This window comes from Primulina tabacum, chromosome 14, assembly GCF_025594145.1.
Source record: "Primulina tabacum isolate GXHZ01 chromosome 14, ASM2559414v2, whole genome shotgun sequence".
NCBI lineage: Eukaryota > Viridiplantae > Streptophyta > Magnoliopsida > Lamiales > Gesneriaceae > Primulina > Primulina tabacum.
The window spans coordinates 24,114,743-24,186,831 of NC_134563.1; the positions used below are offsets into that span (position 1 = coordinate 24,114,743).

The 72,089-nt window shown below is 38.6% G+C and overlaps 1 protein-coding gene, 2 long non-coding RNA genes and 1 other non-coding gene across 7 annotated transcripts; 2 read left to right on the top strand and 2 right to left on the bottom strand.

The window, feature by feature from the left end:
- The first annotated feature begins 11,659 nt into the window (after positions 1 to 11,659).
- LOC142525679 (small nucleolar RNA R71) lies at positions 11,660 to 11,765 on the top strand. The gene has a single exon (XR_012815130.1). It is a non-coding gene; the product is annotated as a small nucleolar RNA R71 (small nucleolar RNA).
- A 4,082-nt stretch (positions 11,766 to 15,847) lies between these two features.
- On the top strand, positions 15,848 to 25,148 carry LOC142524158 (uncharacterized). 4 transcript variants are annotated; one of them, XR_012814848.1, is made up of 9 exons: positions 15,848 to 16,469; positions 17,724 to 17,738; positions 17,857 to 17,956; positions 18,073 to 18,129; positions 19,852 to 19,969; positions 20,163 to 20,245; positions 22,558 to 22,701; positions 23,736 to 23,797; positions 23,879 to 23,954. XR_012814848.1 is itself a non-coding variant. In XM_075627961.1 (9 exons), the coding sequence occupies exons 1-9, from the start codon at positions 16,132 to 16,134 to the stop codon at positions 24,806 to 24,808; spliced, it is 927 nt and encodes a 308-aa protein (XP_075484076.1). In that variant the 5' UTR covers positions 15,850 to 16,131; the 3' UTR covers positions 24,809 to 25,148. The 4 variants fall into 4 exon arrangements, 3 of the variants coding, with proteins under 3 accessions (XP_075484076.1, XP_075484078.1, XP_075484077.1); XM_075627961.1 differs by lacking the exon at positions 22,558 to 22,701 and adding an exon at positions 24,752 to 25,148 and having other exon boundaries at positions 15,850 to 16,469; positions 23,879 to 23,975; XM_075627962.1 differs by lacking the exons at positions 17,724 to 17,738; positions 22,558 to 22,701 and adding an exon at positions 24,752 to 25,148 and having other exon boundaries at positions 15,853 to 16,469; positions 23,879 to 23,975.
- A 10,528-nt stretch (positions 25,149 to 35,676) lies between these two features.
- On the bottom strand, positions 35,677 to 37,109 carry LOC142525106 (uncharacterized). Its single transcript, XR_012815029.1, has 3 exons — positions 36,884 to 37,109; positions 36,728 to 36,801; positions 35,677 to 35,884 (listed from the first exon to the last, which is right to left on the bottom strand). It is a non-coding gene; the product is annotated as an uncharacterized LOC142525106 (long non-coding RNA).
- A 29,433-nt stretch (positions 37,110 to 66,542) lies between these two features.
- LOC142525105 (uncharacterized) lies at positions 66,543 to 67,972 on the bottom strand. The gene is made up of 3 exons (XR_012815028.1): positions 67,717 to 67,972; positions 67,561 to 67,634; positions 66,543 to 66,717 (listed from the first exon to the last, which is right to left on the bottom strand). It is a non-coding gene; the product is annotated as an uncharacterized LOC142525105 (long non-coding RNA).
- Positions 67,973 to 72,089: the final 4,117 nt, after the last annotated feature.

The window sequence follows — 72,089 nt, forward strand, 5'->3', positions numbered from 1 at the left end:
CGTGCCCACTAAGGAAATAAGATTTCTTTTTCATCAGATGGTGGTGGAAATGTCAAAATAGTGGGAGAGAAATTTATAAAATAAAAATCTATATTTTATACCTTAAAATTATTTTAAAATAATTAGTAATCATATTCTGTTTTTCATTTCAGTATATTTACGATTACTGCTCGTAACCTGCTTTCAATCATTCTCGATCAAAACAAATTAACTGGCCCTAATTATAATGAATGGTTTCGAAATTTAAAGATTGTTCTGAACTCGGAAAAGACTTTGTATATGCTTAACAAGAAGCCACCGAAGGAAGCAGCTCCTAATGTTTGTTAGATTGAGTTAGCTAAGCTTGAAAAATGATGGGACCATGATCTTCAAGCTAAGAGCTACATGTTGGCTTCTATGTCGAATGAACTTCAGAAGAGGTTCAAGGAGGCGGTGAATGCTGCTGACATTTCACTTTCATCTGAAAGAGTTGTATGCTATACAAACTCGTTAAGAGAGACATGCTACTGTGAAAGAACTCATAACTACACGCTTGCGAGACGGGGCTTAGGTCCATGAGCATGGTGTTAGGATGATTGGGCTCATCGAGAAGTTTGTGGGACTCGAAGTGGTTATTCCTAGTGAGCTCTCGACTGATATTCTCTTATTGTCATTGCCTGCCTCATTCGATGGATTTGTGGTTAATTTCAAAATGAACAAGGTTGAGGCCACCCTTGAATAGTTGGTCAACATGCTTGCTACTTATGAGACTACAACCAAGAACGAAAAGCATGTTCCCCTAGTGAGTTCATCGTCTGGTACGAAAAAGAGAGCTTAAAACAAAGGGAAGAAGCGTTCTGCCCCGCCAAAAAAGAACAAGCCCAACAAGAAGCCTTACAAGAAACCTAATTCGGGGCCCTCAAAGCCTGACAAGTCAGAACAAGTACGTTTCCACTGCAACAAGCCTGGACATTAGAGGTGTAATTGCACGGAGTATCTTGCCCAGAAGCGTTCTGGCCATTCTATGTTTTACATTGAAGTTAATGTTTCTATTAATTCCTCTTCTTGGGTATTGGATGTGGATGTGGTTCTCATCTATGCAATGATTTGGAGGTGATGGGAAAAAGCATTAAGGTCTAGGAAATTCGAATTACGTAACCCGACTGCATGCAATCTAGGGTTTTATAAAATATGTGTTAATTTTTATGCATTAATATTGCATGGTTAGGTGTTGTTGTTTGGATATTTTAAAGGTTCATGCATTAGCGTTTTAAGTTGCATTTCGCGTTCGAACGGGTAACGAAGACTGAGGATAATCAAGATAAATATTTTTATTGAATAATTAATTTTTATTATATAATATGAGGTGTTTTTATGTGTGATATTTGAAAATGGGCATTGGTTGGGTATTTTTATTCACCTGGAATTTTTTTAACCAGTATGCAAATTTTAGCGATTCAGAGAACTTTTTGAGGGTTCGGGCAATATTTTCGAAAAAATACATAAATGAATTATTTATTGGGAGTATTTTTATGCTCGACGAGTTTATTTTATTGCATAATGTGCCTAAAACACTTTTAAACTTAATTATTTTAATAGGGGCCCATTATACACAAAATGTTTTTATTTAAACCGACACTAAAAAAACCCTAACCCGACTCTCTTCACAGAGCCGCCCCTCCCCTCAGCTTCAGCAGCATTTCTTCAACAATTGCAACAGCCTCTTGGTTGGTTTTGGCTAGAAAATCGTAGCAACTTTAATCCTAGTCCCTCCGATGTCCGTCTCTCGCATTGTAGTGTCATTTTTAGAGTGTATAAATGCGAAGGCATGCTTGATTATTTTATTTTCTTGTTTTTCACACCATTTTACAAGTTTTTGATTGTTTATGCATGACATGTTGTTGGTTTGATGTTTTACACTGGTTTGAATACATTCACATGAAAGAACCAAAATGTTTATCATGTTTTAACTCACTTTTTGTTCTCGGTTCGAAGTGGCTGCCGGACTTGAGGGTTCCAGCATGTTTTTCAGTAGGTTGGGGAGTGATTTGAAGTGCTAGAAACAAGGCTGGACGGGATGGTGAAGGAGCCGATCGAGTGTTATGGTTCTTGGGCACGTTAGGGTTCGAACAGGGTGTATGGGTTCACGGATGTGTGCAGGCCTACTCCAGGCCGTGGTTCAGACCAAGGAAGGTCTGAGTCGTGGTATTACGTGGTCAGCGCACAGTTGGAAGTGGTACTTGGACAGGTCGCTAGCCTATAATTCGTCGGGTTCACGTTTTTAGGGTGTTGGTCGCACGGCTGCTTGTGAAGGGGCTGCAAGTCATGGGTAGTAGAGTCAAGTAGGGTTTGTTCTTAGTCCTATGTGGGCTGTTTTGGGTCTGGTCAGGATTGGTCATTGAGCTAGGGCCGCGAGTTGGTAGATTGAGTTTTGAAGATCATGTGTTGGAAAATTCAGTAAGCTGCAGCAAGTTATTGGGGATCATAGGTGGCTTGAATTAGAGGATTTTAGGTATGATTTTATGATATTAAGCTATGTTTTAAGTTTGGAAAGATTTGTTTGAGTTTCGGGTTAATTCAGATTAAAACGGGGACCACGGTCCATGTTTTTAAACGAATTATTGAAGTTCTTGTATGGGCTCGAGTTTACATCTAAGAAATGCTTATAAATATGTTTTGAGGTGGTCTAAGGAGTTTGGTTGGCTTCGGGTCGAAATTATGATGTTCAGGGGTAAAAATGGTAAATTAGGGTTTCCAAGGTAAAAAATGGTAAATTAGGGTTTACAGGGGTAAAATGGTCATTTTGCACCTGTGATGAGTTTTTAGTCGTCGCAAAGCCCTAAACACGTGTTTGTCATGTTTTAAATTCTTGTGTTATCATGGATATGAATTTTATGTAAATATGATAAATACGCTGCATGCTTGATTTTAAGAAAATTTACGTATATTCATTGTTTTATTAAGTGATAAATATGATGTTTTTTGAAGGATGGGAGTTGGTTGTGACTAATACGATGACATGATGACAAGTAAGGCCAAGGCTTTGTGGACGGGTAATGCTGTCGTTGATGTCCCTGCCGCCGGGTACCACAGTTACACATAGATGGATCCATCGACTGACAGGATAACACGAAAGTCGCAACTAATGAACAAAATTCAAATTAAGAAAATGAACATGTATATGCTGATATGAAGTGATATGTTATGAAAATATTTATGCTTCGACATGTTATGATTATGCACACGATTTTTACGATCGTAAAATGTATTTTCATTACAGTATTTTTCATTGTTGCTTGTTATGTATATGTACTTGCTATAACGGTACAGGTGTGTTGAGTCTTTAGACTTACTAGATGTGAATGATGCAGGTGAGCATATCGTTGAGGAGACTGGAGGCGCCGAAGACTGAGTAGGCGATGCTGGATGTGCGCACGCTAACCCGAGGACCTTATTTCTTCCGCACATCATGTTTATAAGATAGGAATGTTTTGGATATTTTCATACTTTATTTATTTTTTATGTTGATGGTCCGACAGGAGTTTTAGAAATATTTTTAACTGCAGTAGCTTTTCAGTATGGAATTCCTCTTATTTTAAAATGTGTGAGTTTCCGCAATTATTGCATGCATGTTTTTAAATGTTCATTTCGAGAATAAGCTTTAAAAAAATTCCTGGTAGTATTTTAAACAGCAGAAGTTGTGCCACCGCCAGCTTCTGCAACTCAGTCTTCAAGCCTCAAGTTTGTAAGTTTACATGTTTTAAATGTTTTAATGCTATCACCTGCATGATTACACGATTTATGATTTAAACTACATGTTTAACTGCTCTCATGATTTAAGAATTGAAATGTTTTGAAAACTAGATTAAATTTCATGATGGTTTACGTTTAGAATTTGGACTGTATTCAGATATCATGCCTCTCAGACGCGCCTCTAGCACAAATCATCATGATGATACTCCTGGAGGCGATAAGGCTTTCCACCTCCACTGCCGCCGCCACTTGATGCAGCTATTTGAGTTCTTGAGGGCATGGCTAGACTTTTGGAGCATGAGCTGCAGGCTCCCCAACCTTAGACAGACATATATGAACAGTTTAGACGGTTCAACCCGAAGGAGTTCCAGGGCACCACTGATCCATTCTTGGCAGAGGGTTGGATTAAATCCTTGGAGTTACATTTTCAGTACCTGGATATGAGGGATGGTGACCGAGTCAGGCGATCCACGTATATGTTGATAGATGACGCATCCCTTTGGTGGGAGAGAGTCGTGCATGGGGTGGACTTGACTACCCTTACTTGCAATCGGTTCAAAGAGATTTTCTACAAAAAATATTTTCCAGCGGATGTCAGGGTCTGCCTAACGAGGGAGTTCAAGAGTTTTCGCCAGGGAATTCGACTGTGGCTGAGTTTATTCGGAAGTTCGACAGGCGCTGTCACATTGTGCCCCTTATCGCTAGAGATGCCGCCCAGAAGCTGATGAATTTCATGGATGGACTGAGACCCACCCAGCGTCGGGATGTTATGTTGATGAGATCGACGAGCTATGATGAGGCCACCACTTGTGCATTTCAGGCAGAGCAGGCTCTGAGGGATATCGATATGGAGATGCAGAGGAAGAGGCATCCACTACAAGAAATTTCACATTCAACCACAATCAAAAGACAACGGTTTAATCAGAAACCGTTGTCTTTTTCCTTTTAACAACGGTTTTAACGAAAACCATTGTCTTTGTTAATTTTTTTCTTGTCAAAGACAAAAGTTGTTTAAAAACCGTTGTCTTTTATGGGTCAACAACAACGGTTTTAGCAAACCGTTGTCTTTGGGCGTGCTTTTTGGTTGCTAAGACAACGGTTTTTAAAACCTTTGTCTTTTTTTGGTTTTTTATTTAGCTAAGACAACGGTTTTTATTAAAATCGTTGTCTTTTATGGGTTACGACAAAAGTTTTTATACCGTTGTCTATGAGCGGGTTTTTTTAGTAGCTACGACAACAGTTATTAATCTTGTTGTCTATGAGCGCATTTTTATGTAGCTAAAAAATCGTTGTCTATTAATAAAACCGTTTTATGTCTCTGTTCTTTCAACAACGCACCTACAACAACGGTTTTAATAAAATTGTCGTTAAATTTATCGACGGTTTTGCTTAAACCATCGCTAAATATAGCGACGGTTTAATCAAAACCGTCACATGTTTTAAATTAGCGACGGTTTAAGCTAAACTGTCGCTAAATATAGCGATAGTTTAAGCGAAACCGTCGCTAAATTTAACGACGGTTTTACTAAACTGTCGCACTTTTTAAATTAGCGTTGAATTTTGGTAAAACCGTCGCTAATAGCGACGATTTGAGAATAACCGTCGCCAATAGCCACTGTTTAATAAACAACCGTCGCTAATAGCAACTTATTAGGATTAATTGTCGCTAATAGCGACGATTTAAGCAAAATTCGTCGCAAATAGCAATGATTTTACCAAACATCGTCGCAAATTGTCTATAAATATCCGTATTTTTGGTCCATTTTCCACCACACCTCTTCATAACACTTAAAATTTTTTTCTCTTATACAATTTTAGTAGTTTTTTCGCTCAATTTTTTATAAAATTTTAAGTATTATTTAATAACATGAATATTGTTAGAATTGTCATATTGTAAATTTTTTTTAGATTTATTAAATTATAAAAGAAATTTTTTTTATTCTCCTGAAAATTTTAGCGACAGATTAACTTTGTATACCGTTGCTAAATTAGCGACGGATTTTAAAACTGTCTCTAATTAGCAACGGCTTGAAAAATTTCGCTAATTTGAGCGACGGCATTTAAACCGTCCCTAATTACCGACGGTTTGTATATCGTCGCTATTTAGCGACGGTTTTCGAAAATCCGTCGCAAATAAAACCTACGACAACGGTGAATAACCGTTGTCTTCGAGCGCACTCTTTAACCATAGAGCCTTTAACAATGGTTTTACAAGACCTACGACAACTGTTTTTCACCGTCGTCTTAAGACGTCTACGACAACGGTTTTTCACCGTTGTCTTTGAGCGCACCCTTTAGCCACAGGGCCTTTAACAACGGTTTTACAAGACCTACGACAACGGTTTTTCACGATTGTCGTTAGCCTTTTTTGTAGTGATCAGACTCAGGCTAGCACACAGCCGCAGAAAAAGCAGTATTCATGGCCACAGAGGCAGTAAGGGCAGCAGAAGCCCCGAGGTCAATTCATGAGGTCGGGACAGCAGCGGCCACCTCAGGCACCAGCGGCTCCTAAGCTAGAGGGAGGACCGCCGTGCAAACAGTGCAACAAATTTCACTATGGCAAGGGTACATGGGGGACTTTCAGGTGCTTCATATGCAAAGAAGAGGGCCATAAAGCAGTTGACTGCTCGAGGAATCAGGGCCTACATGATGCATGCCAAGGAGGCATAAGCCGAACCAGAATCTACTTTGATCACCGGTAACTTTTATGCTTAAGTTTTGTGTATTAACTGCCTTGATTGCCTTGGGTGGTTTGATTATTATGGGAATTAATTTTTGTGGGATTGAGAACATAGAAGGAATTAGGATGCATTCTCTACCTAGTTTGATTTTTTAAGGATTGAATTGAATGAATTGAAAATTTTAAGGACATATTTGAAAAATCAATTTTTTAAAGGGTTGTTTTCGAAATTTTTGGGATTTTTGTGGGTCAAACTCTTAACTTTCAAAAATTTTAGGCAGAATGGGCTAAATTCGAAATATTTTTGGGGACAAATTGCAATTTCGAGAAATTATAGGGCCAAAGTGTAATTTTTGAAAACTTTAAGGGCCAAATGGTAAATTCAAAGAATTCTTGAGGATCAAATTCGAACTTTTTGAGGAACACTTGGGTTAAATCAATAAATTTTTTCGAGGATTTTAGGTAAATTGCTGGTAAAAATTTAGTAAGTTTCAACGCGAATAAATTTGATGGTATGTTTTGTCGCAGGAAGAATATATGTTTCAGGTGTAGCCATACATACATTGTTAGACTCCGGAGCTACACATTTGTTTATATCCGAATCTTTTGTCAAGCGACTAGGAATCATAACAGTGGCTATGGATTCAAGATTCAAATTATCGATTCCATCTCGGGATCAAATGTTTATCTCCTAGATAGTGAAGAAATTATAGCTTCCGGCACATAAAAATTCGGTGCATGCAGACTTGATTACGTTACCGTTGCTGAAGTTTGATATCATTCTCGGTATGGATTGGATTTATTATAACAGAGCTGTCATAGATTTTCGACGGAGGTCAGTATCTGTCCGGACGCCCGGCGGTAAGCCATTTATATTTGATGCAGCCAGACATTAGCAGATGCCGCACATCATTTCTTGCATCTGTGCAAGGAAGCTCATGAGGAGAGGCCACCAGGCATTCTTTGCCAGTATTGTGACAGTGACCCAGACAGCCAGGCAGAGGTTAGAGGACGTAGAGGTGCTCAGAGATTTCCCCAGTGTTTTCCATGACGATGTTTTGGGCATTCCACTAGACAGAGAGGTGGACTTTTCTATTGAGCTCACGCCAGGCACAGTGCCTATTTCTAAGGCACCCTGTCATCTAGCACCTGCAGAGATGAAAGAACTGAAGGATCAGATAAAAGATTTGCTAGATAAGGGTTTCATTCGCCCTAACTTCTCTCCATGGGGTGCACCGGTACTGTTTATTAAGAAGAAGGATGGCAGCATGAGACTTTACATTGATTACAGAGAGCTGAACAGAGTCACGGTCAAGAACAAGTATCCACTGCCCAAGATGGAGGATTATTTGATCAGCTTCAGGGAACATTAGTTTTTTCGAAGATATATCTCCGATCTAGACATCATCAGCTTAATGTAAGAGAGTCTGACGTGCATATGACGGCCTTCAGGATGTATTATGGGCACTATGAGTTTCTGGTGATGCCCTTCGGTCTGACTAACGTGCTAGCGATCTTCATGGATCTCATGAATCGTGTGTTTCAGCAATATTTGGATCATTTGTCATAGTTTTCATTGACGACATCCTGATCTATTCGAGGAGTAGGGAAGAGCACAGTCAGCATCTGAGGACCGTACTTCAGACTTTACAGGACAGACGACTATATGTCAAGTTCAGTAAGTGCGAGTTCTGGCTAGAAAGAGTGGTATTCTTGGGCCACATTGTATCTCGGGATGGTATAGATGTCGACCCCAGTAAAGTTGAAGCAGTCAAAGATTGGTCAGTGCCTAAGAGCTTGACAGAGATCCGTAGCTTCTTGGGATTGGCTGGATATTACAGGAAGTTTATTTAAGGATTCTATTATGTTGCGGTGCCTATGACCACCTTGACGTAGAAGAATGCCAAGTTTATTTGGGGACCAAAGTGCAAGGAGAGTTTTGATAGGCTAAAGCAGGGCAACGAGAGTTTGTGGTTTATACAGATGCTTCGAAGCTCGGCTTGGGCAGGGTTCTGATGCAGCATGATAGAGTTATTGCCTATGCGTCTTGACAGTTGAAGGTCCATGAGCATAATTATCCGACTCATGACCTCCAGCTAGCAGCAGTGATTTTTGCCCTGAAGATTTGGAGGCATTATCTGTATGGAGAGAAGTGCATGATTTTCACTAATCACAAGAGCTTGAAGTATTTCTTCACCCAGAAAGAGCTAAACATGAGACAGCGGAGGTGGCTAGAGCTAGTGTAAGATTATTATTGTGACATTAGCTACCATCCGGGTAAGGCTAATGTAGTTTCAGATACCCTGAGCAGGAAGACTGCAATGATCACTCAGTTGTCAGTACAGAAACCGTTGCAGGCAGAGATTTAGAGGTTCTAGCTTGCAGTTTATACCAGGGGCAGCACCCCTATTCTTTCTACCCATACAGTGCAGTAGACACTGAGTGAGAATTCGGGCATAACAGACTTCTGACGAGCAGTTACATAAGTGGAGATAGAGGGATGAGGCTAAGGGCCATAGCTTGTATACAGTGGTGGATGGCATAGTCAGATATAGAACCGACTATGGGTTCCTAGCAACGATTCCCTGAGAGGAGATATCTTGAGCGATGCCCACAACACCCCGTACTCCATCCATCCAGGGAGTAGGAAGATGTATAAGGATATTCAGTCTCTTTATTGGTGGTTGGGAATGAAGCAGGATATTCTGCGTTTCGTCTCTAAGTGTTTGACGTTTTAGTAGGTCAAGGCAGATCATCAAAGACCTGCAAAGAAGCTGAGAACACTCCCTATTCCCGAGTGGAAATGAGAGAATATTACCATGGAGTTTGTGACAGGGCTTCCGAGGACAACCGGAGGATATAATGTCATTTGGGTGATCGTTGATCGGCTCACTAAGTCAGCTCACTTTCTACCAATCAAGAAGAATTTCACCATGACTCATTATGCAGAGCTGTATATCAGAGAGATAGTCAGATTGCATGGGATTCCAATGTCCATCGTGTTAGACAGGGATCTGAGATTCACGTCTGCATTCTTGAAGAGTCTGCATCAGGCATTTGTACTAAGCAGCTATTCAGTACTGCCTTCCATCCTCAGACCGATGGACAGTCAGAGAGGGGTGATTCAAATTCTGGAGGACCCACTTAGAGCTTGCATGATCGACTTCCAGGGCAGCTAGGGGCCGAAGTTATCTCTTGTTGAGTTCACGTACAAGCAATAACAACCAGACATCTATCGGTATGGCTGCCTGTGAGGCATTGTACGGGAGGAAGTGTAGGTCCCGAGTGTATTGGGATGAGTTAGGAGAGAGAGCAGAGTTAGGGCCGAATATTGTCAGTCAGGCTGCAAAGTTAGTGGTCAAGATCTGAGATAGGATGAAGTCAGCTCAAAGCCGACAGAAGAGTTACGCAGATTAGCAACGCAGAGATCTTGAGTTTGCCATAGGGAATCATGTGTTTGTGAAGGTCGCACCGATGAAGGGTTCCTCGGGGTCAAATCTCTTCGCTCTCCCAAATCCTCCAGTCTCATCCTCATTGGCTTTTTCCATGGATGGTTGGAATTAAAGTATGCCACTATTTCAGCTTTCTCTTCGTCCAAGTCATCCTCCTTCAATTCAGTTGTGAGGGTGGCTTCGAATGGGTCCTTCATAGAATCCTGCACAAAATTACACACAAGTGAATTCACAACATCAATTCTAACAGTCATCCGTGTGCAGTGTGTTCTTAAGAGCATTAAAGACGTCAAAAGTAATTTCTTCCTTGCCCACTCTCAATCTCAACTTCCCTTCTTGAACATCAATCAGGGCCTTGCCAGTCGCAAGGAATGGTCTCCCCAAAATCAATGGCATCTCCATGTCCTCCTCTATGTCGAGCACCACAAAATCTGCAGGAAATTTAAATTTGTCCACATTTACCAGGACGTCCTCTATGACTCCTCGCAGGTATTTGACAGATCTGTCTGCCAGTTGCAAGGACATCCTGGTTGGCTTAGGCTCTCCTAATCCGAGTATCCTGAATACAGATAGAGGCATAAGATTGATATTCGCACCAAGATCACACAAATCTTTATGAAAAACAACATCACCAATGGTGCAAGGAATAGAAAAACTCCCTGGGTCTTTAAGTTTCAGTGAGATTTTGTTTTGCACCAAAGCATAGCAATTTTAAATTAGATTTACCGTCATGTGATCCTCCAATTTTCTCTTGTTTGCTAAGATGTCATTTAAAAATTTATCATAACTAGGCATTTGCATCAAAGCATCGGCAAAAGAAATACTGATATGAAATTTTTTAAATATCTCAAGAAACTTACCGAATTGCGCATCAAGTTTTGCTTTTTTCAATGCTGCGGGGAAAATGGGAGGTATAACAATTTTTGATTGTGCAGTGGGTGCTGGTGTAGAGTTAGAAGACTTACCTTTGGATGTCTCAGTCTGTTCATCCGGTACTTGACTTCTTTCCTTTTCCTTGGACTCTAAAATTTTCCCACTCTTCAACTCAATGGCCTTCACTTGCTCTTTTGGATTGGTCTCTGTGTTACTTGGCAAGGTGCCCGGCTCTCTACTTGCTATCATCTTAGCTAACTGTCCAATTTGAATCTCTAGCCCCTTTATCGATGCAGCTTGGTTTTGGAGTCTAGACTTGGTGGCTGAGATGAACTTAGGCATCATCTGCTCCAAATTGGACTTTTCTTCTCTTGGAGAGTCAGATCTATACATCGGTTGTTTCACATATGGTTGTCTTCTTTGTGGTCGATTCTGACTGTTTTGACCACCACATGAGAAGTTGGGATGTTGCCTCCATCCAGGATTATATGTGTTCGAATACGGATCATTCCTTGGACGGTTTTGGACTCCCACTTGATTCACTGGTGCCTCTTCTTGCACATAGAAGGGATTGCCATCTTGACAGTCCTTTACAAAGTGTTCACCTCCACACTTATCACAGAATATCTCTTGAAGACGCATAGCCGTGCCACCCATATTCAAGCCGTCCAATTTCCTGTTCAAGACATCAAGTTGCGCAGTAATAGCAGAAAGGTCAGTTACCTGGTGAACTCCTGCACTTCTCCGCTCGATGTTTCTTTCAGATTGAGGATGATAGCTGCTAGCAACCATCTCCTCCAATAACTCGTATCCTTACTCAGCAGTTTTTCTCAATAGGTTCCCACAAGCAGCACCATCTATCATAGTACGATTAGGAGTGAGTAAGCCATAATAAAAGGTTTGAACGACTAACCCAAGTGGCAGTTCGTGATGAGGGCATCTTTGTAATAGATCTTTGAAACGCTCCCATGCCTCATATAAAGACTCTTGTTCAAATTGAGCAAATGGGGTGATATCTGCCCGCAACTTCATGGTCTTAGATGGAGGAAAGTATTTAATGAGAAATGCCTTTGCCATGTCCTCCCATGTGGTGATTGAACCTACAGGCAAACAATTTAACCATGCTTTAGCTTTGTCACGTAAGGAGAAAAGAAATAAATGCAACCTAACAGCATCATCAGAAATTCCATTAAATTTAAACGTATCGCAAATTTCAAGAAAATCTGCTATGTGCGTGTTTGGGTCATCTACTGCAGATCCTCCAAACTGGACTGTATTCTGAATTATCTAAATTATAGCTGGCTTGATTCGAAGTGGTTTTCCCGCACAATAGGCCTCACAATGCTGGGGCGTGCACCATCCAAAGAAGGCTGGGAATACTCTAGCATCGAAATGCGGCATGGTATCTCAACATGTCTATCTTCACGGTGTTCCTCCTCAGGCTCGTGCTCGTGCCTCTCCATCAGTACCTTCAGTCTCTGCTGCTGTCTTCTTCTGCGGAAAGTTCTTTCAATTTCAGGGTCAAACTGCTCAAGCTCCACGTCAAGTGACTTTGGCATGCACTGGAAAAGATATCTGGAATAAAATAAGGAGTGTTAGCTCAAGAAAAATAAAACAATGCTAAAGAAAATAACTAAAAATAAAATTGTGAATTAACAGTCCCCGGCAACGGCGCCAAAAACTTGTTCGAGCTAAACTTACACTGTGGAATGCTCAATAAAAATATGGTTTTGTACGCTCGAAAATTAATCGCAAGTGAACGAAGTCAAGTTATAGTATGATGTACGAGAGTACGAGTATCGTTCCACTGGAGATTGTCTTTTACAATTTTATTTCCAGTTATCAAATCTTTAGCAACGAAATTTAAATTGTTGTTTATGACTACTAAAATTAAATAAAAACGCAAAGATAAAATTCACGAATTAAACAATGAGATAAAGAATCTAGACCAATTAATTAAATTTCAATGAGAAAGGAATTTGTTGAGAATCTCGGTTCACCTACCCCTGTTATTTACTTGATTCATTCGATAATGATCTATGCTTCCGACAGGATTTCCTATTCAATTGAACACGCCCTCTCGAGCTATGCCAAATTAATTCTACTCAGTGAAGTAAATAAATGTTTTTAATTATTTATCAAGAGTAAATCGCATATCGATCTATAAAATCCCCTAGTTTTCTCCCTACTGGACTATGACTATCGGCGCATATCCAATTTCATATGTCTATGTAAATTGTAGATCCACGGACTATGCTACCCGTTCCTATCACAAGCTATTCTATCGAACTCACTTGCAATATAAGATTATTATTAAAGTTAGCTACACTTTAATAATTGTAATGAAAGACAGTAGTATAAGCAAGAATAAATCAACATCAACATGTGAATTAACTACATCAAAGTTCGGGGTAGGATCCCCTTAAATCCCAACAAATATTGTAAATTAGTGATCGAGCAAAACTTGCACTGTGGAATCCTTAATAAATATATGATTTTGTATGCTCAAAAATTAATCGCAAGTGCACGATGTCAAGTAATAGTATAATGTGCGTGAGTACGAATATCGTTCCATTGAAGACTGTATTTGACAATTATTATTTTCAGTTATTAAATCTTAGTAACGAAAATTGATTGGTTGTTTTAGTACTACCATGATCAAATAAACATGCAAGTAAAAATATTCAGGAATTAAATGATGAGATATATTATCTGAATGGTTGATTTAAAATTCAATGAGAAATGAATTTGTTGGGAATATCGGTTCATCTACTCCTCGTTAATTAATTAATTCGTTCGATAGTGATTGTATGCTTCCGACAGGATTTTCTATTCAATTAAACACACTCTCTCGAGCTATGCCAAACTAATTCTACTCATTGAAGTAATTAAATGTCTTTAATTATTTATCAAGAGCGAATTGCATTTCGATCTATGAAATTCCCTAGTTTTCGACCATTAGGACTATAACTATCGGCGCGTATCCAATTTCATATATCTACGTAAATTGTAGATCCACGGATTATGTTGCTCGTTCCTATCACAAGCTATTCTCTCGAACTCACTCGCAATACAAAACGTTGTTAAAGTTAGCTACGCTCTAACAATACAATGAAAAACAGTAACACAATCAAGAATAATGCAACAATCGAAATATAAATTAATTAAATCAAAGTTTGGGGTAAGATCCCCTTAAATCCCAACAAATATTTAAATTAGCTACTCGAATTCATATTTAAAATAAACAAAACAATGTTTGAATGATAAAAACTAGAGTAGAAATACTAGATTTGATGAAAAACGCAAAAACGATGCCCGGAAAATTGTCGAATATTCAATCCAAGCGCGAATTCCTCTCCAAAGCTTGTGGCGGCTCTCCAATAATGTCTGAATAATACTCAAAAACGCCCAAATCCCCTTCCATATCCTCCACATCCAACGAATAAGGTAAGAAATCGGAAAAGAACTTTTTCCAAAAATAGGTGGCGCTCGGGCGGTAGATAATTACCGCTCGAGCGCCACACCTTCTGTAAATTGCTTGGGGAATGCGGCAGTCGCGCTCGGGCGGTAGAATTTTACCGCCCAAGCGCCGAGTTTTCTGTATGTTTTCTCTCGGAAGGCCGAGCGCCACACCTTCTGGACATTTTCTGCGCGGATCACCTCTCGCGCCCGAGCGGTGATATTCAACCGCTCGGGCGCCAGCCTTTCTGTATGTTTTTTTCTTGGCTAGCACACTTTGCTCCAATTTCGGTTTTCCGGTCATTTTACCTGCAAATTTGCCACGCACAAGTGTGAAATGATCAAATGCATATGCTTACTCTAAAACGAACAAAATGTACATGAAATGTACGTATGCACAATGCAAACACACACAAACTAATGAAGTAAAACACGTAAAAACCACACCTATCAACTAGCTACTCGAATTCATAGTGAAAATAAACAACACAATGTTTAAACGATAAATTCTAAATAATAAATACTAGACGAGACGAGATATGCGAAGAACGGTGTCCAGAAATCTTGAAATCTTCAACCCCAAGCAATTGCTCCAAGCTTTTCTCCTTCTCTAGACTCCTTGGCTGCTGAATGATCCATCAATCTTCGTCCCCCCAAAATCCCTTCCATATCATCCATATCCATAAATAAGGGAAGAAATCGGCTAAGAAATCTTTCCAAAATTACAAACGCGCCCGGGCGGACATAAGTTTCCGCCCGGGCGGATGGCTTGTGCAAATCTTGTTTTAATTTTTTAATCGACGCGCCCGTGAAGTCATAAGTTTCCGCCTGGACGGATGACTTTCGCAAAAATCTTTTTTTCTCACACCTTGCAGGCGCGCGGGCGGACATAAATGTGTGCCCGGGTGGAGGTCTCTTGCAAGTTGATGAATTTTCTTCAGTTTATTCACGAATTTCCTGCATTTTCACCTACGAGACACATGAGCAACAATAAAACATAATATATGCCAAAATGTCACAAAATGCATGCAATCTAAACGATATGTGCAACACAATGAGCTATCACATAATATGAAAACACGTAAAATTCACCTATATCACTTGCAGTACAGATGGACCAATGCTGTCAGAAGGACAAAAGAAAGACGTGAAACCTTATTTAATGATGATGGGAAATTTGCTCTCAAATAGAAGAGATAAAATCATGCCGTGTTCCATTATTTTTTTGTCGTTCCCACACAACCAGATTAACACGATCCAAGAAAACAAACAAATTGTCAAGATTTTAGAAATGAAACACCCCAACAATCAGTCCGTTTAAAAGGTATCCAAGCGAAGCCTTGCGTAACCTAATTTTGCCCAAATTAACATGTGCAGTTAGTATTTGATTGTTTTAGGTCAAACTTCTCGTAATATACTTTCTCTAGAGTGTAAATATCATTCATCTCGATAAAAATATCTTGAAAAACTCTGCCTATTAAAATATTTTAAAATAACAAGCAGCCAAAACCAGCTCAATTAAATTCCTTAGATTTTCTATACATTATGAAATAATAAATTTGATTTAGTTCTGTGTACATACGTATGTATGTATGTATGAAGAGAAAAATATATCTTTTTTTTAAAAAAAAAAAAAATGAGAAACAAACAAAAAAATCTCTCCCACTTTATAAAGCTAACAGCACCATCATCCTCCTCCACTCCATATTTTTCACTTCACAAAAAAACCGATTGTCTTTCTACTGCTCACCGCCTTTATCTCCCAGCAATTTATCCATTTCCTCTTGATTTATTCACCAATTAGATGAACTTTATGCGCTCTGTGATGCGAAGAATTTCATAAACCGGAGCCTCTTGCAGCAGACTTTCGAGAAATTAAGCAATTTTGGTGCTGGATGTTAAGTGATTGTACCTATCTATGCAGCAATAGATAGTATGACATCTGAATTGAACGCTGGGTTCCACCCACATTACCATCAGCAGGGAGCAATTTTTAAATCCAGCGGTGCGATGAGCAGCAGCAGCAGTGGTTCGGGAGGATGTGAAATGCTTTCTATGGGAAATTACTATGGCAATCCTGGGGGGAATATGAATTTAGCTGTGAATGATGGGGCTGTGGAAGGAGGGATGGTTTTCTCATCCGGGGGTTCGCCCAATTCTTTGAGTTCGTCCACGCTGCTGCTTGATTCGGTTCCCGGGTTGAAGCACGACACGGGGTTGGCTGTTGAATGGGGCATTGGTGAGCAGTACAAGCTGGAGGAAGGGCTTCAAAAGTTGGTACTTTCTTCTTAATCGTGGGAAATCAGTAAACAACGTTACATGTTTGTTTATTTACTTGAATTTTTTTTGACCGTGTCATTGTATTCCTGCTCGCTGAAGTGAAATCCGGGAAATTTTGTTGTACCATGTGCTCGTAATGCTTGTTCATGGTCTAACAAACAAACAGCTGCTAAATCTTTCTTTATGTTGTGAGGAGACAGAGATCGAGGATGTAGACATAGGTCTAAAGGATTTGAGAGAGAACTATAAATGACTGATTTTATTTGCCTTTCGGTTATTAGAGTACCACTATTTTCTGCAATTATAGAGCTCAAAATATATAAGAATGTGCCTACTTTGCTAGAGCACGGAGAAGAACCTCCCAGCATAGGGCTATTATTATTGAATCAAAACAATTGATCAAACTAACAAGACATGAGTGGACAGCCAAATAATTGAGTCCTTAATCTATCTACGCAAGTAGAATAGAACCGCGAGCTGTTTGTTCCAATTTCGGAATGTGTACTTGAGGTGCTTTTACTTCTGATATGTGGTCTTTTGGTCTGATATCTTTTGTGTATGCTTGGACTTTTCATTCTGAACCAGTATGGTAGTTTTTGTATGGCATAAGTTGCTCTTAAAGTAGGTTACAATCCATGAGTGCTATTTTCATTGTCTGAATTAGGCTTTTATTTGTTGCCAGAATTCAGATGTTATATTCTCATACATATTTCATACTGGGAATCAAGTTTTCCTGGGGTTCACTGGGAATCAAGTTTTCCTGGGGTTCGGAATCTGGATTCGTTACAATCTAGTTGCCTTGTGCATACATGTAGACATTTAGGCAAGTCACTCTGGCAATATTTGTTTTGTGAGATTTTTGCATCAGTTGTTATTACTCAAATACAAATGGGAATTGCAGTGCCTGTAAATTTTACTTTTTAAAATCCTAGTTGGGAATCTTTTAGATGGCTGTGTAAAAAGGATAATCAAATATGGATCATTACTGCAATTGGCTGCTGTTTATTAAAAGGATTATATCTGAGTGATCAAAGGAATCAATATCTTTTCTTTATGCCACTATAAAACCTTTTATCACTGTCATTCAACTCTGTTCTGTCGTGTATTCCTCCATTTCTTTAGATTATGGATTCGTGGTAGTTCTTCTATGACAACATCGCATTTTAGTTACCTCACATAATTCTCATTAATTTTTAGTTAGCGTGATTGTATATTTTCTGCCTTGATTTTCTTCCCACGTCTTGCAGACTTCTTTCCAATATGTGAGTTGTGGTGTAACCTGTCCAGATCTTACATCTGGAGCTTATCTTGCATTCCAATTGTTTGCTATTAGTTTCCAAAAGCTTGACCCTTTTTCACATGGTTGATTCCTGCTTGAAGGTATGCCAATGAACCCAATATTCTGATGTATATTAAGATTGCCTCCTCTCTTCGCGACAAAACTGTGCGCGATGTTGCTCTTCGATGTAGATGGATGATGGTGAGTTCTTAATTCTTGTAGAGATTGCATCTAATAATAATATTTACTATTCTGTTTCATTTTATTTGGAAGAATGTTTGTCTCCGTGTTTTTAATGTTTTTCATTGTCTTGTCAGAGCAAGCGAAGAAAACATGAGGATCGGATCTTGTTGAAGAAAGTGAAGGATCAGAGGGTAATTTTTTAGTAGGTTTGCCTACAGTACGTTAACTAACTCAGTTTTTGACATTGGTGAGCTGTGGTGTGATTTCATAAATATCAGCACAGTTTGTTTTCTAATCTAATTAAATTAATCATCACTCTTATGTAATAAAGAAAAAAATCATCATGGGCTGCTCAGAACCTTCTTAACTGTGGTGGTCAATTGGCATGTTCAGTTATGCCAATCTCCTGCTGCCTAAAACTATATGATTGTTTATCCACTAAAACTATATGATTGCTGCCTAAAACTATATGATTGTTTATCCATTACATCTGAAATTGAAGCTGACCACTCTGAGATTTAATTAATTTCTCTGCTATTGAATATTTCAATCGGATTTTAGAATCTTTGAAGGCTGTTGTACTTGAAAAGTTACACTGTTTTATAACCAACACTGATTTAAGTTGACATTCATATTTGACCTCATATCAGCCTGAAGCAGTAGAAACTTATGGCTCTATCATGACAGATACAGTAATGAACTTTAGGAATACTGGTTATATTATACCTCTGAATTTCCTAGTCTGTTGTCTGTGATCGTCTTTGAGGGTTTAAGCTGGATCGAGGAATAGATATATGAGACAAGATTTGGTAGAAGCTGTGTTACTGGCGACTTGCAAGCACGCAGGAGATGGGGAGAGAGTTGCTTACTGTAGCTTTTTATGGAAGCTCTACGAGTTAATGGATTGGTTGTAGCATTAGCTATTACTTGCGAATCTTTTTGTTTAATCTTAAAAATATGAAAAATTCATATATTTCCTATTTTGTTACCTCGGACTTAACATTTAATTTTCAAATTTGATCAAAATGTCATTCTTACAATTACTTACTCATTGAAGGTATAACTTACATTGAGAAACAGGCTTTCAAAGAGCCCAGAAAGAAAATTTTCAAATGTTTGCCTGAGTATTCAGTTGCATCATGGGCACGGTTGGATGAATAAAAGAATCACATTGAGCTCATCATTCATTTTATGACATTCTATCTTAGCTTAAGACTAGAGTTTTGTACCAATGTATGTTGTTGGAGTTTCATTTGTGTAATTGCAATTGTCTATTGGTAAGGACATCTTATCCTCCTAGACTTGATAAACCTTTTTTATATAAAAAATGTGGAGATTGTCTGAGAAGTGGCGACTTGATGTAATATCCCCTTTTTTAGTTTTGAGGGGGTGGAGTTGGGGGTTTAGCAGGGTGCAAGGTGGTTGTAGCACTTGAGTTGGGTGTTTGTCTGATCCAAGCTGGATCTTGTTTGTTGCTAGGATTTGATTGGGTCTTCATCAGGTCAAATTGTTTGTGAACTAGCAACATTACAGTTGGAAAAAAAAATTTGGTTTTGCACATAACTGATTGAGAGAAGCATCAATGCTTGAAATACTAGGTCTCTCATCAATTGTCTACTTTTCCTTACCTTTTAGTTGTTTTGGCAAGCGTTATCCTCAGTTAGTACTGCATCTCATTCTTCTCTGACCTAACCATGCCGATGATTGAGTTGCTGTAAGCAATCATGAGATATAGTTGTCGTTTGAAGTTTTAATGATTCATTGTTTGTTTTGTCAACTGGTCAGCAAAAGCGTATGGATATTTGTTAATAAGCTTATAGCTGTTTTGTTATGTGTATTGAATATCCACAATTCAGAACTATTCACGTGTTTTGGAAAAAACTCTTGCTCTAAAATTTAACATATTTTTCCAGGATAAATTGATCGATTCATCTTTGAGGAATAGTATGTCGCCAGCTTCATCAGTGAATGATGCTTCATGTTCTTTCATTTCAAACCATCACAATCAAAATAATTTAATGTTTTCAGAAGGTTTGGCTGCCTAACTTTTGGGATTAATCAAATCCTCTGTTTTGCTTCTTTCCCTAACAATCACTACTGCGCACATTTGTTAATTTTTGTGTCTAGAGGGGTTGATGACTTGATTCGGATGCCCTTTTTATTGATTTTAAGGGATTTTAGGGGAATGGATTACTATTGTGAACTCATTCTATATGTCTTTCAGCACTGAGTGGCATAGCCAGACATCTTTTGGAAGAAAACAAGCAAGCTTTTGGTCAAATTTCTTCTAATCTTTCAGCTCTCAAGGTAATTCCAGGAGGAAACTAGAGCTAGCTTGTTCTAAATTGCTTTAGGAATTTCTAGGGGACATTGTTTCTGATGGATTCTGATTTGTTAAGTATTATTGCATTAACATGATAATATAGTAGTATTATTTTCAGATGTATGTGAACACACATTTCTTCCTTTTCATTTGAAGGTATGGCATATTTTTTCTTTCTTAGGTGACAGGAGTTTATGAGATTCCAAAGACAACATTTTGGCATAAGATAAATAAAAGAATTCTAGAGAGGATAGAGACATTAACACGAAGACTTGCAGGATAAAATGCCTGTATATTGTTATCACGTGTTGGGAATAAAAATGCTGTAACTATCTGACAAACATAAATAAATCCCCATCCAAAATACTCTGTGAAGCGTGTAATCTTAAGAGCTTAGGTATGTCTGATTCTAATGGCCTAGGTATTTGTTGCCTCTTATTGTAATTTTACACATAACATTTAAAACCCCGTATAAAAGACCGGAAAAGGTATGAACATATATATAACTGATTATAACAAAATTTGTGGTTACGAACTTGTAGATGAATCTTTTAACATTTTCATTTAATAAATCCCTTAACAAGTAATGTTACTGTGCTCAAAAGTGTTTTTGAATCACTTCATGCTATCCTCTCGTATGTGCGGAGAGATCGAGAATATACACAAAAAAAATTGGTCACTTGATAGTATGAGAAGATACAAAATATATCTGAACTCAAAAGGCTGGCCCACTGAAATTGAGCATTTCTGCATCTTTGATGAAGATTTTATCAATCCTCAACTTGAAAAAGTACTTGGATTTTTTGAAACAAGAGTGTATATGTATAAAATTATGGCTGCAAATTATGCAAATGATTTTCTGTGTATTCAATGTCATGGCTCAAAAGTTTGTCACACCAAGATCTCTGTAATGATCAGGATACCATAAACCGATTTCAAATCAGAATGGTCTGCTTTAGTAAGAAAGATCTTGAATATTTGACTCCCATGTTAACCTTCAAAGGTGTAGAAATTAAATTCCACAGGAACTTAAATATTGAAGTTGGTGAGAGAAGTCCGTGCATGTGTAATGTGAAATATATTGTGCCCATAGTTGTTAAAGGCTCAAAGGGGACCTGGAGCCTGAGGCATAAGGCGAAGTGCGCCTTATCGAAACAAGGCGCACTTGTTAAATTTTAAAAATAATATATTTATTTACTACTATTTTATTACAAAACAATATTATTGAAATAATTATGATAAGCAAAAATATAAATGCGCCTTACTTTTAATTTTTTGATCTAGATTATTGATATAGCATATTTTTTTCCTTACTTTTATTATCCTTCTTACCATAGTAAGGCTACGTTTGGTTGGAAGGATAAGATAAAATAATGATTAGTATGTAAATGATAAAGAAAATGATTGTGGTAGGATTGTAATATATGGTGTAAAATAATGTTATGTTTGGTAAGATTTTTAAGTGTAGGATAATTTTGAATTTTTTGATGAAAAGACAAAATTGCCCTTTCCCTACGCGGCGGCGGCGACGGCGACAGTCGCGGCGGTGGCCGGCCGGCCGGAAATGGTCGGCCGAAAACCGCCGGCCGGGAAAATCGGCCGGCGCCGGAAATGGTCGGCGCCGGCGGTCCGTCGGCGGTCGGCCGGTGGTCGTGGCGGCGGCGGCGGTCGGTTGCTGGAAGTGGTGGTGAGTTTGAATATAAAAGAAGGGTAAAATTGGAAAAATAGGAGGTATTAAGAGTTGGATAAATAATCCTAGGGGTGAGGAGGTATTATTTTAACCTACCTAATATAACCTAATCATTCATAGGAGGGATTGACTTGGTTAAATAATCACGCGTACCAAACAGCTGACTAGGCAGGATAAAAAAAATAATCCCGCCTAATCACGCGTACCAAACGCTCCCTAAGTGTAGCGATTTTCTCCACTAGTTTGTCCAATCAATCAAGTTAGATTCTAGCCTAGTTTATAACTCTATCTATATATGTAATTTTCCAATATTTTGGTAAATAAAGTCTCAGTTAAATATTTTTTAGAAGACTTTTCTTTGCGTGCTTATTTTCTTCTAGGGTTTGGTAGTTTTCTTTTCTATTTTTCTTTTTCTTTTAAAACTTTTAGAGACCCGTCTTGAAAGGTGAGCCCAGGCGCTACTCAGGTGCACTTAAGCCCGCCTTCAATGCCCCTGGTCTCGCTTTAGTAAACCGCTGCGCCTATGTATATACCTAAGCGCAGAGGGAAGGCGAGAGGCGCTTGCCTTTTAACAACTATGATTTTGCCTATAATTGCACCCTGCAGGTACCCTAATGACCATACTAGAAAGGAGTTGGTGATCCACATCAAGCACCTTGACATCATTTTTGAACATCTTTTATTACTGAAGAAAAAATATATTGCTTTCGACACGAAATGATTGGCCCGTGCTTTTCAGTATGCAACATGGTGAGATTAGAATTTAGATTGAACATGTCACCTTAATTTGGTATGTGTGTTTGTTGATCTCACAAAGATATTTAAACTATGCTAAGAAATAAGCTGATTGCTTTAGTTTCATTATTTTATCAAACTAAATGACAAGCATTGTTCTAAATGGCGGCCTGGATGGGGTGCGGCCATCGACCACACCGCCTTTGCCTTAGACGGTTTTGTAGGCGGTCGAAGTTGAGTTGGGATAGGAGAGGCGGGCAGGGGACGGTCAAGGCAGGCGAGGCGGGTAATTGAGGCGGTCAAAATTCAACAAAATCTAAAAAGCTCTAATTGTTAATACATCATATACTCTATCTTCAAAACACAATATCCAACTCAGTTACCCATCCCACAGACCCTGCCTCCTTCCGCCTTAGACCGCCCACACCTCCGTCGGCCCACTAGGTTAGCTATAGAATATTTTAATTGTGTTATATTGTATGAAGCTTATTTGCGCATGAACATCATTTAATTTTATATTATTTGTACCTTGTATAAATTGTATGAAGAATATTTATGCATAAATATCATTTATATGTATATATTGCATGATTATATATAATAATTTATAAAAAATAGTAAAAGAAAATAAAATTCAACCGTCTAGGAAGTTCCAAAGCGGTGAGTCGGTAGGCTGTCACCGACCGCCACGCCACCGGTGACAGCCTACCGCCACGCCACTGCCACCGCCACCGCCATTTACAACACGAATGATATGATAAAACACGGTCATTTGAGCTACATTGAAGGAGAGGTTCTAGTTGACTGAGGGTAAACCCGAATTAAATAAGTTAATCAGATCACGGACGGTTGGAGAAGTAGACAAATCCAATTCTGAGCTTTTTGAATCATACAGAGTAAGAAACTTGGTATAACTAGACGAACTTGTTTAACATGATATAGACATTGATCTCTACTTATTTTGCAAATGGTTTCCCTTTCTTTACCTAATTTTCCTTAATAATATTTGCATACATTTGCCTCTTCTGACCTTGTCTTTCTAATATCAGTTGCAGGAGAACTTTAATCTCTTTTTTCATACACGGAACAACATCACTACAATATTGAATGAGTATGTTGTGGTTATTAATCTATGGACATTACTTTGGCACTTCATCATGTCTTATTTAGTGGAGCTCTTTTACTTTTATAGCATGAGTAACATGCCTGGGATTATGAGCCGAATGCCACCTCTTCCTGTGTTATTAAATGAAGAACTTGCAAGTAGTGTTTTTCCTTGTTCTGCTCAGGTATGGCTTGTTTTTTGTCTAGAATATTTTCAGTTATTGACTGTGTGTTCACTTTTTTAATATAAAAGTGTCGTGTATCTTTAGATTTGTGCAAAGAATATTGTGGAATGCTGTATGGATATCATAATGGATAACATGTTTCCTATTAATCACAAGGTGATTTCAGTTGGAAACTTTAAGAACCTAAATATTTGTTTGAAACTCTTGTTGAAAACTACATACAAGGAGACCAAGTCTCAGATCACTTCCCTTTTTACCATAGGGGAGATGGGGCCTTGGATTTTGAAGATTTAAAGATTAAGAATTGAAAGAATTTTTCTATATAACAGATGGACAGAGTTTTGAATTTTTAAATAAAATCTCTAAAATGAAATCGAATTGAATAGATGTTAGTGTGAAATGAATAAATGTTCGGAGCGATAAATTAGTAGTACTTGCTTTTTGCGTGTCACCGTAGGCAAACTTTGACGTCTTTGCCAAGGATGGGAAATGATTTAACTTGAAATCTCTCTCTGATACCCTAGGTAGACAAGACACAGTTCTCACATGCATTTGTTTATCTGAAGGAAATACAGCTACTGTTATTAATTTGACTTGGATTGACATATGGTTGTGTGCCGTCGGTTGAGCTCCTTGCACCTTTTTCGCCCTTACCATATGCAATCAAGGAGTATCTCAAGTTATAATTAGATTGGCTGAACTCATCTTATTTATTACTCCGTTAGTAATGATTGTTACTATTTTACCCTTTTGTTTTTTTTCTATTCATGCTGCAGCCCATGATGTTTGGCTCGTCAAGTATGTTACATATGAAGCACGAGCCAAGGTGCTGATCACAATTATTAACTTTAATTACACAAGTCTGGTCCTTGTAATTATTGAAATTCTGCTGTAATGGGGCAAGAAGCTTGCTCTTTACCAGTTCACGAGCCTTGTCTGCATCCCTCGTGGTAAGATTGTTCGGCCCGGAAGTCATTTTTGGAAGCTGGATAGTCTAAATTTGTTTCTACCTTTTGATGTAAATTGACAGCACAGAAACCAGTTTTAGTGGATACAAAATTTGGAGGAGCATGATTCATCCTTTTCAAGAATTTGTCACATATCTTAAAGCCTCAATTCGTTTGCAAAGTATAAACTTTGAAATCAATTGCATTGAGAGGAAATTCAGAATTTCATTATGAAACAAATCAATTCCACATCTCGAGGTTCACTATGATATTATGTAACGTCTCAGATTCACCGACTGTTCTCACTGTACCAAGATGAGTCTTTCCAACGTGCTTATGTCTTCATTCAAACGCATTCTAGGAAACATTCCAATGGGCCACCCATCCTAAAATTGTCTCAAGTAAAGCAAGTTTAACTTTGGAATTCTGACGTGATGAGTTAAGAAAAAGAAAATGCACTTTCTTGATAGGAGTAGTACATATCAAATCTTTTAAACCTTTCTCAAATGCACAGTCGTATACCTGAACAATTTTGGAATTCCTTTCCTTCCGGTGTAAGATCGGTTCATTCATGTTCTCGTCGCCTAGAAGCCTGACAGGAGTCGCTCATTGTCCGTGCAACCTCATGGCAACGGTGATCACCCACCGTCCTCTTTGGCCCCGGGCCCACATGCCTACGGATTCGACGACTGTCCTCACTGTACAACAAGACGAGTTTTTCCAACATGCTTATGTCATCACTCATACGCACTCTAAGAAACATCCCAGGAGGTCACCTATCCCAAAATTGTACCAAGTCAAGCACGCTTATCTTAGGAGTTCTTATTTGATGAGTTACTGAAATGAAGATGCATGATACCCCCATAAGGATCCAGGTCATCATTAACCCGGCTTATTACTCGGATAGCCCAGATCAGAGCCAATAGTACGGGCACTTTCCGTAAGACTCGGGCACTTCTTCTCTTCCCGGGTGATCGTCCAATAGCCCGGGCCCTCAAACAAATGCCCGGATACCTTACCACCCGGGCCACCTCGAGAATTGCACCACACTCGGGTATGATTGATACATGTCGTCTAATCTGTCAGAACCACTTGGGTTTGGAGTGTTCTAGAAGTCATCAGAAGTTATAGTATGGACAACCGCCTTGCCATACTTAGTAGGTGGCACTGGAATCGAGGTACCTACCTCATTTTCTACTATAAATAGCAGGTATACTTCTCATTTAATGATTCTGAATTCTTGAACTCTCAAGCATTTACATATATTCTCTCATATATTTTCGTGTGTTCATCCTCAACCTGCTAACTTAAGCATCGGAGTGGCTACGCCAGACACTCCTCCGGCGCCCATTCACGAGTTCCTTTCTTGTTTGCAGGTGTTGTTACAGCCATTATCTTCACTCAAACTCCCAAACACTAAAAATTACTGGTTTGATCCGTTGGAACCCTTTATCCGGCTCATCCATTTCAGCGAGATCACATCATTGGCGCCGTCTGTGGGAAATCTTGAGATTAAGGCGTTGATATGGCTCGAACAAGAAGAACTAACCAAGACAATTCTCAGGCTCCTGAAGATGGTGCACAGACTTTTGGACAAGGTGGTGTTCGTACCATCGGACCCAATCTTGTTACCATGTCCCCGGTGGAATTGGCCAGAATTGTATCCGAGGCAGTAAAGCAAGCCATGGCCAGGAAAGAGGTTTCTCATCAAGTTACCCCACCTGGAGGGGGACAGGAGAATGAGCAGGAGGAGCAGCAGGAGTTGAGGGAGGAGGAGGAGACGAGAAGAGAGGACGAGGAGTCTAGCGCCGGGTCCAAATCTCCAACTGTGGCGGAAGAATTGATGGAACTAAGACAAAAGATGAAGGTCTTGGAAGGGCAATTGGAAAGCCGGAGCACCTCCCGGGCAATCGCCAAAGGATGTCCATTTGCTGATATTATTGTCCGGGAGCCTCTTCCCGGGAACTTCAAATTTGCCAAAGTAAAAGATTATGATGGCAATGCAGATCCCGAAGAACACTTGGCTAGGTTTGAGAATATGGTCATGTTACACTGCTACACTGATACATTGGTAGATTCTGCTCAGAGATGGTTCGAGGGATTGGCTCCTCAAAGCATCCATTCCTTCAAAGACTTTCAAAAGATGTTCTCACACCATTTCAGCAGTAGCAAGAAATACAAGAAGACTGCTTTTAGTCTTTTTGAGGTCAAACAGAGCCCGGAGGAGAGTCTAAGGGCTTACATCAGAAGATTTAATAGAGTGGCCATGGATGTTCCTACTTGTGCCACTGAGACGAAAACGACTGCATTTACCCAATGCTTGAGGGAGGGTGAATTTTTCAAGTCATTAACCAAGAAAGTGCCCGGGGACTCGAGGACCTATTATCCCGGGCAGAAAAATATAACAATATGGAGGAAGCCAAGAAGTAGAAGAGGGAGGCTGTAAGGAAGGAGGGAGGGGACCGGCTGTCTAATCCCGAGGAGAAAGGACAAAGGAGGGGTAATCTAGGGCACTTTTCTCACCATGTGCCTCTAAAGATTGACCGAGAAAGGGAGGTCCAGGAATGCAGTAGAGATCTAGTCCCGGATTATCAACTATCCCGGCCTGAGAAGAGAGGATTTTGCACTCTCCACAAAGCATGTTATCACAACACTGAGGACTGCAAAACGTTGAAGGGAGACAACGCCTTACCTTTCCGCCCCGGGACCTAGTCAAGCCAACAAGAGACCGAGATTGCCACCTTGGACATCTCGGCAGCCAGAGTCCAGTTCTAGGGGAGGATGTTTGAGGAGTAATCCCAGGAAAGAACTCGGAAGAAGGAGAGAACCCGAGCCCGAGAGAAAGAAGAGTTCACCCCGGCTATGGGGGTAATCAAAATGATTTCTGGAGGATCCACTGATGATGACTCTAACCGGGCGAGGAAATTCAGGAGTAGGAGTGATTGCATGGAGGTGGAGGGGATGAGGAGGAGTGAGTCGGTGATTAGTTTTGGCCCGGAGGATTTGAAGGGAGTAAATCTGCCCCACAATGATGCCCTCGTCATCCAAGCCCGGGTGGCCAACTATGATGTCATGAGGGTCTTTATTGACTCGGGCAGTTCTGTGAATGTAATCTTTAAAGAGGCTCTGGTGCAGATGGACTTGCAGGGTTATCATCTGGAAGCTGTGGAGACTGCCTTTTTTGGCTTTTGTTGGCCATGTGGTTTACCCGGAAGGGGAGATTGTCTTGCCACTAACTTTGGGCTCCCAAGATCTTAAAAAGACGGTGATGACCTCTTTCACTGTGGTGGACTCCCCATCATCATATAAAATCATTCTGGGGAGGCCGGCCATGAATGAGTTGAGGGCTGTGGCATCAACCTACCACCAAAAGATAAAATTTCCTGTGGGAGCCCGGGTAGGAGAAGTCCAGGGAGATCAGCCTTCCTCTCGGAAATGCTATGTGGAAGCAGTCCTGGCTGATCAAAGCAGAATTAAGAGGGAGGGAAAGAAAGTAAGGGTTGATGAAGTGGGAGGGGGAGTAGTGGAGAAGGGGGAAGTACATTTGGTGGCTGAGGAAGAGCAGGAGGTGATATAAGTCAGACCAGGGCAGCAAATCCGGGTGGCTCGGGACCTCAGTGCATCCACCCGGGTTAGTTTGATTAACTGTTTGAAAACTAATATTCATGTTTTTGCCTGGTCCCAGCAGGAGTTGACAGGGATCTCACCCCTAATATCTGAGCATCATTTGAACATTCTCCTAGGATCTCACCCGGTGAAGCAGAAGAAAAGACACTTTGGTCCGGAAAAAGACAAAGTTATTGATGAACAGGTGAGAGATCTGCTGAAGGCTGGCCACATTCGGGAAATTCAATTTTCTACATGGCTCTCGAATGTGGTGTTGGTACCTAAGTCCACTGGGAAGTGGAGAATGTGCGTGGACTTCCGTGATCTCAACAAAGCTTGTCCCAAAGACCATTATCCCCTGCCCAGGATTGACCAATTGGTGGATTCCACCTCAGGCTTCGAGCTGCTGAGTTTCATGGATGCTTACCAGGGGTATCATCAAATCCCCCTGGCCAAGAATGATCAAGACAAAGCCAGCTTCATCACCTCGGGAGGTACATTTTGTTATGGTATAATGCCTTTCAGGTTGAAGAATGCAGGGGCCACTTACCAGCGTCTCATGAACAAAGTCTTTGAGAAGCAATTGGGCCGGAATGTGGATGTGTATGTAGACGACATTTTGGGCAAGTCTAAAGAGGTTGCAGACTTCATCGTTGATTTGGAGGAAACCTTTGCCACTCTGATGCATTATGGAATCAAGCTCAACCCTGCCAAATGCATTTTTGACGTAAAGAGTGGCAAGTTTTTGGGTTTCATAGTGACAGACCGGGGGATTGAGTTAAATCAGGAGAAGGTCAAGTCCATGTTGTGCATGCCATCTCCTCGATCTGTCAAAGAAGTGCAGAAGCTGACCGAGAGGATTGCTTCTCTGTCTCGATTTATATCCCGGTCAGCACACAGGAGTTACCATTTCTTTCAGGTCCTAAGGAAGGCCCAACAATTCGGATGAGATGAAAAATGTGAACAGGCCTTCCAGGATTTGAAGATCCACCTTGCGGAACTTCCTATATTGGTCAAACCAGAGCCCGGGGAGAAACTGTTTGTTTATCTATCTACTACGGAGTATGCTGTCAGCTCAGTTCTGATAAAAGAAGAAGGCTCTGATCAAAAGTCTGTCTACTATGTCAGCCATGCTCTAAGAGGCCCCGAGCTCCGTTACAGTGAAATAGGGAAGATTGCTTTGGCCTTGATCATGACCGCCCGAAAGCTGCGATCTTACTTTCTGTCACATCAAATCATTGTTCTTACCAATAGTCCTCTTGGCAGGATTATGACTCACTCAGAAGTATCCGGACAGATGATCAAGTGGACAGCGGAGTTGGGAGAGTATGACATTGAATACAAGCCCCGGGTTGCCATCAAAGCGCAAGCCTTATTAGATTTCTTATCCGAGATGGTTCAACCCGAGGAAGAAGAAGTATGGAGAGTTTTTGTGGATGTGGCGTCTAGCTTTGCTGGGTGTGGAGTAGGGGTTGTGTTATTATCTCCCCCGGGAGAAAAGATTAAATTGGCCCTAAGGGTTGATTCCCGGGTAACTAATAATGAGGCCGAGTATGAAGCTGTCCTTGCTGGTATCCGAGCTGCTCGGGAGGTTGGAGCATCCCAGATTATTCTGTACTCTGATTCACAGCTAATCACTCAACATATAAAGGGCGTTTATGAAGCTAAGGATGACATGATGCTCAAATATCTACAGCTCATTCAAGCCCAAGCAGAAATATTTGTGGATTGGAGTATTGAACAAATACCCTGGGAGGAGAATGGAGAGGCAGATGCTCTAACGAAAATGGCTGCTTCTTTGTCAGAAGTCAGCACCCGGAAGTCTTGCATGTTTCCCGGTTGGTCCTTTCCACCGAGGAAAAAATATTACCCGTGCCCAAGGACTCTTGGATGACACCGCTGATCAAATTCATTATGAATAATGAACTGCCCGAGGACAAAGCCCGAGCTCAAAAGATTAAAAGACAAGTTCCCAGGTTTGTTCTCTTAAATAATGTCTTATACAGGATATCATTTCACGGACCTCTATTAAAATGCTTATCTGAGGGAGAAGTGGATTATGTCCTCCGGGAGATCCATGAAGGATGCTATGCTGAGTATCTCGGAGGAATATTTTTGGCCCGAAAGACAATGCTTGCCGGGTTCTGGTGGCCAACTCTTAGCCAAGATTCTGCCCGAGTGGTCCAGGCTTGTGAAGGGCGTCAACACCTCTCAAATTTTCAACATAGCTCGGCCACTCTTATGAAGCCTATTTGGGCATCTTGGCCCTTTGATGAGTGGGACATGGATATTGTGGATCCTTTTCCAATTGCCCGGGCTCAGAAGAAATTCTTACTGGTGGCTGTAGATTATTTTTCTAAATGGGTGGAAGCCGAGCACTTGGCCAAGATCACTGAGCAGGAAGTTTTGAAATTTCTGTGGAAGAACATAGTATGCCGCTTTGGTGTACCCAGAAGACTGATCTCCGATAATTGAAGACAGTTTCAGGGCAAAGAGATTACATCTTGGGGTCGGGAAATGAAGATCACTCAGTCTTTCACCTCTGTTGCCTATCCTCAAGCTAATGGCCAAACAGAAGTTGTGAATAGAATTATTGTACAAGCACTGAAAAAACCAGTCTACAAGGCAAAGGAAAGGACTGGGTGGAAGAATTACCTAGTGTTCTCTGGGCGTATAGAACAACTCCCCGAGCACCAACTCAAGAAACTCCCTTTAACTTGGTATACGGTTCTGAAGTAGTCCTCCTAGTTGAAATAGGGCAAACCTCTTCCCGGGTAGATTCTTACCCGGATAACAATGATTAAAGCCGAACCATGGAATTGGACTTGGTAGAAGAGAAGAGAGGCAGAGCATTCATTCGAATGGAAGCATATCGGAGCCGGGTTATGAAATCATATAACAGGAAGGTCCGAATATGAGACTTCCAAATAGGGGATCTAGTCATGAAGAAAGTCAACCCTGCCGGGGATGTTGGGAAGCGGGAAGCTCGGTGGGAAAAACCTTATAAAATCATCCGAAGGGTCAGCTCGGGATCTTTTTATCTAGAAGATTTCCAAGGACGTTCTCTCAAAAGGCCCTGGAATGTATTTAATTTAAAAAAGTATTATGCTTAACAAATGTAATTATTTGATGGAAGATATTGTTTCCTCAGAAAAAAGTGTTGTGTATCTTAGCCCGGGAAGGACAAAGCCCCGGTTACTTAAAAAGCCCAAGGCACTACACCCTGGCTCAGGGGAACCACACCTCGACCATTCCCAAGTCCCGGGACATGCTCTCCAGCCCAAGGCTCCGTACCTTGGTTCTTAAAAAGCCCAGGGCACTACACCCTGGCTCGGGGAACCACACCTCGACCATTCCCAAGCCCCGGGACATGATCCCTGGCCCAAGGCTCCGTACCTTGGTTTTTAAAAAGCCTAGGGCACTACACCCTGGCTCGGGGAACCACACCTCGACCATTCCCAAGTCCCGGGACATGCTCCACGGCACAAGGCTCTGTACCTTGGTTCTTAAAAGGCCCAGGGCACTACACCCTGGCTAGGGGAACCACACCTCGACCACTCCCAAGTCCCGGGACATGCTCCCCGGCCCAAAGCTCCGTACCTTGGTTCTTAAAAAGCCCAGGGCACTACACCCTGGCTCGGGGAACCACACCTCGACCATTCCCAAGTCCCGTGACATGCTCCCTGGCCCAAGGCTCCGTACCTTGGTTCTTAAAAAGCCCAGGGCACTATACCCTGTCTCGGGGCATCACACCTCGATCAGTTTAAATCCCGAGATGTGCTCTCTTGCTCAATTTTCTAATTTTAGTTATACGCATTCAAGAGCTTTAAGCCTAGGTTTAAATTTTCTACATCTCGGTTGTTTCTTGAAGTATGGGGTTCTTTATTTATTATATGGACCGGAATCCCGACTACTTACTTGAAGTTATTGGTTAATTCTTAGCACTTAGAAAAAAATTTTCTGAGTATTTCGCATACAAGCAATTGTATTACCCGGGTTTCTTGAAGACTTATCAAAATATTATTAAGAACAGTGGAAGGAAATTAAAAATTTCATTAAAAAGCCCGAAGGCAGGAATTACAACAAAAAGGTAAAAAAAAAAAAGTACAATCCTAATCTATATGTACGGGCTCGGACTCTGGCTGTTTTTCTGGAGCCTCCTTCTTCTCTTCTTCCCCATCCTTGGGAAGGGATGCTATAGCACGTCCAAAGTCCGGGAAATCTTCCGTATCCTCGGGTAAAAGCCCGGCCTCTTCAAACTACTCTCGGAACTTTTCAAAACCGGTCTAGAAAAGAGGATAGGCCCGGTCTTCAATGGCCTTCTTGAATTCGGAAGATTGAAGGAAGGAGGCCTGCCACTTGTCCTTATTGTATTCAGCCAGAGCCAGGGCGCTCTCGGTTTTCTCTGCCCGAGATTGCTGCACTTCTGTATGCTCGGATAGAGAACGGTTTCTCGACTCCGAAACAGATAGGACACTTCTCAAATTTTCCTCCCGAATAGAGCCTTCAGTGAGGTCATCTCTAGCTTTATCCAGGACAGAGCGCAAGCCGGCCATTTCCTCCTCGTGAGTGGCTCGAGCTCAGGACAATTCCTCTTGAAGTTTTGCCTGAGTATCTTGGAATTTCCGGGCTAGGTTACCGGAAATGGTGGCAACTGCAGCAACCTCCTCGAAGGCTGAGATCATCAGTTGAGCAGCATGTTCAAAAGTAAGCCAGGAAAAGATAAACAATAAACAGAGCAAGAAAGATTAACGGAAAAACTTACCGCCAAGAGCTTGTTCGAGCCCTCGAAAATTTTGGCAGAAGCCCGGGAGTTCTTCAAACAAGCCTCCTCATCAGGAGTCAGGAGCTGTTTAAAGATCTTAAGCCTCGTTGCCGAGGATCCCTCCTAAAAATGTTGACCCGGGGAGGCTGCTCGGTGAGCAGGGGCTGTTGGTTGGATTGTTGACGGGTGGGGGGTGGGGGGGTGGTTGATTGAGCTGCCTGAGAGGACCTTGGCCCCCCTCCCAGTTATCCTCGACCAGGATCAGCTCCGGGCTTGTGACAGCCTTTCGCTTCCTCTAGGTGAGAGGGACGTGGTCTTCAGAATCCTCCCGGGATTCATCTCGGGTCGCCTCCTCCTCCTGTTGAGTCCCAGCCCGAGTCAACTCTACTTGCCTGGTCGCCTCCCCGGCCTTTTTCTTCTCAGCCGCTGCTTTCTGGGCCGTCAGCTTTTTCTCCCTTGCGCTTTCTCCTCTGCCCATTTCTTCGCAAAAGCCTCTTGCATTTTGTCTACGTAGAGAAAATTAATAGATGAGTATGAGATTACCAGTGCGAGCAGAATAAATACAAGACAAGGAATAAGAAGTTACCAGGTTGAGAGCCCGAGCCAGCCACTTCATTGATCACCCGATCTACCGGATCTTCAGCCCGGGCACTCAACCGATAAGTAACCAGGTTCTCTTGGGCAATGAGAGTGGAGGAGGAGTATTTTTGACCCTCCACCAAAGTCTGGCTTTGGGTATAAAACTCCTCAAATTTTTAAGCCCGAGGAAGGGCAGGTTGTTGGGGAAGAGAAGTGATGAAGCCGGTTTGACAAGAAAGAGGGGCTGGGAGTTGAATGAAAAAATATCTTCCTTTCCATCCTTTCTGGGAAAAAGGGATGTCATCAAGGAACCGGGCATTAAGCCGGGAAAAAAGGGAAAAAGCATAGTCGCCTAATCTACAAACAAAATAGTAGTGAAGGATAAGGGAATTAATTACAAGATTGTGAATTTTAAAAAGAACGTAAACCGAAGCCATTATTCGGAAAGAATTAGGGTGGAATTGGTTGATAGGCACGCCAAAGAGCTTGGCGACCTCGATGTAAAAAGAAGGGATGGGGAACAGGAGACCATTTCTAACTTGGTCCCGGAAGAAGGTTGTATAGCCAGGGGGAGGTTGATCATCCCTCTCAGAGGGGCCGGGTATGAGAATAGAGTAGGTGGAAGGAATAGCCCCCAAAGTTCGGAGTTCCTCGTCTGCCCCCGAGCGCAAACTGCTGCTGATTGAGGCAAACGAAGGAACCCTTGGGACCTCGGTAGAAGGAGGGTCAGAAGGCCGGGCTTTGCCCTTACCCTTGTCCTTTTTCAAGACTCGGGAAGTGCCCGAAGAATAAGGTTTAGAAAATTAAAGCTTGGTTTGATGGGCCGCTGGTTTTTTGGAGGTTTGGGTAGGGAGGCGACGGCGAGGGGGAGTTGGGGAGGAATCGGAGCGCATGGCGGTGGACTCGTCACTAGGAGAGCCTCGCGCATTCGCTCCAGAGGTTGAAGAAGTAGAATTAGACATAGTTCGAGTGAGAAAACTTACGAGTTTTTGGAGGAAAAGACGATTTGAAGTTGAAGACGATGGGAGATTGTCGGAGTCAAGAAATTTGCACGTCGGAAAGCTGAGAGAAAAATTCGCAAGATCTTCGCTGCAATTTTGAATTTGAAAGTGATTTTTGAAAAATAGGGGGATTACTATATATAAGCGGTGAAGAGAGATTATGGCCGTTGATCTAAGTACACGTGGACGATCAAGATGCGCCTCGTAAATTGTACCGGGCATACGAAAGGACGTGCACATATATCAAGGGTTCAGACTTATCGGATTCTCGGAATATGGAACGATTTTTCGGCGGGAATTTAATGCTAAAAGCATGCGTCATAATGACACCCCTTGGACTGTCCGAGAATACTAAACGACAAAAAATCCGGGAGACATGAGGCCCCGGCATTTTATTCAAAGCCCAGGCAATGTGGGGCCCGACATATTATCTTGAGTGCGGGTGGTATCAGACCCCGGCATCTCATCCCATCTATGGGATATTTGAAGCCACCGATGCTCTTACACATTCTCAATATGCCAAGCTGTGCTGAATAACCCCCCTGACTCGGCCTCCATAGAGCTGATACGATATAACAGGATGACACAATAGAACGAACTAGAAGACACAATCCCAGCGCTCATCTTAAAAGGCTGCACTAACCACGAGATTGTTCAATCACATCTACAGTCTCACCTGTATAGGCCTGTCAGCCACGCTATTATCCTGAGATAAACAACAGTGCCAGATAACAATGGATGTCAACAACGGGCTAACAAGAACGATAGGGCTCAACATAAATGTCATAACAGTATGTCCTATGCTAAATGACAATAATATGTCACAATACTAAACATATATCACAACGAATGCATTTAACAACTTTCAACAGTCAACAAATCATAAACACCATCAGTGCAACACAGAATGACAATTAAACATAATTTATGTTTTACCGTCGTATGTTACCGAGCTGTAACATACCTATACCGACTGATAATGACAAGAAGCTCAACTTTGATCTCTTCGGCCTAACAATAAGATAATATAACAAGTCGAGTAAATTTCCAATTCAATAACAATATTTCCAAATTTCAGCTTGTACTTATGCTAAGTTTTAAGGTCAAAACTTAACCAAAATATACTTATCATACATCGTTGGAATCCTAACTCAAAAACCCATATTTCATCAGAAGATGTCAACAAGAAATTCAATCGTCTTGACATGGATAAACATTCACAACCAGAAATCTAGAAAAATGAATTCTGTTACAGTTTAAGATTCCGCACCTATGAACATAAAATTCATATCTAATTCATTTTTGACCCAAATCAATATCCGCCAAATGGAAATGAAAGACAACTTAAATATCTAAGTTTTTCTAGAAGAAACCATTTCTAGAATCTGATTAGTTTAATCCCAGAATTAACAAGAACACGCTACTACTCACACATTTCGCGGACAGAACTCTAATACTGAGTAGTTTCAGTAAAACGAGCATAACTCTCTCAATTCTTAATGGAAATTAACAATTCATGTCTCATTTCGAAGAAACAACATAGCTCTACAACTTTCATTTTAACCAAAAATCCAGAATCCGACTGCACAAAGGTCATAATCCCGAATTACAGTAGGTATTCTACGCAGCTCAATTGCAGAATTCGGTTTTGACACATTTTGGTAGAAAAATCATATCAAATCCGTTTCTAATCGAAATTCAATGATTCCAGTGGCTCTAGAAAGCTAACAAACAGATCTACAAGTTCTATTCAAACCACAAGTCTAGATTTTTAGTTCACAACACACATAAACCTGAAATCAGAAGCAAAAGCTTGAATTTCTGGACCCGAAAAACACAAGATTCGAAGCTTACTCTCGTTGCTAGCGGACTCAAGGTGAAGCTGAACGAAGCTCGCCTAAAATACCTTAAAGCTCTGCTGCAGATGACTGGAAAACAGGAAAAGAACGCTGCTAACAAATCCTCACCAAAAAGACATTAATCGACCAAGAAAACGATACAAATACTCACCAAAATCGGACAAGAACCCGGGCAAGAACAGCTCACGAACTGGAGCACTCGCTTGGCTTCAATCTGCTTCGTTCTCCTTCTGTTATGGTTGCTGGTATCTGCTATGTCTTCAGCTGTATCTCACGGTGGTTGGCTTGAGAAATTCAGGCGGCGCAGTTGCAGCTAGCTGGAGCAAGGAAGCCGACGGGTTGCAAGGAAAGGAGATGGGTTGGGGTGTGAGTTAAGGGAATGGAGATAGGGGTTTCTGATTCTTTCTCCCTTTGCTAACAAAATATGTACGCATGACTATAATATAAATTAGTTATTAAAATTAATAACTCATGCTCATTTGAGCCAGTTTTTGAAATTATTTTGCTCTCGTGTGTTATTTAAACTCTATATGTTTTTTATATCGTTAAATTCTCCGACATACTAAAATACATATTTTTAACACACTTCTTGAATTTATTTGGCATAAATAATTATTTTAATTTACAACTCAATAATTATTCTAATTATGCCAAATTACCGGACAATTAATTAAATGACCTTATATTTCTCCACCCCTTAAAACAAATTTCGTCCTCGAAATTTCTGTTTACACATATACATCTTACACACGATACAAAACCAACAATACATTACTAAGAATCAAACAGATATGGATAAGATGCTCTCATATTTTCTTCTATTTCCCACGTTGATTATTCTACACCATGCCTCGACAACTGAACACGTACAAGTGGAATAACTTTATTGCGTAACACTTTATCTTTACGATCCAAGATACAAACAAGATACTCAGTATACGATAGAGAAGGGTCTAGTTCACCCTCATCAGGCTGAATCACATGAGATGGATCGGGCTCATACTTACGCAACATAGAAACATGGAAAACATCGTGGATGCCTGATAATGACTGGGGCAAATCCAAACGATAAGCGCAAGTCCCAATACGCTCAACAATCTCGTAGGGACCAACGAAACGAGGTGACAACTTACCTCTTATGCCAAAACGAACAACACCTCTAAACGGAGAGATCCTCAGAAGTACAAAATCTCCGACTTGAAATTCTAGAGGTCGACGACGTTTGTTAGCATAACTAGCTTGCCGATCTTGGGCAGCTTTCATTCTCTGACGAATCAACTGGACTTTACCATGCATTTCCTGAACAATGTCAGGTCCAGTCAATTGCTTCTCACCAAATTCATCACAACAAAGAGATGATCGACATCGTGTGCCGTACAAAGCTTCAAAAGAAGCCATACCAATAGTCACCTGAAAACTGTTGTTATATAAAAATTCTACTAGTGGTAAAGCTTCTTGCCAACTATCTTTGAAATCCATAACCACTGCTTGAAGCAGGTCCTCGAGCGTCTGGATCGTACGCTTTGTCTGACCATCTGTCTGAGGATGGTAAACAGTACTCATTGCAAGTCTTTTTTTTTATTTGGAAACAAGTCCAAAATTTTGATGTGAAACGAGGGTCACGATCTGAGACTATTGAAACTTGAATTCCATAAAGTCTCACAACATTTTCAATATACATACAAGCCATCTTCATGTACGCATACGTCCTCTCATACGGAATAAAGTGTGTTGATTTAGATAATATGTCGACAATCACCTAAATGGCATCGAAATGGCGAGAAGTACGTGGCAAATGCACGACAAAATCCATAGCCACGTGCTCCCAGTTCCACTGAGAAACCTCAAGACTATGAAATAATCCTCCAGGTCTCATTCGGTCTCCTTTGACTTGCTGACAGATCATACAACGAGACACAAACTCAGCCACATCCTTTTTCATATTCTTCGACCAAAACTGAGGCCGTAGAATATGACACATTTTTCTGCTTCCTGGGTGGATACAATATCGAGTACAATGAGCTTTTTTGAAGAATTCGAAGAACTATTCTCAAGTGTTTAACATGCTCTTCCTCGGACTTGGAATAAACAAGAATATCATCGATGAATACAATCACAAAACGATCGAGATACTTACGAATTCATCAAGTCCATAAACACAGCAGAAGCATTGGTCAAATCAAAAGGCATAACCAAAAATTCAAAGTGTACGTATCTCGTGCGAAAAGCTGTTTTCGGCACATCTTCTTGTCTAACTCGCACTTGATGGTACCCAAAACGGAGATCAAACTTAGAATACACCGAAGTACCTTGCAACTGATCAAATAAGTCATCAATCCTAGGGAGTGGATATTTATTCTTGACAGTAGACTTATTCAGTTGCCGATAATCAATACACATCCGCGTCGTTCCATCTTTCTTCTTGACAAATAGAATCGGTGCACCCCAAGGTGAAGTACTCGGACGAATATAACCTTTACTCAACAAATCTTGTAATTGTTCTTTCAGTTCTTTTAGCTCAACACCAGCTAAACGGTATGGTGCTCGAGATATGGTTTCAGTTCCTGGCATTAATTCGATACTGAACTCAACTTTTCGTTCTGGTGGAAAACCAGAAATCTCTTCTAGAAACACATTAGGAAACTCACGGACTACAGGAATATCAGAAATCCGTCGCTCATCTTGCGATAGATCAACAGCATAAACCAGAAAACTTTCATGACCAGAATCTAACAATCGATTCATCTCAATGGCAGAAACTAGAGGAATCTTGGCTTGAGAACCACGACCATAGAAATTCCATTTAGGAGCAAAGCTAGGCCTGAAACGAACTATTCCTCGATTACAGTCAACAGTGGCACGATTTGCAGTCAAAACATCCATACCAATGATATAATCAAAGTCATGCATAGGTAGGACTATGAGATTCAGATATAGAATATTTTCATCGTGAAACAAAACTGCATTGAACACTACATTATCGGTGATAATAATTTTGCCTATCGGAGTATCAACAGATAGACTGGAATTCATACTAGTGGTGCGAAGATCATGCGAAACGACGAATGCATGAGAAACAAAGGAATGAGATGCTCCGGTATCAAATAACACTCGTGCTATAAAACCACATAAAGTACAGTTACCGGTAATGAAAGTACCTGGAGCTGCCTGAGCCTCATCCTCAGTCAAGGCAAATATACAAACAGGTGACTGATTCTGTTGACCACCTTGCCCTCTGGTCTGATAGGAAGGGCGACTAGGCTGATGAGAAGACTGGGATGCTGCTGGGAATCTATTACTTTGAGCTCCACTACCTGCCTGGGCTGATTTCCCCGTCTTATTGGGACAAACTCTAGCAAAATTACCCAGCCGACCACAAACATTGCAAACCCTTGAGCTCCTACACACTGATTACTGGAATGCTTGCCTCCACAATGATCACAGTAAGGTCCACTATAACGATATCCACCACGGTTCCCTGAACTCCCTGAACTCGAAGAACCAGAACCAGACTTCTTAAATTGCTTCCCACATTGACGAAGAGATGCAGAACCAGATTGATTGATTTGTTGCCTCCCCGACTGATGATGTTGGGTAGGCACTCGATTGTCACTCCTCTTAAGACTAGCTTCAGCCCTTTTTGCTATTTCCGCTGCTTCAAGATAATTCAGTGGCTTACCGGTAGAAACAAAAGGGTATAGATGATCGTTCAATCCTTCAATGAAACTTTCAACAACCGCAACCTGAGTTGTAGCCACATGAGGAGCTTATCTTAGCATAGCATAAAAAGTATCAACATACTCTGCAACTGACATATCGCCCTATTTCAAGTTATGAAACTCCGAAGCCTTAGAACTATAAAATGATGGAGGACAATAACTTTCCTTAAACTTCAGTTTAAATATATCCCATAATGGAACGATCCTCTGAGCATCTAAGGTCATCAAAGTAGTAGACCACTATATTTTGAAACGATATTTCAACTGATGCACATCTAATCTCAATCGACGCTCTGAAGGAAACTCAATCAAATCAAACAATTCCTCAATCTCAGAAATCCACAGTTCTGATTTCTCAGCTCCCTCAGAACCATTGAATCGAGGTGGATGCATAAAGTGGAAACAGGCAACTAACTCATCCATCCTAAACTGCTCTAGCTGATCAGGAGCTTGCTCAACAAAGTGTCATCAACAACATGGACACGAGGTCTACCATGTCAACGACCTCGATCTCGAGCTATAAGAATCTCATCAACAGGAATTTCTCCACCTCCCTCCATTATATACGATAAAACACCAAAACAATTAGAATGGAAGTAAACAAAAGATATAATCACATAAGTATGTTATCAAGTAGCATACACAGGCGCAACAACCATTTTAGTGCCAAGAATCAAGTGTCCTAGACTCTAGTTCGAGCGTATCCCAGTTCACGCTCTGATACCAAGATGTGAGGCTCATTTACTCTAATAACAATTAATGATCAAACAATAATGGTTTGATTTAAAGCTGCAGCGGAAAAAAGTTTAAAATTCTTTAAAACGGACCTCAGGGCCTAGAAAAATTTCGGCATGACCTCCCCGTAAATATGACATCCCGAAAACTCAAGGAGCAATTTATATGAAATTATACTCCAACTAGAGCCATTAAAACAAAAACCGAAGTCAACAACCTATAGCGGCACTGGCCAGGACTAAACAGAAATTAAAACTTTCCAGATCCTAAGAATCACAGAGTCGACTCAGAACATCACAAAACAACCAAATATCACTACAGATACACGGGGCATCTATCCGGAAAATAAACTACAATACAAGACCAAAACAAACTCAAGACATACATATAAACTAACTGGGAGACTCCACTGAACAGAACCAAGCAATCCAACCTCAATCTTGAGCTCCACTGGCGGAACCTCGGCCTGATGCTGCAAAACGACTCGGGAAATCTACCATGGTGCCCAATAGCAACCACTGCAGCCCCTCAGAAAAAAACTGAGGTTAGGATTCTGGTATTAAAACGGTTCAAAAATAACAACAATAATCATAAATCATGCATAATCATATAATAAAATGTAATGTGCAATGCATGAAAGGCTCATGAATAATCGGGATAACATGAGCCAACAAACGGTACGATAACAACTGGAATAATGCTCGAGCAACAACACAGGGGAGCTACATCATCATGCAGCTAAACCGCCGTGCCATGTATGCGAGGTATGCCAAGCTGTGCTGAATAACACCCCTGACTCGGCCTCCATACAGCTGATACGATATAACAGGATGTCACAACAGAACGAACTAGATGACACAATCCCAGCTCTCACCTCAAAAGGCTGCACTAACCACGGGATTGTTCAATCACATCTACAGTCTCATGTGTATAGGCCTATCAGCCACACTATGATCCCGAGATAAACAACAGTGCCAGATAATAATGGATATCAACAACGGGCTAACAAGAACGATAGGGCTCAACATGAATGTCATAACAGTATCTCCTATGCTGAATGCCAATTGTTGCGACTTTGATTGTTGCACTCCCAAGAGCAGGTTGTCCACAAGTAGTATAATTCGATGAGTTCGAATATCGTATCCACGAGGAAACTAAGGTAATTACAAGTCAACTACAATGTCTTTTTATTTATTTTTTCTTTTAGTTGTTTGAATCTTTAATTGATAATTTTTAATTGTTCAAATTTTAATTAAGTAGTTGAGATTAAAGGATCCACTCTTGGTATTTTATAAAGTTAACATTAACGAACATTATTGAAATCCACTTAATAAAATGGTTCCAATATATTAAATAATCATATTTATATTATGTTATATATTATTATCTTATAAATATATAATATATACCAAAACTTATAAATGTTGTCAAGTATTTATTGTGCTATATATATATTTGTAAACACTAAATCAAGGTTCCCACTTTAAATGGTTCGTAAAACCAAACTAACATTTAAATGGTACTAAGAAATTAATATTATGATATATTTATATATAGTAAATCAAGGTTTCCACTTTAAATGGTTGGTAAAACCAAACAAACATTTAAATGGATCCAAGTAATTTAATATTATAATATATTCATATATAATAAATCAAGACATCCACTTTAAATGGTTGGTAATACCAAACTAACATTTAAATAGTTCCAAGAATTTAGTGTAACATATTGCAACAATAAATCAAAACTCCCACTTATAAGTAGGGTATAAAAATGCTTTAAGAAATAAATATAATATAAACAATAAATATTGATTAAATAATATAAAACATAGATTCTTACCTTTTAGTAACCTTATTATCATGCCAAGAGTTTCACATTTTCATCTCAACTTTAGGAAGTTAGCTATTCATTATTCAAAGTGTAAAACTTTGAATATGAAATTAACATGCTAATTATATTTAAATGAAGAAATAAAGGAAAAATATAGAGAGAAATATTATGAACTCAAAGGTTTGTTCATAGAATGAGGGATATCTCAATACATTACAATGCACCTCTATTTATAGCCAAATTTGGGGAGACAACCACAAATAAAATATTATTTTTTTACACATAAGTCTTCATTGGTGTTCCAAGATATTATATTATATTACACATCACTTTTGAAAATCTTCTTCTCCGAATTTGCTTTCTCACATAAAAAGAAACATGTGGATAATTGAGTTGTCTAGTTGTGGTATTTTTTTCAAACCCTTTGACCAAGTAATTTGAGAGATATGGTCAAAATACTAGAGCATGGTAAAACTGCCACTCCTTTGGTAACTTTATTTGTTGCTTAATTTGATCCCAATTGTGATAGGATTTTTATCTCATGCTTGGCACCAATATTGTAGATATTAACATCAACTTTCTACAAGTCCAAGAATCATCTTAATCCCATTTGCAACGCCAAGTTTATTCTTGTTTTATCGAACCTGTAAAAAATAGTAAAAACTTATATTTTATACAATTTATTATAAAACATATAATATTTAAACATTTAATAAAACAAAAACTATATATTTATATTATAAAACATTTAATTAATGTACAATTTTTATGTTTATCACACCTCCCAACCAGCTTATTGTTAGTCCCTAGCAATTTAAGCGTTAATAGCAATACAAAGCATATTGATTAATGTAAATAGAAATGTAATCAAAACTATCTAAGTGTTTAAATTAAATTTGAAAACTGTCAAAGTTATATCAAGATCATCATAATTATAATTTATGAAATAATTAGAGATGATCAATTCAAAGCTTATTTCAGGTAGTTAAATGTACACGGTCTTCAGAAATTCCTAGTAAGAGTCTCAACTCCATATCCTCACAAGTTAATAAATGTTTCAATTTATGGCAACGATTTCTCTCATGGAGTTGGAATACAGATAAATGCTCAGAAAAATGGTTTACAGAATGCAGACAGACAAACGAGCCAAACTAATAAAAAGATAGAAAATTCATTGATTCAAAATCTAGTTGAGACGTCCTGCTCTTTTTATTGTTTTAAAAGTACTAGAAATTTTTTTTTTTCCTTTCTCTAAAATTTTCGGCTTTCGCTAAAATATTTTTATAAAATATTTTAACCCTTAAAATAAAATACCAACCATCTAGCATTTTAAAAATCAAGTGCAATGGTCATAAAATAAAATCGTCGCATGATTACCAAACCTAAAAAGCAATAAATTTGAAAAGTAAAGCCCATACTAAACCTCTCAAAATCTCTCAAAAGCATAAGTAACTAGTCTCAAAATCTTTAAATAAAATCATAAAGCATAATGCGGAAAATGTAGCGCTGGTCCTCGGGTTGTGTGCGCCTTCAGTCCAGTCAAATCACCCATCAAGTCCTCCCTCAATACCACCTGCATCCATCACACCTAGTGAGTCTAATGACTCAACACACCATAATCTTGATAACGAGTAATACGTAATACAGTCAACATATAACGGTGAAAAATATTTGTACTTAAAATATCATTTTCATGAAGATGCATAAACTTGAACATAAAAATTTCGTAAATATTTTCATGATGCATAAAACTTTAAACATAAACATTTTCATAAAATACTTCTTCATGACATGCAATCATAAACCTTAACTTTTCCCTTTTTTCCTCAACATGACATGACATAAAACATTTTAACTTGATCATAATCATTTTCCTTTTCATTTTCCTTTTCCTTTTTCCTTTTTCCTTTTGTTGAATTCAGATCGTTAATTGTGACTTTCCTGATCATGCTCATGAGGGTCGATGGATCCATCTACATAAAACCACAGTACTGGGCGGCGGGGGACACCAGCAACACTCTCACCGGTCAACTGGGCCCTGGCCTATCATGATTCGAATAGAAATACGATCGTCGGGGCTCCCTCTGGGGCCTTTTCCCATAAATGGGCTCCCTCTGGGGCCTTTTCCCCTCACGATATTCTCATTCTTCCGTTACCACATATTCGCAATGATGGAAACACGATCGTCGGGCTCCCACTGGGACCATAACCCTCACGACGTCGCCAACATTTAACGAATTAGTCACAATTATTTCACATCCTTCAACATTTTTCATTCACATCACTTTTTTAAAAAAAATCATGAATATCATTATATTTTTCATTTTTGAAACCAAGCATGCAACATGTATTTTAAATGTCTTCTTAAATCATAAAAATCCCTTAGACATTTAAAAATCATCATTTAATCATGAACAATTCATAAACATTTAAAAATAATCATATTTTCATAAAATAGCATTTAGGGCACTGCCATGACCTTTACTAATTTCTAGGTGTAAAAAGACCGTTTTACCCCTGGACTCGACATTTTATGTTTTCGACTTTTTTCTTGATTTCATGACTCTAACATGTCCCAAATAATTATTTAAGCTTACGTGAAAATTTTTCATAATTTTATTTGGCTTAAATGTTAGACTTTTTCAATTATGTTTTCTTAATTGTTTTAACGGTGTTTTAATCCCGAAAAATACCAAACTTTAATATAAAATCCCTAAATTGCAAAGTTAGTCTTTTTATATTATTTTAGCCCTTATGGACCACGACTCGACCCCCGTGAGTCGTTTTCCAATTTTCCTTTGTTTTAAAAACCCTATTTGACACCTAAATTTCACCCCCGAGCCAACTCTCGATTTTCACGAGTTACCCCCGAACTATGTCGAGCCAAAAGGTGCCCAACATAATAAATTTACTTACTGGACCCTAACTTTATCAAGGAAACCCTTCTAATGCCAAAAACGAGCCCTCTACTCCCTGAACAAAAGCTGGCCGAGAAACCTTGTTGGACAAGGTCTCTTGCACGCGCTGCCTAGCCCCTAACCACGAACCCAGCCACCAAACCAACCTGATGTGCCCCGCCCTAAGGACCCTAAGGACTAGACCTGACCCAGCCCAGACCCCCTGAACCGCGCGCCCAAGCTTGTGCGAAGCACAGAACCCTGCACGCGATTCCCTTGATTCTCGGGTGGGAGTCCTAGCTTGCTAGGACTCCTTCCCTGCCTTAGTGCGCGAGTCCTAGCGTGGCTAGGACTCCCTTCCTGACTCTCTCATGACCCTGGCTAGCCCCTGGAACGAGCCAACCAAGCCCTCCGTCCCTGCAAAACAAAACCGAACCCCAAACTTGACAGCAACAACCGGTTCCTGCACGAGTTCTGGTTTCGTCTCTCTTTCTTGGTTTTAGTCGATTCATGTGTGGTGTGTGGGACTCCAAAACCCGTGTAATACTTACCTATCCATGCCTAGACATCATGGCAGCCCCTTAGTATAAAAAAAAACGTGAGTCATGGCATCAAACAAATTGCATATAATCACAAATCCAATGCATGTACAAGATGGTCTACTTTTTTTTTCGAAAATTCTGAATATATACATGTATGACTTCAAGCTTTTCATGCACACATACTTTAAACAATAATATGATGTAATGGATGAGAAAGGGAGATTAAGGTGTGCCTTTGCGTAGTATACGCTCGAATAATCGTTGACGACGAAGAACGGATGGACGACTACGGTTTGCTCTTGATAGACCTTCGAAAACCCCTTACTAATTGCAAGTGTGTGCTGCCGTGTGTGTGTGGGTGTGGGGAGGGAAGAGTTTTCAGAGTGAGGCGTGAGTTTTCTTTTGCAAAGTGTAGGGTTTTTGATACAATTAACACTTTAAATACTAATTCATTAACTAAGTAGGCTTTAGGCCTATTAAGCCACCAAATTCAAGCCCATTAGCTTTAATTAGGATTAATAAAATTTTAACCAAAGTTTTGATTAATTAAACATGTGAATTTATTAGTCGGGTTGCCAAAAAGTTTGTATTTTAGTTGAAGAACCAACACCGATAAAATTTACGTCCCGGCGTATAAAATCACCTCAAAAACCCTTTATTTTCATAAATACTAAAAAGCATCGACCATCTTTTAAATAATTAAAAATAATTATTTAATAGAAATATTTTACGTTTTCTTCAGCCCTCGGTCCCCGTTCCTCGATCGTCACTTGAATATTCCTAAAATACAGTTTATGCATGATGACAATAAAATCTCATTTAACATATAAACAAGTACGTCACATAATTAATTAGCAACTAAAATCAATTAATTACTCAATTTTTCATAATTTCCTAGATTCGCATGCAGTTGGATTACGTCGTCTTAATTTTGGACCTTACAATTCCTCCTCCACCCCTTGAACCATCCCCTCAAGCACCCTCTTAGGACCCTTAGGACCTAACCTAGCCCCTGCCCAGACCCCCAGGCCGAGCCTCTTTCTTCCTGCACAACAGCTGCCCACCTGCGCGCCACTCCATGCTTCTCGGGTGATCTTGGGTGGAGTCCTAGCTTGCTAGGACTCCTCCCCAACCGTGACCCTTGAGTCCTAGGCTGGCTAGGACTCAACCCCTAACCCCTCATGACTCTAGCCCAGCCCTGGATGCAACCGAGCCAAGCCATGCATCGTAATTCATTAAACCCGATCACCTAAGATTCAAACATTCGAATTCGGTTCCAACGTAATCGGTTCGTGCTTGCAGCATGTATGTGTGTTCTTAGGACTCTGTAATTCATGAAAAACGTTGCCTAAACATGTCCTAATCATGGCAGCCCTTTTCAAACATACAAACATTATTTTGAAACAATACCCAAGCTTTAAAAATCCATGTTCTTGTAAAACGAAAATAAATAAGAAATCACTTGTTTTTCATGCAAAATTAAATTAAATAAAATACTATGGTGTGAATGATGAGTAAAAGGAGAATATGGCGTGCCTTTGCGTATTTAACGCACGAATATCCGTTGACGAAGCGAAGAACGGCGACAAGAAACCTAGGCTGAATCCTCCTTGAACTTTCGAACTTTTCTCTTCAAAATATTCTATGTGTTTATCGTGTATTATGATTGGGGAGAATTGGTGTGCTGAATTATGAAAGTGGTGTGTGACAATGAGGGTGGGGAAGGGTTTTTGTACTTTAAATACTCTTAATTAATCACTAATAAGGCTTAGGCCCATTAAATAGGTAATTAGGCCCATTAGTTCTTAATTAAGGTTTTAAAATAATTTTGTTTAGGAAAGTTTGTGAATTTATTAGCCGGGTTCCTAATATGTTCATATTTTTGTTGAAAATCCAACACCGATAAAATTTACATCCCGGCGTATAAAATCACTTCAAAACCTCCTTATTTTCAAAAATAAGAAAAAACATCACCCATATTTTAAATAATTAAAAACAATTATTTAATAAAAACATTTTCTATTTTTCAGCCCTCGGTCTCCGTTTCTCGATCGCAACTCGAATAACCTTTAAAAATATATTTTAATGCAATCATGAAGAAAAATATATTTTAAACATGCAGATATGAACAACATAATTAATTCATGCAATTAAACCATTTAATTAAAATACATGAGAATTTAATAATTCAAATGCATGTGGTTCGCATGGGCCTTTAAATTTTCGGGGCGTTACACTAGTTGTTCTTATTATATATTTTTTCCTGATATATATATATATTTTTTCATAACATCATGGAATCAGACTAAGTTTATGCTTCTTGACCACATATTTATTTAATTTGTACAATAAATTTCTCTCTTTTTTTTTATGAGAGATATATGGGTCGTAGCATATAACTTAAAAATTACATAGATCTTCAATATCTTTCTTTTTGTATTTTTCTCCTTTTTTTTCCAGGAAATATCATTTTTTTTTTCGAAATAAGAACTCAAGATCTAAACAATAGATAGTCTCTCTCATGATCAATAAAAGCTCGAAAGCTGTTTTCTCAGTCCTCTCCACTCACTCACAAAATATGTGTGAGTTTAAAATTTTAGGCACTCTTATAAGGTATATCTTGGGCCATATACTTTAATACCTGATTTTATCACAATGGTTAATCACTCAAAAAGATTTCATAAATCATATTTTTATATTGATCAGAATATTAAAATTGACTTTTTTTTTCAAATAAAAATTTAAACATTCTTAAATAGATTAATGCATGTTCTAATTTAAATCTTTCAAACATGTAATATATGACATTTTTGCAAAAATTACTAAGATACAAACAATAAACATGGTTTTATTTATATATATATTTTTTATTATTTTTTTAAATTTTTTATTTTTTTTTATAAGTTTGTTCTTCCCCCAATCAGAATATGACATTGTCCCTAATGTCAAAATAACTACTAATAAAGAGTACATAATGAAAGAGATATCACCTGGAATTTTATTGAAGATAACAAACTGAAACAAACGCAAACCAATCCACGACTTTTGAATCAATGATCCAACTTCCTTTTCTTACTGCTTGATTGCGACCAATTGATCTTTGTTATAATCGGATCAGGCTTATGAACAAAAGCTTCCAAATCATCAATTAATTGGTCGGCAGTCGAAGCACAGATGAGCATCCGTCGTGAATTTTCTGAAATGAAATTCTGTTCCACAGCTTTATCAAGAAATGTCAACAAACTGTCATAATAATTATTGATATTCAACAAGCCCACAGGTTTATTATGGATACTAAGTTTTGCCCAAGAAACAGTGTGAAAAATTTCTTTTAATGTACCAAAACCACCAGGTAGTGCGATAAAAGCATCAGAATTTTCAATCATTTGTAATACCCACGATTCTCGTTTGATACTTTTAAATTGTGATATAAATATGAAGTGTTGCATTGATGAGAGGAACAGCACCCGCGCCTCAAACAAGACCGCCCACGCGGCCATTTATTTTGAATTTCAGAATGTGTTGCCGAAGCAACACCGCACCTGCGCTATGAAATGGACTGCACCCGCAGTTGATGGCCAGTAGGTAGGATTTTGACATATAAATGAGACTGCACCCGCGGTGAAAGCAAGACCGCACCCGCGGCCGTCGATTTTGGAAAATTGGAAGGGAGGCCGAAAGCCGAGCTCACCCGCGGTGAAAAGTTACCGCACCCGCGGTGCGACGTGGTTGATGAAAAATAAACCATGTGTCCTAGGCCATGCATATATGTTAGATGTGTCTTCCTTTCCTTCATTCTCCAGCAGCAAAGGCCGAGATCTCCATGAAAGAATCTTCTAAGTTTCTTCTAGCTTAGAAATTAGCTTGTGCAAGATCCATTCATTCGATTTTAATTCCGAGTTCAGATTTGTGTTCCTTGCATCATAAGCTTCAAAAGGATGTAAGTATGGTTCATTTTCAGCATGGTTCGAAATATATATGTTGGGAGAAGTCAGATTTGATTTCTATTTTGTGTTTCCATGATTATGATGATCGTAAAATTGCAACTGAATCGAAGAACGGATATGATATGAGATTGTTTAGATTTCCAGCATATATGGGTATGAGATTATGAAGATTTTGAGATCTTGATATATAGATTGTGATGGTTATGAATTGATGATATGGTCCTTGTATTAGTTGATTCTAGTTGGTGGAGTTGATCGGTATCGAGAAATTATGCCGTTATGCCGTCAAAATGTATCAAGATTGATTATTGATTCATACATATGTTGAATTGAGTTGTGGATTGATATTGGACATCTCAACATTGCCATTTCAGATTGATATAGACAAGCTTTGACAGATATAGACTTCGATCTCGACAAAGATTGTACGACAAGAAGGTATAATTCATGTGAATTCGGGAAGATACAACTCAAATGAGATTCGATTTGAGTTTCCCAAAATCACATACTTGTTATGTTTGTACTTTATATTGATTTATATATATATGTATTGAGATAGGAGTGTCATTGGTAGATACGCCAATTTTCTAAACATTCGATGATATCAAGGCATAGGGGAAGATTCACTCCGATTGTAGAATTCGATACAGACACGACCGAAGTTTAGGAATAAGATGTAACGCCACCCCGATTGGGAGAGTAGGTGGGAGACCTGTTACATCTTATTCACACCGGGATCCCTAGAATTAGATATGAATTGAGTCAAAGATATGAGTTTGAATTACATTGCTTGACTTATTCTGATATGTTTTATAGTCTATAAGATGTATTGTTGTTGATTACATCCATGATAGTATGTTCATGATTTATATTGTGTATATGCATGTTTACCATGTCTTATACTGGGATTTGTTCTCACCGGAGTTTCCGGCTATTGTTGTGTCTGTATGTGTGCATAACGACAGGTAGGACAAGATCTGGGTCGCGACAGAGATGAGAGATCGAGATAGCGTGGAGATTACGGGCATAGAAGAAGACTACTAGTGGTTTCTTACTAGACATGTACTACGTGTGGTGTGTAGTTAGTATTGAACACTAGTTTGTATACCTTTGAAATGAAACAAGACATGTATTTATGTTTGTTGAAATAAAGGAGAGAAAGTTATTGTGCTTGATTTATATACATTTGATTTAATGTTAAAAGCAAAATTTTGACCCACATTTTCTAGCAAATATCCAATTAATCCCAAAAAGAATTGAGTTAGAGCCCGGGTCCCCACAACAGGTGGTATCAGAGCAGTAGGTTTGTAGACTGAAATAGAAGTGAATGAGCGGGGTAGATCGAGTCGTCTTCCTTGCTTTTCTTGTGTTAGCATGATTTATTGCTTTCCCTATTACATATTGTCTCGTTATCTGAGTTGATTTACAGCATGTATTCGCAAAGACTGAATCAGAACCGATTCTGGATCAGAGGTATATGATCAGAGGAGTGCTGAGACAGATTGTATAGATTGTGTATTAATCCGTTTGATAATCAGATATGCCTCCTCGACGAGTACCGCAACCAGTAGCAGGTCGGGTACAGAACAGGGTAGTACATCCAATGATCCGATGGATGTGACTGCTATACCGATGGAGACTTTGCTGAAAAGGTTTCAGTCGTTTCGACCACCGACACTGAAGGGCACAGAAAATTCAGTTGAGTGTGAAAGTTGGCTCGATGATATAGAAATGTTATTTGAATCTCTTGACTACCCCGACGTGCGACGAGTGAAATTGGTTGGACATCAACTGCAAGAAGTAGCAAAGAACTGGTGGTTGACTACGAAAAGAGCATTGGAGCACCGTGGCACACAGATTACTTGGAAGGTGTTCAAAACTGAGTTTTATCAGCGATTTTTCCCCGTGTCCTACCGAAAAGACAAAGGTGCTGAATTTGCCAATTTGAGACAGGGACAGCTGAATATTGAGGAGTATGTTTCTAAGTTCTCTGCATTGCTCCGATTTGCTCCTCATGTCGCAGACAATGACGAAGCCATTGCGGATCAGTTTATCAATGGCCTAAATCCGGAAATCTTTACCTTGGTGAATACCGGTCGACCGAACAGCTTTTCAGAGGCCTTGAACCGTGCCAAGGGGGCATAAGCTGGATTTCTTAGGCAACGAAGCATTTCTTATGTCACTCCGACCCCGAGACCGCCACAACCTGCAGTTCAACCCCCTTCCAGATTTGAAGGTGGTGGTAGTAGCAGTTGAAGAAAAGACCAGTTGAAAGCGAAGGGTAAACAGTTTAAGAGATCAAGGAGCAGTTCGTCGAGCTCCAGTGGGTCACGACAGAGAGGTCCTGGCCAGAGTACAGAGTATACAAGTGTTTATTGCAGTTCTTGTGGAGGCCGACATGCCACCGAGCAGTGTCAGGGTGTGATGGGTCGCTGCAACATCTATAGGCACCAGGGACATTTCGCCAAAGTCTGTCCACAGAAAGGTTCACATAGATTTTAGGGTGCAGGGTCATCTGCATCAGTAGCTCAGCCTGAGAGGCAAGCTTCGTCTGTCCATTCCTTCCAACCAAACCCTACACAGACCCAGCCCAGAGCCAGAGGTAGCCAGACTGTGAGCCAACCTCCCAGACAGCAGGCTCGAGTATTTGCAATGACAGAGGAACAGGCCCAAGATGCATCAGATGATGTGATTGCAGGTAACTGTTCTTTTTGCGGTTATCCTCCTTATGTGTTGATAGACACAGGTGCATCTCATACTTTTATATCTGAGCGCTTTGCATTGATGCATGCTTTACCTGTCGAGTCATTATCTGCTGTAGTGTCTATTTCTTCTCCGTTGGGAAGTGGTCTTGTTACTGTGACTACGGTTAGACATTGTATACTGCAGTTTGAGGGTCATGAGATTGACTTAGATTGCATCGTTCTTGGTTTAGCTGATTTTGACTGTATTGTTGGGATTGATATGTTAACCAAGTAGTTTCCAGAAAATTGTCAGGTTCAGACCAGAGATGGCTGACGAGTGGAAATTCTACGGTAAGGGTTCCAGATCTCGGATTCCCTTAGTATCTGTTATGACGATGACCAGATTGTTGCAAAAAGGAGCAGAGGGGTTCCTTATATATTCAGTAGATCTACAGAAATCGAGCCCGTCATTGGCAGATCTGCCAGTGGTACGTGAGTTTGCCGATGTATTCCCAGACGAGATTCCAGGGTTACCTCCAGCTCGAGAGGTAGATTTCAGTATTGATCTCATACCAGGTACAGCTCCTATATCTCGAGCTCCGTATAGGATGGCACCTATTGAACTGAAAGAATTGTAAACACAGCTAGAAGATCTTCTAGCTAAAGGATATATCAGACCGAGTGTATCTCCTTGGGGTGCACCAGTGCTATTTGTACGAAAGAAAGATGGTTCGATGCGATTGTGTATTGATTACCGGCAACTGAATAAGGCAACGATAAAGAACAAATATCCATTGCCTCGGATCGACGACTTATTTGATCAGTTGCAGGGATCCTCTGTCTATTCTAAGATTGATTTGAGATCCGGATATCACCAGCTGAGAGTCCGAGATGTTGATATACCGAAGACAGCATTCCGAACCAGGTATGGACATTACGAATTTATTGTCATGCCTTTTGGTTTAACGAATGCGCCAGCGGTGTTTATGGGATTGATAAACCGTGTTTTTCAGAGGTATTTGAATGAGTTTGTTATTGTTTTTATTGATGATATTTTAATGTACTCGAGAAATGAGACTGATCATGCCGAGCATTTAAGAATTGTGTTACAGATGCTGAGAAATGAGAGACTGTATGCTAAACTGTCAAAGTGTGAGTTTTGGTTGAGACAGGTTGTCTTTTTGGGGCATATCATATCTGGAGACGGTATTTCTCTCGATCCGAGTAAAGTTGAAGCTGTGATCAGTTGGCCTAGACCGACTTCTGTACCAGAGATACGCAGTTTCATGGCTCTAGCAGGATATTACCGACGATTTATCAGAGATTTCTCCAGTATTGCAAAACCGATTACCTAGTTGACACAGAAGAATGCGTCATTTGTGTGGTCTGAAGCTTGTGAGTCTTGCTTCTTGGAGTTGAAGAAACGACTGACTAGTGCTCCAGTGTTGACGATACCTTCAGGTACTGGTGATTTTGTCGTATATTGTGATGCATCTCACAGAGGGTTAGGATGTGTTCTGATGCAGCGAGGACATGTGATCGCATATGCCTCGAGACAGCTGAAGCCACACGAGATTCGATACCCAATTCATGATCTTGAATTGGCGGCTATCGTATTTGCACTAAAGATCTGGCGTCACTATCTCTATGACGAGAAATTTGAGATCTACTCTGATCACAAAAGCCTGAAGTATTTATTTTCTCAGTCAGAGTTGAACATGAGACAGCGTAGATGGCTTGACTTATTAGAGGATTTCGATTGCGAGATCAAGTACTATCCAAGGAAGTCAAATGCAGCAGCGGATGCCTTGAGTCGAAAGGTATGTTCCCTATCCTTATCGACGATAGGTGTTTCGAATATAATTCAAGATTGCTGTTTGTCTGGATTAGCGTTTGATACAGATAGTAGACCACTACGACTTGCTACGCTTCAAGTTGAGCCAGATTTGATTTTGAGAATTAAAGCAGCACAAAGAATTGATCAGAATATTCAGAAGTCAATTCAGATGGTCAGATCAGGACATCAGTCAGAATATCAGGTACGTTATCATATTTTGTATGTGAATAACCGTCTTGTAGTGCCAGATGTTTCAGATTTGAAACAACAGATATTGTCAGAAGCGCACTGTAGTCGGTTCAGTATTCATCCTGGTGGCAGGAAGATGTTTAACGATTTGAAGACACAATTTTGGTGGAAACAGATAAAATCAGATATTGCAGAGTTTGTGTCTAAGTGCTTGAATTGCCAACAGGTGAAGGCCGAGAGGAAGAAGCCCGGGGGTTTACTTCAGAATTTATCTATTCCTGAATGGAAATGAGATCACATTTCCATGGATTTCGTTACGAAGTTACCACGATCATCCCGGGGCTGTGATGCGATTTGGGTCATTATTGACAGATTGACCAAATCAGCTTGTTTTATTCCGTATAGAATGACGTACCGACATGATCAGATGGCAGATATATATGTCAGAGAGGTAGTCAGATTGCATGGTGTGCCGAAGTCGATCGTATCAGATCGTGATCCCCGATTCACTTCACATTTCTGGCACAGTCTGCAGCAGGCTCTAGGTACGACATTACACCTAAGTACTGCTTATCATCCCAGACAGACGGACAGTCAGAGCGTACTATCTAGACCTTAGAGGATATGCTGAGAGCTGTGGTGCTAGATTTTGGTATTAGTTGACAAGATTCACTACCACTTTGTGAATTCTCGTACAATAACAGCTATCAGACGAGCATTGAGATGACTCCGTTTGAGGCTTTATACAGCAAGAAGTGTAGATCTCCACTGTACTGGGATGACATCTCAGAGGTACCAGAACTTGGGCCTGATATGATACGTGAAATGACCGAAAAAGTAAAGATCATTCATAAGAGAATGAAGATAGCGCAAGATAGACAGGCTAAGTATGCGAACATCAGGCGTAGAATGTTGGTATTTGAACAGGGAGATAGAGTATTTTTGAAGATTTCTCCTTTCAGAGGCGTTGTGAGATTTGGCAAACGCGGGAAATTGTCTCCGAGATACATTGGTCCGTACGAGATTCTTGAGAAGATTGGCGATCGAGCATATCGACTTACTCTTCCTCCGCCTTTATCTGGGATACATGACGTCTTTCATGTATCGATGCTGCGTAGATACATGCCTGATGCTTCTCATGTCATTCAGCCTGACGAAGCCGAGCATGACGATACACTGAGTTATTTTGAGCAACCATTACAGATTCTTGATCGAAAAGAAAAACAGCTCAGGACGAAGACTATTCTGCTAGTGAAAGTCCAGTGGAGTCGTCATGGCACGGAAGAAGCGACTTGGGAGACAGAATCAGAAATGAGACAGAGATATCCCGAGTTATTTATATGATGTGAGTAATTACTTAGTTTGATTATATTATTTCTTGTGTATACTTTGATTGATTGCCTGCGAGTTCGAGGACGAACTCATATCTAAGAGGGGGAGAAATGTAATACCCGCAATTCTCGTTTGATACTTTTAAATTGTGAAATATATATGAAGTGTTGCATTGATGAGAGGAACCGCACCCGCGCCTCAAACAAGACCGCCCCCGCGGCCATTTATTTTGAATTTCAGAATGTGTTGCCGGAGCAACACCGCACCTGCGCTATGAAATGCACTGCACCCGCGGTTGATGGCCAGTAGGTAGGATTTTGACATATAAATGAGAATGCACCCGCGGTGAAAGCAGGACCGCACCTGCGGCCGTCGATTTTGGAAAATTGGGAGGGAGGCCGAAAGCCGAGCGCACCCGCGGTCAAAAGTTACCGCACCCGCGGTGCGACATGGTTGATGAAAAATAAACCATGTGTCCTAGGCCATGCATATATGTTAGATGTGACTTCCTTTCCTTCATTCTCCTAGCAGCAAAGGCCGAGATCTCCATGAAAGAATCTTCTAAGTTTCTTCTAGCTTAGAAATTAGCTTGTGCAAGATCCATTCATTCGATTTTAATTCCGAGTTCAGATTTGTGTTCCTTGCATCATAAGCTTCAGAAGGATGTAAGTATGGTTCATTTTAAGCATGGTTCGAAATATATATGTTGGGAGAAGTCAGATTTGATTTCTATTTTGTGTTCCCATGATTATGATGATCGTAGAATTGCAAACGAATCAAAGAACGGATATGATATGAGATTGTTTAGATTTCCAGCATATATGGGTATGAGATTATGCAGATTTTGAGATCTTGATATATAGATTGTGATGGTTATAAATTGATGATATGGTCCTTGTATTAGTTGATTCTTGTTGGTGGAGTTGATCGGTATCGAAAAATTACGCCGTTATGCCGTCGAAATGTATCAAAATTGATTATTGATTCATACATATGTTGAATTGAGTTGTGGATTGATATTGGACATCTCAACATTGCCATTTCAGATTGATATAGACTTCGATCTCGACAAAAATTGTACGACAAGAAGGTATAATTCATGTGAATTCGGGAAGATACAACTCAAATGAGATTCGATTTGAGTTTCCCAAAATCATATACTTGTTATGTTTGTACTTTATATTAATTTATATATATGTACTGAGATAGGAGAGTCATTGGTAGATATGCTAATTTTCTAAACGTTCGGTGATATCGAGGCATAGGGGAAGATTCACTCCGATTGTAGAATTCGATACAGACACGACCGAAGTTTAGGAATAAGATGTAACGCCACCCCGATTGGGAGAGTAGGTGATAGACCTGTTACTTCTTATTCACACCAGGATCCCTAGAATTAGATATGAATTGAGTCAAAGATATGAGTTTGAATTACATTGCTTGACTTATTCTGATTATGTTTTATAGTCTATAAGATGTATTGTTGTTGATTACATCCATGATAGTATGTTCATGATTTATATTGTGTATATGCATGTTTACCATGTCTTATACTGGGATTTGTTTTCACCGGAGTTTCCGACTGTTGTTGTGTCTGTATGTGTGCATAACGACAGGTGGGACAGGATCTGGGTCGCGACAGAGATGAGAGATCGAGATAGCGTGGAGATTACGGGCATAAAAGAAGACTACTAGTGATTTCTTACTAGACATGTACTACGTGTGGTGTGTAGTTAGTATTGAACACTAGTTTGTATACATTTGAAATGAAACAAGACATGTATTTATGTTTGTTGAAATAAAGGAGAGAAAGTTATTGTGCCTGATTTATATACATTTGATTTAATGTTAAAAGCAAAATTTTGACCCACATTTTCTAGCAAATATCCAGTTAATCCAAAAAAGAATTGAGTTAGAGCCCGGGTCCCCACATCTTTTGAGTGATTCTTTCATACATAGAAAAAACTTTTAATTCCTCCCCAATCGTAACACCTGTAATATTTCCTTCAGCTAAAGCTGTAGGAATAATACCCAAAACCTTACTACCTCCAAGATGAGCAGATGTTGAAACAGATCCCATTAACCCAATATTACCTCCCCCATTTACCAAGTTATATTTTCTCTCAGCCAATATCTTTCCAAGATTATTCGCTGCTTCTACAAACACTTCATTTTTTCCAGGACTCGACCCACAAAATACACAAATATTTTTCAATGTTTGTGCAGAGGATCCAGCCATGTTTTTACTTTTTTTTTTTTGTCTGCGAAAATAGAGAGAAAGATGAGAGATTTTATAGGGGTAATATGTTATCATGACAAAACTATGGGTCACAGCTGTAAACAGAATAAATATTAAAAACAATAATGACACACATGCATATAAACAATAGTGTGATTGTGGCTCACAATTTTCCTCTGGTTTTACGTCGAGAAACGGCTTCAACTCCTTCTATGAGTCGAGGATATGCTTCCCATCCAATTTTCTGATAAATTGGCAAACATGGTCTTTTTCAGTCGGATTCCCAAGACTATGACGCTCATCTTGGAATTGTTTCCATAAACGGAGAAGTTCAATATGCACATGTCCACTAGAATGCGTCTCAAAAGTCAATAAGATGTTATCTAAAGACTCCTTACTCAGCCCATTCTTAATGAAACCAATTTTATCTTCTCTGTTATTGGAAACACATCCCAAAGATCTGCATCGTTTGTCACAAGTCCATTTTGCACACTTATGACAAACCCCTAAACTTTTGGCCCTTCGTTTTTTCGCTTAAGTGCTTTTTCCTAATCCAGACAAATACCGAATGAGCAATGATTGTGGAACTTCTCCTCCTAATCGAACCTTAGCTTCTATTACAAGACGAATATCTTCTGGAATTCCTTTTTGCATTAGCAATCTCAATCTTTCACACCTTCCTGCATAAATTTTTCTTAGAACATTTTCAGAAACAGAGGGAAAATATTTACAACGGAGTACCGTTATCCGCCATTTAACCGGGAAAATAAAAAGATTAAGGAAACCTGAAATAAAAACAAACAAAATTAAATTCAATATAAAAATTTAAGGATCAGAAAGGGAAATAAACTCTTCTTGAAAGATTTCATTTTCTAAAAATGGTTTAAGCCTTTGTCCATTTACTTTAAAAATATCACCATTTTTAGGATTTTCAATATCCACATCTCCATAAGTATACACATGCTTTACAACATATGGGCCTGTCCATCTTGATCGTAATTTTCCTGGGAATATGTGAAGTCGAGAATTATAAAGCAAAACTTTTTTACCAATCTCAAAAGATTTTCTAAGAATTGTTTTATCATGAAATGATTTGATTTTTGCTATATAAATCCTTGAATACTCATACTCGTCATTTCTGGGTTCATCAAGTTCATTAAGTTGCAATTTACACAATTTTTTGGCATCATCCATGCTTGAATTTAAAGTTTTGATCGCCCAATAAGCTTTATGCTCCAATTCCACAGGCAAATGACAATGCTTTCCATAAACCAACCTATAGGGAGACATACTCAATGATGTTTTAAAAGCTGTTCGATATGCCCGAAGTGCATCATTAAGTCGCAGAGACCAATCTTTTCTATTTGAGTTAACAGTTTTTTCCAAAATTTGCTTTATCTCCCTATTAGCTAATTCAACTTGTCCATTTGTTTGAGGATGATAAGGAGTAGTTACTTTATGAGTAATACCATATTTTTTCATTAATGAAGCAAATGGTTTATTAACAAAGTGAGTTCCCCCATCACTTATCATGGCTCGAGAAATTCCAAATCTACTAAAAATATTTTCTTTTAAAAATTTGATGACGATTTTATGATCATTTGTTCGACATGGAATTGCCTCTATCCATTTGGAAACATAATCAACTGCAACTAAAATATACAAGTATCCAAACGACGGTGGAAAAGGTCCCATAAAATCAATTCCCCAACAGTCAAAGATTTCAATTTCAATGATAGGATTCAAAGGCATCATGTTTCTTTTTGAAATCGCACCCAATTTTTGACAATTTTCACAGATTTTGCAGATTTCGTGGGTGTATTTAAACAAAGTGGGTCAATAAAATCCACACTGCAAGATTTTTGCAGCCGTTTTCTTTGAAGAAAAATGTCCTCCGCATGCTTCTGAATGACAAAATTTAATGATACTACTTACCTCATTGTCGGGTATGCAATGTCAAAAAATTTGATCCGGACAATACTTGAACAGATACGGATCATCCCAATAAAAGTTTTTTACCTCATTAAAAAATTTTCTTTTATCTTGAGAACTCCATTGCGGTGGCATTTTTCCTGTCACAAGAAAATTTACTATGTTAGCAAACCAAGGTGTAGTAGTAACTGAAAATAGATGTTCATCAGGAAAATTATCGTTAATTGGTGTCATTTCACAAGATGATCCTGTTACTAGTCTCGATAAATGATCGGCTACGACATTCTCGGTTCTTTTTTTTTATCTCTGATCACAATGTCAAATTCTTGGAGCAACAAAATCCATCGTATCAGTCGTGGCTTTGCATCCTGTTTGGTCAACAAATATATAATAGCAGAATGATCAGTAAACACAATAGTCGTTGATTCAATCAAATAAAAACGAAATTTATCTAATGCAAATATTACAGCAAGTAAATTCTTTTTCAGTTGTGGAGTAATTCATTTGAGCATTGTTTAAAGTTCTACTTGTATAATATATCACATAAGGCTTACTGTTTCTTCTTTGACCCAATACTGCACTGACTGCATAATCACTCGCATCGCACATGATTTCAAATGGTAAAGACCAATCAGGAGGTTGCATGATAGGAGCTGATATTAAATGTCGAATGATTTTATCAAAAGCATTTTGACATTCTTGAGTCCACTCAAATGCAGTGTCTTTTGTTAAGAGGTTACAAATGGGTTTAGAGATTAAACTAAAGTCCTTTATAAACCTCCTATAAAATCCAGCATGTCCCAAAAATGAGCGAATTTCTTTAATGGTTTTTGGAGAGGGTAAATTGGCAATGACATCAACTTTTGCTTTATCAACTTCAATTCCATGAGATGACACGACATGTCCCAAAACAATTCCAGAAGTAATCATGTAATGATATTTTTCCCAATTTAAAATAAGACTTTTTTCCTCGCACTTTTTAAAACTTTTTCCAAATTTTCAAGACAATTATCAAATGTATTCCCAAAGACAGTTAAATCATCCATGAAAATTTCCAAACAATTTTCAACCATGTCGCAAAAAATTCTTAGCATATATCTTTGAAATGTAGCTGGGGCATTGCATAATCCAAATGGCATCCTTCTAAATGCAAATGTTCCAAAAGGACATGTGAATGTAATTTTATCTTGATCTTCGAGTGCAATGGGAATTTGATAATAACCTGAATATCCATCAAGAAAACAGTAATATGGATGACCTGCTACTCTTTCTAAAATTTGATCAAAAAATGGTATTGAAAAATGATCTTTTCTAGTGGCGTCATTTAATTTTCTATAATCAATACACATCCACCAACTAGATGGGACTCGACTAGTTAACAATTTACCTTTTTCATTTTTTATCACTTTAATGCAAGATTTTTTTGGAACTACTTGTGTTGGGCTTACCCACTTACTATCAGAAATATGGTAGATAATCCCAACATCAAGTATTTTGAGAACTTCAGTTTTCACAACATCTTTCATGTGTGAATTTAATCTCCTTTGTGGTTGTTGAGATGTTTTAGCATTTTCTTCTAAATGAATTTTGTGTGTTCAAATTAGTGGATTAATGCCCTTGAGATCTTTTAGTGTCCAACCAATTGCATTTTTATGTCTTTTAAGCATATCAACTAATTTACCTTCTTGATCACTTTCTAGTTTGGAAGAAATTACCACCGGATATATTTCATCTTCTCCAAGAAATGCATACTTCAATTCTTCTGGCAAGGGTTTTAACTCCAATATGGGTGGTTCGTCTTTGTTCTCATATTTTGCATCAAATTCTTTCTCTGATCCTGGTAACGAGTGATACCTGATAAAATCATCAAGATCAATTTCAATATTTTCTTTAACAGTTTCAATTGAACAATTATTTAATTGATCACGAGTACTCACTTCTTGAATGTTTTCTTCCACAAGAGTTTCAATAAGATTTTCATCTTCACTTTCATCTCCTTTGTCATGTGGTTGCTTACAAAGATTAAAAACATTGAGCTCCAAGGTCATATTACCAAATGACAACTTCATTATTCCATTCCTGGAATTTATAAGAGCATTAGAAGTTGCTAAAAATGGACGACCCAGAATTACAGGAATTGCATTACAAGCTTCGATAGGTTGTGTATCTAAAACTATGAAATCGACAGGATATACAAAGTTATCAACTTGGACCAACACGTCTTCTACCATACCTCTTGGCACTTTAACAGATCTATCGGCAAGTAAAAGTGTTACCGAAGTAGATTTTAACTCGCCTAGATTGAGTTCTTGATAAACTGAATATGGAAGTAAATTCACACTAGCTCCAAGATCAAGCAAGGCTTTTTTAATCTTTCGTTCTCCAATAATATATGAAATAGTAGGACAACCAGGGTCTTTGTATTTCAAAGTATTATTATTTTGAATGATTGCACTTACTTGTTCGGCTAAAAATGCTTTCTTTTTCACATTCAATTTTCTTTTCACAGTGCACAAGTTTTTCAAAAATTTGGCATATGATGGTACCTGTTTTATTGCATCTAATAAAGGAATATTAACTTTTACTTGTTTAAAAATATCATATATATCAGAATTCAAATTTGATTTTTTTGTATTTTTCAATGCATGAGGGAATGATGGTGACACTGTCTGTTGAACCTCCTCTTCGCAAGTTATGGGTTCCACTTCCTTACCCTTTAGAGTTGATTTATCATCATCTTCACAAGGTTCAAGAATGGATTTTTCCACAACCTTACCACTTCGAAGGGTAATAACATATTTTACCTGATCCATTGATTGAGTTCCAGAAGTTCCAGTTTGTGAATGATGATCCTTGGGATTAGGCAGAGGTTGTGAAGGAAATTTACCTTTTTCATGAACATTAAATGCAGATGCAAATTTAGCAAGAGTATCTTTCAAATCTGTCATGGTTTGAGCAGTTTGAGTATTGATAGACTCTTGCTTTGCAATGAAAGAATTCAATGTATCTTCCAAATTTCTTTTAGGTGGAGGAACATAAGGTGCATAATTTTGAAAATTTTGTTGATTTTGGAAATGTGGTTGTGAAAATTGTGCAGCATTATCATTCTTCCAACTAAAATATGGATGATTTCGCCAACCTGGATTATAATTTTGAGAAAAATGGTTCAAAATTTGGCCTTTTGAAATTGTTCAAAACATTGGCTTGTTCATGGAGACATTCTTTAAAAGAGGGCAAAGTGGGACAATCTTTTGTAAAATGATCACTTGTATCACAGATGTGACACACAATTTCTTTAACAGATTTTAATTGACCATTCTTTTTCAATTCAAGTGCCTCCACTTTTCTTGCCAAAGAAGTAAATCTAGCTTGGAGATCATGTTCATCTTTGAGAGTGTACATACCTCCACCAGATGTAGGAGATTGAATCTTGTTTGATGGTTCGATTGTACCTATAGTGTCCCAATTTTGAGCATTTTCAGCTAATGAATCGAGATACTCAATTGCCTCGTTTGGATCTTTATCTTCAAATGTTCCATTACACATAAATTCAACCATTTGCCTATCTTTAGGTGTTAAGCCTTCATAAAATTGAGAAAAAACTCTCCAAATTTCAAAACCATGATGTGGACAAAGATTAAGCAATTCTTTGTATCTATCCCAACACTGATAAAAAGTTTCTCCTTGTTTTTGAGTGAAAGTGATGATTTTCCTTTTGAAAGAATTTGTTCTATGAGATGGAAAAAACTTTTTCAAAAATTGTTGTTGTAATTCATCCCAAGTTCGAATGGATCCCGATCTAAGATTTTGTAGCCAAGTTTTAGCTTTATCTTTTAAAGAAAAAGGAAAAAGCTTAAGTCGAATGGTGTTCATGCTACAATTTAGATCATTATATGTGTTGCACACTTTTTCAAACTCTCGTAAATGCATGTATGGATTTTCAGAATCTAAGCCATGAAAATTGGGTAAAAGTTGGATAATACCAGGCTTAAAATTGAAATGAGATGCATCAGGGGGAGAAACTAGACATGAAGGTGCACTAGTACGCGTAGGATTCATGTGATCTCTAAGTGTTCTTCGTCTATCATGATCATGTTGAGATTGAATTTCATCTTCATTTTCGTGGATGGGTTCTTCCGCCATGTTTTGTAAAAATAAAGGGTTATTTCGAATGAGTCGACCACTAAGTGTACGTGACCAAATGCTCATGCAAATGCAAAAGAATAAAAACACACAAAAGAAATAAAAATTCAAATAAAAAAAAATAAAATATAAACAAAATTAAATAGACTTGAAATTAAATTATACTTCCCCGGCAACGGCGCCAAAAACTTGTTGCGACTTTGATTGTTGCACTCCCAAGAGCAGGTTGTCCACAAGAAGTATAATTCGATGAGTTCGAATATCGTATCCACGAGGAAGCTAAGGTAATTACAAGTCAACTACAATGTCTTTTTATTTATTTTTTCTTTTAGTTGTTTGAATCTTTAATTGGTAATTTTTAATTGTTCAAAATTTAATTAAGTAGTTGAGATTAAAGGATCCACTCTTGGTATTTTAATAAAGTTAACATTAACGAACATTATTGAAATACACTTAATAAAATGGTTCCAATATATTAAATAATCATATTTATATTATGTTATATATTATTATCTTATAAGTATATAATATATACCAAAACTTATAAATGTTGTCAAGTATTTATTGTGCTATATATATATTTGTAAACACTAAATCAAGGTTCCCACTTTAAATGGTTGGTAAAACCAAACTAACATTTAAATGGTACCAAGAAATTAATATTATGATATATTTATATATAGTAAATCAAGGTTCCCACTTTAAATGGTTGGTAAAACCAAACAAACATTAAAATGTTTCCAAGTAATTTAATATTATAATATATTTATATATAATAAATCAAGGCATCCACTTTAAATGGTTGGTAATACCAAACTAACATTTAAATGGTTCCAAGAATTTAGTGTAACATATAGCAACAATAAATCAAAACTCCTACTTATAAGTAGGGTATAAAAATGCTTAAAGAAATAAATATAACATAAACAATAAATAATTATTAAATAATATAAAACATAGATTCTTACCTTTTAGTAACCTTATTATCATGCCAAGAGTTTCACTTTTTCATCTCAACTTTAGGAAGTTAGCTATTCATTATTCAAAGTGTAAAACTTTGAATATGAAATTAACATGCTAATTATATTTAAATGAAAAAATAAAGGGAAAATATAGAGAGAAATATTATAAACTCAAAGGTTTGTTCATAGAATGAGGGATATCTCAATACATTACAATGCACCCCTATTTATTGTCAAATTTGTGGAGACAACCACAAATAAAATATTATTTTTTTACACATAAGTCTTCATTGGTGTTCCAAGATATTATATTATATTACACATCACTTTTGAAAATCTTCTTCTCCTAATTTGCTTCTTCACATAAAAAGAAACATGTGGATAATTGAGTTGTCTAGTTGTGGTATTTTTTTCAAACCATTTGACCAAGTAATTTGAGAGATATGGTCAAAATACTAGAGCATGGTAAAACTGCCACTCCTTTGGTAACTTTATTTGTTGCTTAATTTGATCCCAATTGTGAGAGGATTTTTATCACATGCTTGCCACCAATATTGTAGATATTAACATCAACTTTCTACATGTCCAAGAATCATCTTAATCCCATTTGCAACGCCAAGTTTATTCTTGTTTTATCGAACCTGTAAAAAATAGTAAAAACTTGTAATTACACAACTTCTTATATTTTATACAATTTATTATAAAACATATAATATTTAAACATTTAATAAAATAAAAACTATATATTTATATTATAAAACATTTAATTAATGTACAATTTTTATGTTTATCACCAATAATATGTCACAACACTAAACATATATCACAACGAATGCATTTAACAACTTACAACAGTCAACAAATCATAAACACCATCAGTGCAACACAGAATGACAATTAAACATAATTTATGTTTTACCGTCGTATGTTACCGAGCTGTAACGTACCTATACCGACTGATAACGACAACAATCTCAACTTTGATCTCTTCGGCCTAACAATAAAATATTATAACAAGTCGAGTAAATTTTCAATTCAAAAACAATATTTCCAAATTTTAGCTTGTACTTATGCTAAGTTTTAAGGTCAAAACTTAACCAAAATAAACTTATCATACATGGTTGTAATCCTAACTCAAAAACCCACATTTAATCAGAAGATGTTAACAAGAAATTCAATTGTCTTGACATGGATAAACATTCACAACCAGAAATATAGAAAAATGAATACTGTTACAGTTTCAGATTCGGTACCTATGACTATAAAATTCATATCTAATTCATTTTTGACCCAAATCAATATCCGCCAAATGAAAATGAAAGAAAACTTAAATATCTAAGGTTTTCTAGAAGAAACAATTTCCAGAATCTGAGTATTTTAATCCCATAATTAACAAGAACACGCTACTACTCACACATTTCGCGGACAGAACTCTAATACTGAGTAGTTTCAGTAAAACGAGCATAACTCTCTCAATTCTTAATGGAAATTAACGATTCAAGTCTCATTTCGAAGAAAAAACATAGCTCTACAACTTTCATTTTAACCAAAAATCCAGAATCCGAATGCACGAAGGTCATAATCCCGAGTTACAGTAGGTATTCTACCCAGCTCAATTGCAGAATTCGGTTTTGACACATTTTTGTAGAAAAATCATATCAAATCCATTTCTAATCGATATTCGATGATTCTAGCGACTCTAGAAAGCTAACAAACAGATCTACAAGTTCTATTTGAACCTCAAGTCTAGATTCTTAGTGCACAACACACATAAACCTGAAATCAGAAGCAAAAGCTGGAATTTTTGGACCCGAAAAACACAAGATTCGAAGCTTACTCTCGTTGCTAGCGGACTCAAGGTGAAGCTGAACGAAGCTCGTCTAAAATACCTTAAAGCTCTGCTGCAGATGACTGGAAAACAGGGGAATAACGCTGCTAACAAATCCTCACCAAAAAGACATTAATTGACAAAGAAAATGATACAAATACTCACCAAAATCGGACAAGAACCCGGGCAAGAACGGCTCACGAACGGAGCACTCGCTTGGCTTCAATCTGCTTCGATCTCCTTCTATTATGGTTGCTGATATCTGCTATGTCTTCAACTGTATCTCACGGTGATTGGCTTGAGAAATTCAGGCGGCGCGGCTGCAGCTAGTTGGAGCAAGGAAGCCGACGGGTTGCAAGGAAAGGAGATGGGTTGGGGTGTGAGTTACGGGAATGGAGATTGGGGTTTCTGATTCTTTCTCCCTTTGCTAACAAAATATGTACCCATGAGTATAATATAAATTAGTTATTAAAATTAATAACTCATGCTCATTTGATCCAGTTTTTGAATTTATTTTGCTTTCGTGTGTTATTTAAACTCTATATGTATTTTATATCTTTAAATTCTCCGATATTTTAAAATATATATTTTTAACACACTTCTTGAATTTATTTGGCATAAATAATTATTTTAATTTACAACTCAATAATTATTCTAATTATGTCAAATTACCGGAAAATTAATTACAGGGCCTTATGGGGTAGGAGTCAAGCTAGGGGCTGGAGTGGTGGGCTCGCTGCTGGTTCGAGGAAAACATGGAACCGTGATGAGAGCACAAGCATGCGCGTAGGTTGTTTTCTGATCCAGGCGGTTCGCTTCTTGGGTCCAGGGATTGGGCTTGTCTGGGTAGGGTCTGGACGTGGTCCAGGTAGGGTTAGAGTCATGGTGGTTTGGTGGTGGCTCGGCTGGAAGAGTCCTAGTGGGCTAGGACTCCATAGGCGTGAGTTCTCTTCCTTGTGCAGGTTAGTGCTTCTGTCCAAGTGAGTTTGAGCGATCTAGGATCTGGTTCTAGGGGTTGGGCTTGGTCAAGAGGGTTCCTAGATGGGTTGGCTCGGGTTTTTCTTGAGGTGGCTCGGGCGTGGTTCGAGTAAATAAGGAGATGGCTCGGTGTGTTCGATTGTGTGTCAATTTCAAAAATTAAAGGCTAACAAATTGGAACCATGGGTCAACGGGTGTGGTTCATGGCTCCCAAGGGTAGAATAAATATTAAAAATATTATGTTTAATATTTGGGATCAAAATATGGAGTTTTAGATTTATCCGGGATTTAATCGTCGCACGAAACGTTAATTAAATTATTAATTCAAAAGCCTAGTTTTATACTTTATAAAATTATGAAAATTATATTTAAGCTTAAATAATTATTTAAGGTAAGCCCATGTCATTAAAAGTAAGAAAAAGATAAATTCGAGAATTTTTACGTCCTGTGGCAAAAAAGTAAATTTACACTTAGGAAAATACGTAAATGCTTGGTAGCGTTCCGAAGGATCAAAATGCTTGTAAAAATGATATTTTAGGATTTAAAATGATGGTTTTGGTGATAATATTTTATTTTATGATTTATGATAAAGCTGTGCAATTTCTACTGTTTAAAATGTTATTTTTGAAAAGTTATGATATTTTATGACTTTAAAAGAAAATGAAAAATATTTTAAGGGATGTGAATTGACTGTGACAAAAGATATAATTTATGTGATATGATTCTATGGGGATGTCGTGAGGGGAAAAGGCCCAAGAGGGAACCCATTTACGGGAAAAGGCCCAGAGAGAACCCATTTGTGGGAAAAAGCCCCCGAGGGAACACGTCTATGGGAAAAGGCCCCCGAGAGAATTCCGACGATCGTATTTCCATGGTGGAGCCTAGTGCACACCCCCATGGGCCATGTGGACCTGAAGACTGATCAGTCGACCGAGGATAAAAGCTAGTCACTTTCAAGGATCGAACTTCACCCAAAATGATATATGATTGAAAGTTTTATGATTAAAATGATTTTATGATATATGATTTATGATGATGATTAAAGCTATTTTTAAATGATTTATTTATGCTTAAAGTTATTTTTAAATGATTTTTTTATTTATGATTTAATTATGGTTAAATGATTTTTAAATGATTTATTTATTCTTAAACTATTTTTAAATGGTTTATGTATGTTCAAAAGATTATTTTAAATAAAAGTATGATTTAATGCATGTGTTTGTATATGTATTATTTGCTATCCATGTTTAGAACGTGGTGAGTCTTTAGGCTCACTAGGTTTTTATGATGCAGAATTGATAATGGGAGGCGCTGATGCTCGAGTGGATCGAGTGCAGCAGTACACACCCGAGGGCCTTTATGTTTCCGCACTAGCTAGATAGATTAAAAATTTAAAGATTATGTTAATGATTTTTATTATAGATATTTTTATGCTTAATTTTATTGCTAGCCTATCTTTTAAAAGGCCGATTTAGGAATTTTGGTTAGTCGATGATTTAGGATTTTATTTTATGTACTTAAGATTTCATATGTTAATTTATTATGAATGGTTGGAAATGTTAAGTTTATTTATTTGGTATTTTTGAGTTATGGTTTATGCTTTAGTATAAAAAAAAATAGAGGTCGTTACAGTTGGTATCAAAGCAAGGTTTTTCCCAAAGGATTGTGTACTGTCACTTTGAGAAACTCAAGAAGTCACGCCACAAATATGTGAGTTTTTACTTATTTATATTTTATATGCTTAAAATTCTTTTAATGCTTACATGATACATAATATACATGTTAGTTGCATGCTGCATGAAAAATTTTAAATGCATGTTGATTACGTGGTTTGGACGACGTATACAGAGATGCCTCCTAGAAGGACTTTCCGTAGGAATGATGAGAGTAGACATGAGGAGGAGATTCCACAGCCTCCAACTGTTCAGGATGCTAGTGCCTTTGTACTAGCCGGTATGGCCCGTTTCTTTGAGCAACACGTAGGGAATGGAGCAATTGTTAGATCGGAAGCTGCTTATGAGCATTTTAGGAAGATGGACCCCGAGGATTTTCATGGCACTACTGATCCATTCATTGCTGAGGAATGGATTAGATCTTTAGAGGTGATCTTCCGCTACATAGAGATCGCGAATGCCGATCGAGTTCGTTGTACCATCTATCTGTCGAAGGGCGACACTTCCTTATGGTGGGAAGGAGCGGAGCGAGGAGTGAATATGGCGACACTGTCTTGGGAAGAATTCAAGAGGGTGTTCTATGATAAGTACTTCACATATGATGTTCGTTCTAGACTTAAGAAGGAGTTCATGAGTCTCCGTCAAGGGATTGGTCTGTTGCCGAGTTTGTGCAGAAATTTGATAGGGGTTGTCACTTTGTGCCCTTGATTGCCAATGATGCTGATGAAAAATTACGACATATTCTAGATGGTTTGAGGCCGACAATTCGACGTGATGTGATGTTCAGCGATCCTATTGATTATACAACTGCAGTTTCCAAAGATTTTAGAGCCGAGCAGTCACTTAAAGATATAGATTGGGAGATGCAACGAAAGAGGAACCGTGCTCAGCAAGCTAGTCAGAGTAATAAAAATCCTTATACGGGACCTCCTAAGCAACCAGAACCACCAAAACCACAAGGACAACCAACAAGAGGGAATGTTCCGAAGGCTTATGAGAGACCACTGTGCAAGGAGTGCAATCGTCCACATTCTAGCAAATGCATGTGGGGCAACTACAAGTGCTTCAAGTGAGGAGATTTTGGACATAAGATGGTGGAATGAAAAAAGCTTAGAAAACCCATGACTGGAAGAGTCTATGAGATGCGAGCTGCAGAGGATGAGACAGAGCCGACACTACACTAATTTCGAGGTAACCTAGCAATTTAACATTTTTTCGATGGTTTTCTTTGCATGAAATGTTAAGTTGGATTATGAGAATTGATTTTGATATTGAAGAACTTAGAAAGAATAGGCTGCATGCACTACTTGAGCTAGATTTAGGAGTCAACTTTGGGAAATTTTTGGGTTGAAATTGCAATTTTCAATATTTTGAGGACCGAATCAAAGAATAAGATTTAAGATAGAGTTTAGGTTTGAGGTGGATAAGAGAACCTAAACTTTGCAATCATCAAGTCAATGAAAATTTCGAGGACAAAATTCTATTTAAAGGGGGAAGAATTGTAACGTTCGAAAAACCAACTTACGTAAACCACATGCATACAAAATTAATTTAATTGCTTAATTGTTTTATTTAATTATTTTTAAATGCTTGCATGATATTTATTATATGAATAAATTTATGATTGCATGATTAAATGATTATGTGACATGTTTTTATGAAATTAAGGATTTTACCAGAATATTCGATAATAGGCATGGGAAAGGAGACCGGGGCCGACCAAGACAAGAATATTTATTTTTCATTAAATAACGACAAGGCTTCCTAATATGATTAAAATTGATTTAATTTTTCTAAAAATGTTGGAGTTCGAATTATTTTCGAGTCGAGCTCGATTTTTCCCGAGAAGCCGATTTTGGGCAAACAAGGAGTTTTAAAAGATAAAAA

Bases quoted from the DNA above. Each gene is read 5' to 3' on its own strand.
- LOC142524158 (XM_075627961.1), top strand. From the start codon at position 16,132: ATGACATCTGAATTGAACGCTGGGTTCCACCCACATTACCATCAGCAG. The intron at 20,246-23,735 runs GTAATTCCAGGA...TTCTAATATCAG, and splicing joins CTAATCTTTCAGCTCTCAAG to TTGCAGGAGAACTTTAATCT. The intron at 23,798-23,878 runs GTATGTTGTGGT...TTACTTTTATAG, and splicing joins ATCACTACAATATTGAATGA to CATGAGTAACATGCCTGGGA.